Source organism: Conger conger, chromosome 6 (assembly GCF_963514075.1).
Source record: "Conger conger chromosome 6, fConCon1.1, whole genome shotgun sequence".
Taxonomy (NCBI): domain Eukaryota; kingdom Metazoa; phylum Chordata; class Actinopteri; order Anguilliformes; family Congridae; genus Conger; species Conger conger.
The window spans coordinates 48,158,665-48,230,753 of record NC_083765.1 but is presented as its reverse complement, the minus strand read 5'-3'; the positions used below and the strand labels follow the sequence as shown (position 1 = coordinate 48,230,753).

Genomic DNA, 72,089 nt, shown 5'->3' with positions numbered 1-72,089 from the left:
GTAAAGTTAGCCAAAAATTTGTCACCTATGGTTGGTTGGTCACATGGCTAACTAGCAAACGTATATTTAGTCAACCTGTGTATAGCAGCTATTGAAATGATCTTGTGGTGGAGCTCCCCAAATCCTAACCTTAAATAAATATTTAAAAAATAATAAAAATAAAATACACCCTCGATCACAATGAAAATAAGTCTCACTTTCTTAGTTTTTATCCTTGTTTTTTGTGTTTTATTTTTTTTACTTTGGACAATGTTGCTACGGAAAGCTGAAAAGAAAACTTAATATGCTCACGCAACCCTACAGAAGTTTCACCACATGCAGTGCCATTTAATTCCAATGGAGGGAAGAAGGGTGAAACTGGTGCAGGATTTTAAAATATGGTGGGTGGTCTTTATTTTTTTAAAAGATTCTACATGTCCTGGAGCACCTGTTAAGAAGTGATCATGAACACCACTACGTACCAAGATATTTAAATAACAAAACAATGCAATCAATCAATCAATGCCTCAATGAGCTTACAATATTTTCATTTTCACTTATGATTATCTGCTTATATAAGTACACATATCATATAATTAAATATTAAGTTTATACAGTTTAAAGCATTTTTAATCATGAATAAAATGGTTTAAGCAGGTGGGTTTAATGTTGTGGCTGATTGGTGTATATTACACTATATTTACTGATCAGACATCTTTATATCAATGGTCAAACTAATGCAATATTCTGCATTATATAAGCAGGGAAAAAATAAGAAAATTAATTCATTCATTCATTATCCTAACCTGCTTATCCTGAACAGGGTCGCAGGGGGGCTGGAGCCTATCCCAGCATACATTGGGCAAAAGGCAGGAATACACCCTGGACAGGTCGCCAGTCCATCACAGGGCACACACACCATTCACTCACACACTCATACCTATGGGCAATTGACACTCCAATCAGCCCAACTTGCATGTCTTTGGACTGTGGGAGGAAACCAGAGTACCCGGAGGAAACCCAAGCAGACACGGGGAGAACATGCAAACTCCGCACAGAGAGGCCCTGGCTGACAGGGATTTGAACCCAGGACCTCCTTGCTGTCAGGTGGCAGTGCTACCCACTGCACCATCCGTGCCGCCTAAAATAAGAAAATGAATACATTTTGCCATTAGACTATTTTCGTGATAAGAAATCAGCTGATAATTGTTTGGTGAACTATTGCTTTAAGGCTCCATCTTTAAAAGTCACTTTAAACAGAGAACCAAAAATATTCTCAAAAAAATCAAAGCTCAGAAATCACAAAACAGCGGATCAAAAATATTATCAAAAATCCAAACTCTGAAAATTACTTTTAAACAGAGAACCAAAAATATTCAGGCAGAGTACAAGAGCGCAGCGCAAAACCAAGCCGAGTATCTCACCAGACTCTCACATACAATCTGACAAAGCTGAACTAAAGGGATTAACTTAAATAGCAGAGGGGAACAACTCATTGGCAGGGAGAAAACAAGGAACAGGGAAAAATCAATCAGGACAACAAGCATGCTAATGAACAGAGCAGGTGTGGCAGACAGAGGCAGGTGAGGGCGGGGTTCAGGACAAAGAAAACAAAAGCACATGGCAAAGCAGACAAAAACACAGGCAATACTATAACAGTCCAGTAGGGCTGCCAGAGTCCATACAGAATCCTAACAATATGTGTAATATACAAAATATTAATGTGGGTTGAACTGCTAAATCATACCATCCTCGTATAATAATGTTATGATGATAGATACAATAATAAGAATGATAATATGATAATAAAGAATATTGTTTATTATTTATTTGCACAGGGAGGACTCATTGAGACAATGTCTCATTTTCAAGAGTTCCCTGTTAACAAAAATCAGTATCAGTACAATATGACAGGAAATCAATTAAAAATAGAACTACACATTTTACAATAGAAACTAATACAATTTAAAAGTAACATCAATCAAATCACAAATTCTGTACAAAACATGTGCAAACTACCATTAGTTCAGATATACACAATGTGTCAGGATTGGGGGACAGACAGACAGAAATCCAAAAACAAGACCAAACAGAACAGAGAAACGGGGTCACAGAATAAGGCTAGAACTGGGGTAAAGGAATATGAGGGCAGAACTGGAAGAGAAGAACAAGCAAAGTGAAACTGAAAAGAACAGGTATAAATATACAGGGGAATGAGACAACCTAGGTGGGGCATGGGAGTGGGGGCAGCTCCGGACAAGGGAGTAGTAACAAGACACAATTGGTACATTTTAAGTACATATAGCAACGAAAAACGTACCTAATTGATTTTAAGAAAATCTGAAATTTATCAACTCTTGCATTCCTCTGTTCCTTTGGTTGTTGATTCAAAGAGAATATGTGATTGAATCCTCAGCAGCCTAGCAAGTGGGACATTTTGCTTGAAGTAGAACACTACCCATAGCAGGTATTAATGCATGTGTTGGAAGCCTTGTCAGTATATAGGTGAAGATAATGTTCTCGGTGCTTCTGTGAATTTCCTTTTTTTTTCGGCTTTTGCCAATCTCTTCTTTAAAACATAATTAAAAGCCATGTTATGGCACCCTGAAATGGGGGCTTTTTAAAAAGTGCTGGATATTAATTGTACTGTATAAATCTAAAATTGTGGAGTCAAATCAAGGGAAAACATATGTATTTTTACCAAGCTCACAATATACAGTATATGCAATTCTGATTGTGATGTTTGTTATATTGTGAAAAACAATTCAGTAACCCAAAAATGAATTCTTAGGAGCATCTATTAAAAAACTCTTCTCTTCCCTTATTTTTATTAGCAGTGATTCCTTCTCCTAATTAGCTCAGCAGATAAATTCCTCTTAAGTGTAAACAAATCCCCAAATTTCATTCCCTCTGAAAAGTGTTTATCAAGTTGAAGTCATTAAAGAGAGAAAAGAGTAGGAGGAAGAGAAACCAGACCAGACAGAAGACTGTTTCGGTCATGCTTGTCTGAGTCTTAACTGAATCATCATACACAAAATGGCCAACTCAATATCTTGTGGTTACCATATCAAAATCCACTGTCAGATTTAACAGGATTGCCATGGTGAATAACCAGATAGAGTCATGGATTGAGTAATTTAATCACGGAGGTCAATATGGTGTAATGAGATGGCAGGAGAAAATGTTTGCGACCACCAACACCTGCCTCCTGTACCAGAACTAAACTGGAGTGCACAAGAACCCCTGTACAAAAACCAAAAACTACAACTACCACTACCACGAAGTGAAGAATTTACACTCTGCTACAGGATGGATGGATGATGCAGTGACAATCAAAATCTCAATCAATCCCTCTGTGAGGGAGCAGGGGTGGGAGACCAAGAGCGACCGGGACGGGATCACAAATTTACCAACAATAATAAAACTCCCTGGCGAAATCCAACTTTAACAAAACCGCCAGTTGGAAGGTAATTTCTCATACTGAACATGTCCAGCACACCCTCTCATGGTCTAGAGAGGTAAAACCCGAATTTCCAGAAGTAGGCTGTGGAAACCGTGACATCCTCTTTTGTAATCTCCATACTGTAATTTAGGTCATAGGCCTGGGCGTGTTTCCCAATAACGGTGTCTCTTAGTGTTTTACGAAGACTCGAAAGGTATACCTTACTAAAGTTGTTTACTTTTCTAAGTGTGTTCCCTGAACTATCCCTTAGGAGGTTGCTTAAGGCATAGCTTCTACGTGCGATGTTACTAGGCCCATCAACCTTTCTAAGATTGATTATTCACCCCACTTCTTGACTATGTTGTGAGAAAAAGTAGTGTTGTTTTTGAATGAAACACTGCAGGAATACTTAAAAATATTGCATTCATCACGACTGGTGGGAACTTATTAATAGAATTAAAAGCGTACAAACTAAATTATCCAACCATATATATATAATTTTTGCCTTTATATTATATACGCTTTGTGATATGAGATCGTGGTACCATACCTCGTCCCACTATGCCACATAACAATACGCCTTCTTTGGCATGTCATGTTTTATTTACATTATTTTACTATCTTTGTCATGGTGCCTTAAATTACTTTGCAATCAGTGTTGATTTGCTAGCAGAACCGTCGCATTACTGTTGTAATTCACTGTTCTCTGATTAGCTGATGTTTTCAATAAAAGGGCACCAACAAGTAAAATGCACCAAAGTTTTAGGACTATGGTGTCCAACAAAACAAAGAAAGAACTATGGATGAACATCGCTCCAGCCCACAGAGAGAGTGGGAAATTGTCAGTTCATAAACATAATTTAAAAGGCAATTAGGCAACATGTGCAATAGAGTGCAACATGCAAGAGTGGTCCAGACCAAGCTTATGAAAGTATGATGTACAGAAGGTATACTTAGCTAAGAATGTTTTGGGAAACACGCTGAAACATTAAGGTACAGCTTAAGGTACAACTTACGGATGACGTAGCGTTAAGAAGGCTTTGGGAAACGCAGCCCTGGAAGCAATCATTGTTCATTCTTAATTTTGTCTTATAGTGTTATTTTTTTAATTAATTCTGCTCACTGTTAAATACTGAACATGTATAAATGCAAGCATTTGTATTTGCACTGGCTTGAGGAGTCACTGCATTCATGATGCCCTCACAGCTTCAGTCATTTCCCTCTAGAGCAGAGCATAAAAACTAGAAAGAGCTAAATTATATTAAACACAGGATGGTTAAACCATTTCATCCAGATTCTCAGACTCAGATAAATAAAGTAGTAGGTTCACCATGGACAGAACATGATAGCCTAAATAGTGGATTATGGGGACACAGACTGTCTGAAGTATGTTGGCAACAAAGGCAGGTACTAATTTCAAAGCCAGTTGCTAACTTCTCTTCCGTCAGCTCTGTTGTCTGAGCAAATTATTCATATTTCACTGTCTCCCCAAGACTGTAAAAGTCAATGTGGGCTTGTTAAGCTGAAATGTGTGTTTTTATTATTGTTTGAAGATTAGATAGTGTGCCAGCTCATGTCACCCTGTCACTGTGCACCACCAGATGCTGAAGCGACATGCTTTGGGAAGAGCGTGCTGTACTCAAAGCGCCGTTTGAGTCTGATTTCATTTTATGCTCCACAAGCTCTATTCCCTTTGTGTTCTCATTTTGGCCTTCTCTTCCTTCAGACGAGCTCATCGGGCTCTCGAACAGTGTGCTGAATGCAAGGCAGACAGGCGTGTGCTCTCCTCTGAAGCATGTCATACAGTTGTCACTTTCCATCACCATGGTGAAAACTGTGGCTGAATCAGCCCATATCAGTCTCCCAGAGAGAGCGCTCTAGTACCTGAAGAATATCTGGTGGTCCAAAGTTGGGCCAAGGTAAAGTGTCTGAAAAACGTGTATCACTACTATGACAATAATGATGTGGATGATGCTGCTGCTTCTGATGATGATGATGATGAATGAATGGATGAATATTTGTATTCGGTAAATTGCTATTATAGCCATTATAGCTAGATTGATAGCATATACAGATGTGCATCGTAAGATTCTATCTGCATTACTAACCATCTACTAGGCAATCAGGTAGGCAAAGGGTAATTTCCCCCTACTATATTGTTCAATTATTTCTTAGTTTCTTTGTGAAGGATGGCATAAAGTCAAGTCACAAAGCAAAAGCAATTAAAATAATTTATCCATTTTGGCTAAGGAATCTCCATGACTCCGTGATGCTGTCTGCTGGTTTTAGAGTATAATCAAAAGGTCAAGATCTGGACTCCTGACCAGATTTTTGTGTACCATCCCCCAATCACGCTAATTGATATGATGGTGTGTGAGTCGCATGTCCTCTTTCCCATTTGGGGAAATGGTTCTGCTTACAAGGACTAAAATACCCCAAGTCTAAATCACATCCTCATTATTTAGAGTGCAGTGACTCTTCACCCAAAGACAGCAGCCAGAGGATTATATCTGCTTATGCCTTGGCTTACAGTCAATGCTTACCAAAGATGCTACATAAAACTAAGATGCCTGCAATATTTTATCAGAAATTCAGATTCAACACCTTGAATAACCACCAACATCTAGAACTTTGCTATACCAGAAAATAACTCAATGTGCCGCCTCTTTGCTAAGCTATTGTCTAATCTAATATGCTCCATAGCTTCTCAGTCATTCATTTTTTGTAGGAATTTTGGTGTCAATATTTTGAACCTAATGATTAGTAAGTTAGATTTAGATAAGTTATCATAAAAATATTGTTGGTCTTCTATCACTCTGCCAACCCATTTTACACATTGAACATTTTACTGTTTCTGCCACTGAAACTGGGCGGCACGGATGGTGCAGTGGGTAGCACTGCCGCCTCACAGCAAGGAGGTCCTGGGTTCGAATCCCCGTCGGCCAGGGCCTCTCTGTGCGGAGTTTGCATGTTCTCCTCGTGTCTGCGTGGGTTTCCTCCGGGTACTTCGGTTTCCTCCCACAGTCCAAAGACATGCATGTTAGGCTGATTGGAGAGACTAAATTGCCCGTAGGTATGAGTGTGTGAGTGAATGGTGTGTGTGCCCTCGGATGGACTGGCGACCTGTCCAGGACGTATTCCTGCCTTTCGCCCAATGTATGCTGGGATAGGCTCCAGCCCCCCTGCGACCCTGTTCAGGATAAGCGGGTTCAGATAATGGATGGATGGATGGATGGATGCCACTGAAACTAAATACTGCACCATATGTGGCACATAAAAGCTTTGGATTTAAATAATAATAACAGAAGACAGAATGGCTGTCCGGAGCAGGGAAAACGTTTCAAGGTGAATGTTTGAAAGAGGAAGGGAGATGAAGAGACATTAATGGCTTCCTGACTCAAGGCGCCTCACTTTTAGAAAGCCATGAATAAAACATTTCTTAGAGACCCTGCAGCAAAGAGCAAATTGTAAAGATGGTTCTTACAGTAAAACAGGAAAGCACTGAGCTCTGATTCCTCAATCAATTTTTAAGATTCATCATGCACCTCAAAATTTGTACCAGCATAAGGAATCTTCAAAGATGTTTCCATATCAGTAGAGGGCCAGCTCTTGGATTGTCTCTAGAGGACTGATGAGAAGACTTACTAGAGGAAATCACTGGAGGACTGACTCTGGAGAATGGATTCTTGAGAACTGACTCCCAACCTCGAGTCCTGGGCCCCCCCTGTGTATTTTTTGTTTCAATTACAATTGCAATCCTAGAACTGTAACAGGCTGATAATTGTTCTTGCAATCAACCACCCCCCCTCCCAGTCCACAATCGGTTGCTGCATGCACAAATTGGATTATCAAACACATACAAAGACCTTATTGGTGGCCCCTCATGACCGTTAATCTGCCCCCCCAACCCCCCCAGTTACACAAACCTGCTGCAGGTTTAAATAGCATAAGATACTTTGCTGCATCACGCCAATAGAACTGCCAAGGCTCTGAGATGGTGCAGAGCAATGCACAGTGTGTTCCCTGTGATACTCAATAAGAATCCCTGCCTTGGGGGCCAGTGTCTGAAGCAACAATTCAAAAATTAGTAATTGCATCAAGTCCCAGTTTAATCTTAACTTCCTTATGTTCTGATGGAGGCTGCATTTGCAAGCAAAGCCCCACAACAAGCCAGTAAATGCGAAGAATGGAATTAAATCAAGTTTATGTGTTATGTGTTAAATATATTAAACAGCATAATAAAATCCCTTGCCAAAATTATATACACTCACCAAGCAATTTATTAGGTATTTCTAGACTTAATTTTTAGACTTCTACTGTTGTAGCCTATCTGCTTAGAGTTATGATGCATTGTGTGTTCAGAGATGCGCTTCTGCATACCACTGTTTTTATGTGTGGTTATTGTGACACCATTGTGAATAGTGTCACCTTCCTGTCAGCTTTTACCAGTCTGTCCATTCTCCTCTGATGTCTATCATTAACAAAGCTTTTTTCTCTGCTGAACTTGCTCACTGGATTTCTTTGTGTGGCAGCATTGAACTGCTGCCACACAACTGACTGATTAGATAATTTCATGAATAAGTAGGTGTAATAAAGTAAAAATGTTCCTAATAAAGTGCTCTGTGAGTGTATATGGATACATAAAGTTGATAACATCTTTTTTACAAGGGATGCCTGGCCCCAGGGGCATCACAGTAAATAATTCCTGGCCCTGGGGGCAGCACAGTAAATAATTCCTGGCTCTGGGGGCAGCACAGTAAATAATTCCTGGCCTCGGGGGCAGCACAGTAAATAATGCCTGGCCCTGGGGGCAGCACAGTAAATAATGCCTGGCTCTGGGGGCAGCACTGTAAATAATTCCTGGCCTCGGGGGCAGCACAGTAAATAATGCCTGGCCCCAGGGACAGCACAGTAAATAATTCCTGGCCTTGGGGGCAGCACAGTAAATAATGCCTGGCCTTGGGGGCAGCACAGTAAATAATGCCTGGCCCTGGGATGTCACCTCCCTTAGACCCACATAGATGCTTATGTCTGCTGTATACCTGTATACTAAACCTGTATACTAAACAATGGAAACGTTCACCCCTCAGATGGTAGCCCTGGTGACAAAGCAATAAATACATTTTTTATTTGTGGGAATTCTAATAAGCTTGAGCCTGTGAAGCAGACCTGCCACCTGCAGTTCATGTGCTATAAGCCTGCCTACATTAACTAATGTACTTTACTATACAGCCACATTCACTCCAGCACACGCACACACACACTCACACACACGCACACAAATACACTCATGCACACAAACACACAGGCACACGCATACGGTACAAACACACACAGCACATACAAACATGCACTTCACACACACACTCACACACAGTCAGGGCTCAGAACAATAGGACCCAGTAGCAAGACCACAGGATTGAGTTCAGAGTTTTTATTATAAACTTGGTATACAGGTGAGGGTAAATAGCCAGCAAACAGAATCAGCAGTGAATAGGCAGTCAGGAGGGTCAGTACACCAGCAAAGGTTACAAAGAGTCGATAACAAACAGGCAAGCCAAACAAAAACAGAATCCAGAAACAAAAGATGAAAAGCCAAAACGATTAACTACGGATGCTAACAACTTAGACAAACAGATACAGATACTGACCCAGGATAGTGACATCAGCAGGAGTGTAAGAAAAGCACTTTAAAACTCTCCAGGGGGAACAAATGCAGCATCACATCCCTCTCACACTGACTGTGGAGGGGTGAAAAATAAAGGCTATTGCACATCAGTGAGGACCTTTAGAGCCCACCACGCTGATCTCAGGGAGGAGAGGAAGTTGGCAGAAGTGCTCACCCACTTTGATTATTGCCATGGTGACGCAAGGCCAGGGCTCTCTGCGAAACCGCAGACCACAGAGCCAGCAGGGCCTTGCCTCATGCCTCTCTTTTCGAGAAGACCTGGGGAATGCGGATGGGTAATGAATCACCCACCCCGCAGTGAACCTGAGGAGGAGCGCAGAAAAGCACAGTGGGAAGCTGTATCGGCTGACGGCCTGTGCGATGAACGAACAAACAAGCCGCTAGGGGTGAGTCTACATGTTCCTGCACTCACAGCGCTATATACAGGCTGTTTATAATGCTGCCTGAGGCTCTCTGACGCAGACTACACACACCACAGGAAGAGCCCTTTACATCTGAAACTCCTGCCACCGCACCACATGAGATCATTGACACCATTGCATTACATTCAGGTTTTCAGCCAAGTTACTCGAGCCCAGGTTCCTCAACATTATATTGGGACATTCAGTATATGCTTTACCCAGAGGGAGTCACACAACTTGGATACTTTACACACGATACATTTATACAGCTGGATATTTACTAAAGCAGTTCAGATTATGTACCTTACTGAGGGGTGCAGCAGCAATAGCCCAAGCAAATTACACCACAACCTCAAAATTATAAGCTCAGTGTCCTAAGCATTATGCTACACTGCCACTATACATTACATTCTTTGACATCAATTTTAATAATTGGCACTGTGTGTGCATGTATGTGTGTGAGTTTATATGTGTGTTTGTGTGTGTGTGTGCATGTTTGGGGGCTCACACACCACTCTGTGTTATTGTTTCTGCCTGAGTCCTGTTTCCCCTCATTTCCACTCGTTTTGGAATGGGCTGAGAATGTTATACTTCTTGTCTGATTTAATCTTTTTCCGATCTAATCATCATCCAATCAGACATGCTGCACCTGGGGTCCCATGGCAATGGCCACTAATCACCTGAGTCTTAATTATGAGTTGGCAGATGGCAGAAAAAAAAGAAAAACCAAGGACAGAATTAGATTATTTAGTATAATGGCTGTATCAAGTGTATCGATTATGCATTCTGGTGCCCTGATTGGATACCAGTGAGAATGTAACCTGTGTTGCATAACACCACATTAAAATCGAATTTCAATAAAATATTACTTAAATAAATGTTTTACATTTAAGTATGAAACCTGTGGTATCACTTTGTTTAAATAATTGAGCAGTGTCAATATCTGTTTCTATTTTCCTTCCGCTGTGATATACCTTTTCTATCTATTCTATTCTGTATGGCACAGTTCATGGTTTTCGCCTATCCCAATACAGTTGGTTGTGCTGCTACATCAGTATAATCATTTTGTTAATTCATAGAAAAAAAGCCATTGTGTCATTACAGAAATATCCTTCATGAGCAGAAAACAGAAAAATATGTTTTTACTTATGGGCAATTCTACATAGTATACTGTAATGTTTCTGTATCTTTGTATTTAGGTTTATTCTGGTTATTTATTTATTATCACACATCCTTGGTTATTGTTTTCCATTACAGTTTCTCATTTGTGATCCCCTGTTATGTCTGCGTCTCAATGTTTACCAGCTGAGTCACTCCCCTGTCTGCGTGTCCCACTATTCGGGTGTTTACGGTAGTTTCGGGTTTTCAACATTCCTTCCAAACTCGCAATTCTTACTTCCTGCTTCTCTTGGTAGTTAAATGTTGTAAAGCACTATTCTTACTAACTACTACTAATCTAGATATTGTACAGTACTAATCCGATTAATACACTTACTGTCTGTCTAACTAACTAACTAACAGTCACTTTTATTGGATAGTTAGAAGTATTCACGTAACTAATTCACTAACGCAATCTATGCAAATGTCTACTCCCTAATCTGGAGCCGTATGTTTTACATGTTTGGTTATGTGCATCCAGTCCGCGTTTTCGTCTCCCTCCTGTTATGATGTTATTACCCTATTATGTTTCCCCACCTGTTGTCTATTTGTTGAGCCCACCTTTTTCCCAGCCCTGCCTAGATTGTCACCTTCCCTCATGTATTTAAACCTCAGTCTCCGTTTCACCAATTGTCAGAACGTTGATCAGTTATAGAGCCGATTACTTGTACGCCTATATCTTGAGATTCCTAAAGACACCCCTTTGACTTTGATTTCCGAGCTTGCCTTGTCCTCTTGTTTTGTTTGCCCTTCTGCTTTCCTGGTTTTTGATTATCTGCTTTATTTTAGTGATTTCGACACTGGTAACTGGAAGGTTCCATGTCTCATTGCCAGATGGGCTGGCCACAAAATCCCAGGAGATAGGGGAACAGGGAGAACATAATTACGGAGAGGGACTACTCCTGGAACAGAGGGAGGAACAGAAAATAACCAGGCGACAAATAAAAGACCAAATAAAAGATAAAGCCCAAAATTGGCTATCAGAACATAAAATGACCCATGAAAACCAGGGCGAACAACCCAACTGAAATAAGTGCTGAAAAGGTGAGTACTGAAAACCCTAGACCAAAACCAAAAACCAAAAAATACAACCAAAACCCAACCAAAATACAATTACCGGGGACAACGTCCCTCACCCATAAGCTCACACAAGCTAGAAATAAAACAAAAACGAAGAACCTTTAAGAAGGCGTCAGCAGTGTACGTCGCACAAGCAAACTGAGCACCTCCCTTACCTTTTCTTGTAAATAGTGAAAGAAACCCAAACCAGCACGATACCTGACTCATAAGTACCGAGTCTACCGCATGCTTACCAGCTTGGTGCAAGAGCACAGAGTTGACACCAAACCGTAGACCGCTTTAAATACCTTCAGGAGGTAGGCTCCCTTGGCACTAATGAGGACCAGGTGAAAAGAATAATAATAATAATCACGACCGGTACTACCTCCCAACCCTGAAACATTGATGTAGTGATTGACATTCAATCAGAATGGCTTCTTTAAATAGCCATGAATATGAAATATATAAAAGTTTAATGATAAAATGTAACAAAATACCCAAAGATGGGAGACCTGGAAGCATGGTGCATGTCATTAGCATGGTGCATCCAGTTTATGATGTCATTAAAGGCTGGTTTATACTCCATCGGTCGACCGACGTTGCAGCCAGTGACATCGCTGGTCACAGTGTCATTCTGTTTATATTAATTTATTATATTCATAAATGAAATATCATTTCAGTTATACAATGATCATCGTCAATGTTGGGCAATCTGTTTTGTGAGTGTAAACCAGCCTTAAGTCGCATACTGATCAGGTGTTATTTCTCTTGGGTGTTTTTGGCGGGCTGGCTAAACAAAACATTTCAGACTCTCTGGGGGCCTAGCCAAGCAAGAGATTAATGTCTGCATTATTATGTTAACATCAAAAGGGAACTTTGAAACAGATGGAATATTTCTGCCTACATTTTAGTGCCTGATTTTAATACTTAGTGTCAGGTGAGTTCATTTGAAGATATGTATACTGTTGTAATATGTAACCATATGTAAACTTGGTTGTTTAAAGCACATTATTGCATTACATTGTAATCTCAATGAAACAATAAAAACCTCATGTACCTAGAACTGTTATGTCTGACAACAAGCATCATCATGTGTGTTCTATTAAGTCATGATAACTTTGGAGATAAAGATGACTTCTCTGGCCTCTGATACTCCAGTGATACTTTATGTATTTCATCTCATTGTAAAGTCTCACAACAAACAAACACAAACACAAGTGCGCGCACACACACACACACACACTGGTTTACCGGATGTGCGTGTGCATGCATTAGTGTGTGTATGTGTGTGTGAATTTTGTGTGCATGTGTGCTCTTGTGCATGTACATGTGCGTGCACAGCTAGGGGAGAGGCAAAGAGGCAGCTTTAATGATTATATATGGCACATAGGCTAATGGCCAGAGAGGATACAGGCAGCTTAATTAGCCCATGGCTGCATGCATGTATGTAGGTCACACAGGTATGCTTACACTACTACAGAGACTGAGCGCTGACCCCAAAACAAGTGGGTAGTGAGCAGCTGATTTAATTCCCCATGAAGCTGATTTTTTTCTTTATTGCAATGGCCAAATGGCTACATAAATGCTCTAGCTGGAAGAGAAAACACTGAATAAAAGGAGCATGTCTGTGCAAGCCCCCAGGCCTCATGTGTCTCCAGCCACCCAGCAGGGTGTAGACAGGGTGTTAACTTTCATAGGCCTCTTTGAAGAAAATGTGATTTGGCCTAACAAGTGCTCTTTGGGGCATATTTTGTAATGTCCAACACATCTAAAATGTACAATCTCAGCTCCACACAGGGACTTTGCACTCATTCTAATGAACACTACTTTTGGTCTTCTATCCACTTTCTAATCCATTTAAGTCCAGCTGGGTGGAATTTATCAACAATAATATGCAAATTTGCATAGGTATTGGAGTGTTGGATTCTAAAAGCATGATTAGTCACAAACAGTTTGGACATGTACTTCATTTTAATGTTAATATCTTTATTATAAATTATAAAATTGTTTCCACATTTGGAAATTAATCAGAAGAAAGTCTGCTCTCAAGTATTTAGTCAGGGGAAAAAAATATGATTACAAAATGTGATGCTTGAAAGCATTATTGTCACAGGCATTGAATGAATGATAATGGTGATACACTAGGATAGAATTCTGCTATGAGCTGCAAATCATTCAATTCGTTTTTTTCATCATAGCAGAGATGTTTGCGATTATTTTAAATATTTCTTCCTTGGATGTGGCAGCTGAACTGTTGTAAAAATGAATGACTAAAATAGAAACTATTTATACGACAGAATTTCTGTATTTACGGTAGCTACATTGCAAAAAACAATTACAGCTACTACAGCAACAACTGTACAGCGAACTAGAAGCACGGTGAACTCTTAATTTAGCATATGCAAACTGTAGTCAGAAAGGGGCGAGTAGCTACGCTGTGAAATGCGCTGTCCAGCACAAACAGTGCTCAAAGTCGGCTGCAACGAACAGCCTTCCAAAAGTGTATGGACATTAACTCCCCATTATCTCCTGTTTCGAGAGTATATATGACTGTATGCACCTGATTCAGCCTAATGTCATGTTCCGTTTAAGAAAGACACGGGGAGAGGTTTCGCCCAGGGGGTGGGACGAATGAACTTCTCAGTATCGGGGAGCGATAGACTCGTCATTAAGCATTTTCAGTCGAGAAGCAAAAGATATTACATTTTTTTGTTTAAAGAAAAGCACTCCCGACGCTTACGACGCTAGATGAATTCAACGGGGAAACGCACTTTGCTCCTTCTTTTTGTGGTTTTGATAACGCAAGGTAAGACAGCGCTACTAAGTAAAGAAACATTATGTATCTTGAGAGTTTGGGTTATTTGCTGCAGCACTAGGGTGCAATCTGGGGTTCCATTGATCAACTGATGCATTTTCAAAAAAAGGAATTACACTGATTATGAAACTGGCAATTATAATTTATATGGATTTGTTTGTGTTTTTTTTCACGGAATGACGCCGGCAGATTAAAATGCATAAACGAGTAGGCTACTCCTTATTATCGAGTAGCTTCCACTCAGACTTCCATTAGGCTCTAGTACTCTTTATGAATATTATAGCGATGATGAAATATTAATATATTTCCCCGTAAACTTAAAATAATGTATATATATATATATATATATGTATCGACGAATTTAATGTTTTCACACAAGATTATAACGGGATTAGAGTTGGACTGTGTCTGTGAGGATAAATACCCGCTTGCGCACTCGACTGTGTTCTTTCAGAAAACAGACCTATTGCGGTATTAGTCGAGATAAGGCGCTTTTCTCTGGTGAAAATGTGCTGATTGCGGTTTGCTCCCCTTTAACATAACCCGTATTAAAGTTGCTTTATGAACGGAGCATTTTTGGGAGCCACGAAACTTCCCAAACTCATCTCGTGGTTAAACTCATCTGCATGGATGCTTCCGGGTAGATAAAAATGGTGCCAGTATTCACATAAATAGTCTATGCGACTTACTATTAAATGGGCTATAAGAACAGATCATAGCATAATGATTGTGTTTTAAATACGGGAAATGCAGTTGATTTTAATGGAACGTGTGATGAATGTTATAGACGTTCTGTATATTATAGACATCATTGCAATCCAGCACTTTCATCTCTCTCGCCAGAAAATATAATATAATAATTTGATAATTTGTACATCATATAATGGGTAACTATGGGGAATCTGTTTCATGGGCTGTCTTAGGAGTGCACTGTGGTTTCCCTCATGTTACAGTCTCAGTCTGAGACCCACAAATATTGCCCACTTGCACATACACACTTGGATGGGGTTAGTCGCACAGAAATGATATCCTAATGGATCTCTGCAAGTCTCTAAAATATTTAATCTACATAAAAAGTACCCAGGGTAGACTTTCTGTCATACCTTAAGATTCAATTATGACACAATTCTATTCAGATAGTTATCTCTTTCTATTACGTAGTAATTATGTGTGATGTTGTTTTAGAGCAGCTAATGCAGAAACAAGTTTATGGTCAAAGAAAGTACACATATCTGGATGAATCCTGCTCTTTATTAATATTAAACCACATTACACTCATTTTGGATGATTCACCTAACCATAACTTTAATTTAAGGTAGAACTGTCATGACCCATTGAGCTTACCACAATTGAGCTTACTGAATTATGTAGAAAAAAAAATAGAAAAATGCAACACAAAGCCCAATCCTTGCCTTTCAAATTACCACACAACATATATAACTGTGGTCCTCACAGTTATGTCTTCTACAGTTTCTAATTCATAAACATATACTAAATATCCATCTAAGTTCATCCATCCATCCATCCATCCATTATCTGAACCCGCTTATCCTGATCAGGGTCGCAGGGGGGCTGGAGCCTATCCCAGCATACATTGGGCGAAAGGCAGGAATACACCCTGGACAGGTCGCCAGTCCATCGCAGGGCACACACACCATTCACTCACACACTCATACCTACGGGCAATTTAGACTCTCCAATCAGCCTAACGTGCATGTCTTTGGACTGTGGGAGGAAACCGGAGTACCCGGAGGAAACCCACGCAGACACGGGGAGAACATGCAAACTCCGCACAGAGAGGCCCCGGCCGACGGGGATTCGAACCCAGGACCTCCTTGCTGTGAGGCGGCAGTGCTACCCACTGCACCATCCGTGCCGCCACCATCTAAGTTCATTGTAATTAAATTGGTATATGGTCAAGTTATTGCACTGTGGTGCCCATATTACGATGCTTCCACTATTTTATAGCTCCAGACCCAATGATTGTAAATGATTTAGGGAAGCAGCATGTCCAAAAAGTGTGTAAAACTGCAACTGCACATTATAATCAGCAAGGTCTCAGTCGGGATTAATCCATTTACAGCCTTGTTTCATTTAAAGACTGTGTACTTTTCAAAGGAATAGATCAGGACAAAGCTGAACTAACCTTAGCCTGTTAAAATCAATGGCATGAAAGTCCACAGAACTGTGCATTTCTGTGGCTGAAGTGAGAGTTCAGTAGACTTAGTAAATAAGCTTTTTTACTTTGGGATCAATTGTCATTGCTTTTTAAGAAAATTAAATCACTTAACACTAGGGATGTGTATCGTTAGGATTTTATTGATACCGATAACAATACCGATACTCCTTATCGGTGCCGGTATTTATCGATACTCTTATCGATACCACGGCGTGTAATTTAGTGTATAAAATAAAGACGTTACAAGATAGTAAAAGATTCAATCATTTTTTATTACCACAAGGGGGGTAACACCAGCAACATCATTAAACAACTTACACCACCTGCCTTTTAAGCCCTTAGCAAGTCAACATGTGCAGTGCGAGGTATGTCAAAAAAATGAGCAGGCAGCTCCATACAGCCTTAAAGGTAACTGTCACTGTGACAATGCTTCAACAGAACAGAAGCTTAACTTAAAATTACAAATGCTTCTCAGAATAGATGAAATAAATAAAAAAACCTAGGGAGATGACCAAAGCCCTTGCCTACATGTTCAACCCAACAGGCACATACATGTAAACAGAACAGTGTAGGGGAGGCGCTTCTACTGACGCATTTAGCCCTAACAGTTTTTGTGAAGGAAAAGCAACATATTTACTTTCTCTGGCAGCAGCCGAGATCGCTCTGGACAGTGACGTCACGCTATACACTCGGATAAAATGGCACTGCGCATGTTTTAAAAAAGGGTAATTTAATTACTTATTATTTTTAATCCAGCTTTACTGGCAGTCTTAAACCTTTAAGGATGTATATATTGGGAATCAATCTTGTAAATTATGCCAACTTAATCTAGTATTTCACTTCCCCTTTAATGATTCATACACTCACCGTTAACTTGATGAAGAAGCACTGTCGGAGTCTGCCTGCACGGAGGCGGGCACGGTGTTGTTAGCGTCTGCCGGGTTGCTAACTTTAGATGCGTTGTTTAACATGCCGCACTCCTTCAGCTTTATGCTATGGGTAGACTGCAAGTGTTTCATGATGTTGCTGGTGTTACCCCCCTTTGACGCAACTACTTTCTTGCATATATTGCATTGAGCCGAGGATTCATTGAGTTTGATGAAGTGAGCCCATACCTTGGAGCGCTTAGCTCTTACGGCCGACATATTGACTACTAGAGAAAACAACGGGGCGCTGCGTCATAACCTGACGACGGTGACAGTGTCATAATTACGCGACGGTTAGGTAGACTCTTGAAAAATACCGAAAACAGTATCGTTTGTCCAGAATCTTTAGCGGTACTCTGGTACTGACTAATTAGGAACCGGTACCAAAAAATACCGGCTCTCGGTACACATCCTTACTTAACACACTGCAGTTCGCAAGTCAGGCTCACACAGACATGAAAATTGTGGAAATTGTGCATCGCCCTGCAGGCTTGTATCTGCGGTTGGCGATTGCAATGCCTGGATTCAATCTCAAACCAGAAGGCCCATCCACATACTAGAACAGTGGCATAACAGGATGGGTTCACTCACTGCCTATGTAGTTTCCATTCTTAATAAAGACAGTATGAAGGTGGGTATGTTAATGACCCACATCTTGAGGTTTAAATTTAAGTTTCCTGTGGTCAGAAATGTCAAATCCGTGTTTCTGCCACCCATGAACTCAGCTGATTTCACTAATTAGGATGGCTGAATAATTAGCAAACTAATTCTAATTTGTAAATCCAGGTGAACAAAATACTTCAGAGGATTTTTACTTTCTTTCACCGCTTGTGGTGACTAAGCAGGACAGTGACCATACAGTTACTGAAATCAGCTGCTCCAGCGACATGTAGACTGACTGGGAAGTGATTGGAAACTGTTTTTGGTTTGAGAACTCCTGCCGTTTAAAGCTTTCACTGCACCACAGTGCACTTTTGCCTCAGCACTGGGACTAAGCCCAGTTTTTTTTCAGTTGATTTAGGTGAGCCGAAGACTTTCACAATCCTCAGGCCTGGAAATTGGCCCAACAGATTACACCGGAAAGTGGCCGCATTCGAGTTTAACACAATCTCCTGATCTCCAGAAATATTGTATTTTTAGAATGACACAATGAACAATGATTGAACAAAACGGCTAACAATATAACAGATAAGGGGAATCGTGTTTTTTTTTAAGTTTCCACACTGTTAACAGGGCTGTGTGGTTGGTTTCACATTTCCTCTGTGAATGAGAACCCTTCCACTGCCCCCTCGGCCACAGTCTGCAAGGGATTAAGCCGATGCCTGGCCTCATAAGTACTCACAGTATAATATAATGCTCCACTTCTCCTGGAAGAGCCGAAGTATCTTTACCCTCCCATTACACTGGTGCTGTCTCATTTATATGGCTTTCTATGCAGCTACAAAGCTGGGATCGTGGGAAATATGAGACAAAATGGATCTTCTGATTTGTTTAGAAATCAGTTTTTTGTCCTTGTCCTCTGAATGCCCCATCTGGCAAATTGGTGTTGTTTTATTGTTTTCATAAAACATTTGTGTCGCTCACCTGTGCAAAGCCGGCCTGTTCTTGTGCTTTTATTCCTGCTGTCATGCATGTGGATTGAGTGTTTAGGGCAGGGATACGCAAATGTGGCCCTCTAGGTCTGTAGCACAGCTGGTTTTCACTTGATAGTCCATAGTTGAATAATGTCATTGATTGGGCAAAAATTACACTTGTATTTCACACCACATTTAATCCTTTGTAGAATAGGTTTTTTGGAATGTTTTTTCAAAATTCCAAGTCAGTGTTCTAAACTCCACTGCTTTTAATTGTAAGTGTTGTAGTGATTGTTACATCAGCATTGGAATGTTCAGTTAAGAACATTCTAATCACACATTTGTGACCTCATACCTTAAAGAGTTACATCAGTCCCTGAGGGGAGAAATTAAATTCAGCAGTATTACTGCCCCGAGGGCAAGATTTAAGTGTCCCTGGTTTAGGGTCTCCCCTGTAGTAGCTTACGCTTCTTGAAGGCACCTCACGTCCCAGTGGCGACGGAAGGTCAGCTGTCTGCTCCGTGAGGTCGCCCCTCAGCCTGTGACACAGTCCTGCATGACAGCCTCCTCAATCTGCTTCGGGGAAGGATACGCGTGCATCCCGAGACGGAGGCAAAATGGCACTCCGCCACAGACACCTCACCTGTCTCATTCAATTTGTAAAACATTTCCTCCACAAACAAGGAATTGCACTTAGCGTCTTAGACAGTCAGCAGCAGTGGTGTACTGCAAGAACCGGGAGCTCCCTTACCAGTCCCACCCCCTGTCTCTCTCTTTCCCTCTGTCCCTCCTCCTTTCTCTTTATTGAAGCTGCCTTCAACAGCATGCTAAACGCTGAGCCATGACCGTTCAATAAGGCTGATTAAAAAATATTTTTTAGATTAAAAAAACCACACATAGCATCATTCCATTTCATGGGTCTGAAACTGAGGATAATGATGCTTCAGCTCCTTCAGCTCCTTTTCAGGATCACAGATAGACCTGCCATAGAGGTTAGCAAACATGTGTAGCTTGTTAGTGAAATGGGATTAAGCATTTATTGTTATAATTAGTGTCCCACTAAAAACAGCAGCCCATTTGTGGCCCCAACCTTGTGAAATAATGTTTGGATAGTAGGAACATTTAAAATGTAGATACAATCACCCATAACCAGAATGAATGTAGCTTAAAGTGGGAAACATGAATGTACACAGGATAGCACATTGATTAAAATTACTATCCCACATTTCCCTGAGAACATGTTCAACTATCATCTTTCGCAAACAAAAACAAACAAAAATTTGCACTTGTGCTGAAGATTTATGGAAGAACTGTTATGAAACTGACCCCAATCCTGCTACCTTCTGTTCTGAGCTGCATTGCACCGGTCAATGGTCATTATACAGAAACTCATTCCAATATCAATTTAAGTAACGCTTGCTGCTAACCAGCCTGCTGCACTTATACTAGTACTATCTGCATAATGTAGCTAATACTTTAAACGGTGAAAATTCTAAAATAAAAATGGCATATTTTGTATTTGTGTACCCAATGCATGGCCATTCATAATTTTTTGAATTGCTTTCCACCATACACTGTGATAATTCCATTCATTAGACTGATTTATTACAACCATTGTTAGACTTCCTTAGAGACACCGTAAGCGTTGAGTCGTAAACATAATTTATAGAAACAACTAAAATGAAACAATAATGAATTCAATTATAATAGCTAATTTCCTTCTTCTGCAGTTGCTATCTCTCACAATTGCACAGATGCCTCTTATCACTTTGGTCAGCTGTTAGCTATCAGCCATTCAGAAAACCAACCATAATATTCAATGCTTATCTTCTTGTAATTGCATCAGTGTTGATGAGTTTACGAGCCAGAGACACAGACTATACAGATTAATTTGTTCTTCCTGTGGTATAGGTAAATATAAATCAGTGAAAACAATGATACCATGTTTGCCAGGCAATTCATTGCTTTGCAGTGGATGCTGCATGATTCAATTTTATTTTAAATCTAATTTTAAAAATCACATTTCTTTCCTCAAATTATGCAATTCCATACTGTCTGTAATTCTGAAATGGTCATAACCATAATACATGCCTGTACAACAATGAAAGTTGCTAATAAATATTTAGATTGCATTGATTAAATAGTGGATTGATTGCAAATAATATGTAGAAATGATCATTCTGAAAATTAAACCCCCATTCACTGGTCATCTTCAAGCAAAATTAATATTACTGCTGAATTAATGTGAAAAACCAAATTTGTGTGTTCAACCAAGTAAAGGCACTGAGTCACTGCTGTAATGACCATTCCACAGTCCACAATAAATCTACATGATTCAGCAGCACAGTGTACAAGAGTCAAAGCTCAGCAATGAGTCAAGTTTTCAATTGCATGGTTTGTTTTGACCTGTGTCAGGTATTTCTCTTCCTCAGACTACCTCCACTCTATTTAGTGATTCTGAGCTTATAACAGTGTTCATGAATAAATTAAGTGTTCAGAGTGTAAAGTAAGTATTTTTGCTACCTATTTTTCTTTTCTTTCATGTTTGAACAGGAATTGAGCATCTCTCTGATATTAATGGGGGCAATTATTATTTCTGGTGAATTATTATTCAATTGTTATCATGATCATGTTATTGGGGGGTTATTTGGCCTGTTTTATAATATTTGGAAGAGGGAGGTGGGTTGTTACCCCCGTCCCCAATTAACTACACCCATGTCCCACCGGGGTGGCTCAGTAAAGCGGTGCCTCTTGCAGTTTGGTGGAAATTCTCTCTGCTCACTCTGAAGTTCTTGCAGCATCATACTGCACAGAAATAGCAAAGACGTGAATAATCAGAGCGTGACAAACTGTATGCCCGCGTGGTTACGAAATCCGATTTTGGGAGGGGGAATAAAAACCCCTCATTCCTTCAAATCCAGTGGTTAATTGTCTGATATAATGGCTCCTTTTGCAAAGCACAATGTGGAATCCACCTGCCCCACATAAAACGCACACACTCTGCCAAATGCAGCATATGTTATGGGCCCTCACAAAAGGCCAAACCTGGTGACCAGTCTGTACAGTCCTAGCCTCTGAATTCATTGCGATTGCTTAATGAGAAGGATCCAGATTACTTTGCATATGAATTGCTCTGTAATGCAGAATCTAATTGTTCGGATCTACAAACGGGTGTCACAGGCTCTTCTGATATAAAACTTTGCCTTCCTTAAACCTTCCTAAAACCTTAAGCTTTTTATCTTGCTTTATTCACTCATTCAATTCTTTTCTGCTGCAATTTTGTAATTTGGCTTAATAAATTGTGTATGATATGATATGATAACAAAAAGCAATCAGTTCTTATTTCTGAAGTCCCAACATATAATTACTATTTTGTACCATTGTTAGTGTGATCCAAAATGCTTACTTTCAGTCTACTGTGCAAGGATTAAGAAAGCAGGCTTGCAGGCTCTTTAAGGTCTGCGGTTTTGAGATCAAAGTGCCTTTGAAACTCTATCTGTATAATGCTTGAGCTCTTCTCCTCTCAGTCAGGCTCTGCTACAGTATGTGTTGTATGTACAGATTATGGGCTTTGACTCTACTCGTGGTTCTGAGTCACTGAGGGAGAATGATAAATAGCACTTACAACACCACAATTTTGGGCTTTTTACAAGACAGATTGATCATTTCACAATTCTTATTCCTGTAGTGGGATAAGGAACAATATTGTTCCTTGCAGAAAAGTATAAAAGCTAGACAACATCAAAATTGACCTGTCCCTGTAATGTTTCTGTATCTGTCCTGTCTGTATTAGTGTTTATTCTTGTTATTTATTCATTATCATGCATCCCTGGTTATTGTTTCCCATTACAGTTTCTCATTTGTGATCCCCTGTTATGTTTACCACCCGAGTCACTCCCCTGTCTGCGTGTCGCACTATTCGAGTGTTTACAGCAGTTTCGGGTTTTCAACATTCCTTCCAATCTCGCAGTTCTTACTTCCTGCTTCTCTCCGTAGTTAAATGTTGTAAAGCAATATTCTTACTCACTACTACTAATCTAGATATTGTACAGTACTAATCTGATTAATATACTTACTGTCTGTCTTACTAACTAACAGTCACTTTTATTGGGTAGTTTAGAATTATTCTCGTAGCTAATTCACTAACGCGATCTCTTAGCTTTTCCGCACTGTTCTATAACTCCGCCCCCCTATGCTGTCCCTGATTACTCGCTTAGTTTCAGTGGAGGGTTCGCACCTGTCTCTGATTATCACTATGTCTTCAATCTGTGTAAATGTCTACTCCTTAATCCGGAGCCGCATGTTTTAACATGCACGTTTGTTAACGTGCATCCAGTCCGCGTTTTTGTCTCCCCCCTTAGCGTAACCGTCAAGAATTGCTACCCTCTCCCCCTCATGGCCTCGGCATCTGCTACAGGAGGCTACCATCTTCACCAAGCTGGATTTACGCAATGCTTACCATCTGTTGCGTATCCGTGAGGGGGATGAGTGGAAAAAATGGCCATTCAGAGTATTTGGAGATGCCGTTCGGGGTAACTAATGTACCTGCCATCTTCCAGAATCTGGTCAATGACGTACTGGGAGACATGATCAATAAATTTGTGTTTGTATACCTTGACGATATCCTGATCCACTCCAAGACCAAGGAAGAACACATCATACATGTTCGCAAAGTCCTTTCAACGTCTGTTAGAAAATCACCTGTTTGTCAAACCTGAGAAATAGTCTTCCACTGCTCCACAACATCTTTCCTGGGATACATCATTTCAGCTGGCAACATTCATATGGACCCCAAGAAGGTTACGCCAGTGATCGAGTGGCCACAACCCACCAGTCGCAAGGACCTGCAACCCTTCCTGGGGTTTGCCGACTTCTACCGCCAATTCATCCAGAATTACAATACCACTGCTGCCTCCCTCACTGCACTCACCTCCAACAAGAGAACTTTCCAATGGAATGCTAAGGCCAATCAGGCATTTCTCGACCTCAAGGATCGTTTTACCACAGCTCCTATCCTGATCCACCCAGACCCTACCAGACAATTCATAGTCAAAGTGGACACCTCCAACATCGGGGTAGGGGCTGTCCTATCACAACGCTCCAGCAAAGACAATAAGATCCATCCTTGTGCTTTCTTCTCTCGCCGCCTATCACCAACAGAAGAGAACTACGACATCGGCAAGCGGGAACTTCTGGTGGTCAAACTGGCCTTAGAAGAGTGGAGGCACTGGCTGGAGGGAGCTCAAGTCCTTTTTTTGGTGTGGACCGACCATAAGAACTTGGGAGTATCTGCAAACCACCAAAAGGCTCAATTCTCGCCAAGCCTGGTGGACCCTATTCTTCTATTTCAATTTCATGCTTGCCTACCATCCTGGATCCAAGAATGTCAAGCCTGATGCACTTTCCAGACAGTTCTAACCCTCCATCAAGGAGGAAAGACCAGACCCCATCCTACCATCCAACTGCTTCATCAATGCTGTACAGCTTGAGATTGAGGATATTGTCCGCAATGCTCAGAACGGCGAAACAGGTCCAAGTAATTGTCCAGACAACCACCTGTATGTACCACTGGCAGCCAGATCGCAGGTGTTGGGGACACTCCTCTCTTCTCTCACACACTACCACATTCATTCAGAGAAGGTTCTGGTGGTCAGGCATGATTTGTCGCTGCTTGCTCGGTCTGTGCTCAAGGTAAACCTTCTCACTCACCCCCGTTAGGTCTGTTACAGCCTCTCCATATCCCTCACCGCCCCTGGTCCCACATAGCATTAGATTTTGTCACTGGGTTACCTCCTTCCTACACTTTCACCACTATAGTCGGTTTTCTAAAGCTGTGCACTTTGGTCCCCTCACCAAACTTCCCTCAGCCAAGGAAACAGCTAATTTACTTACACAACATGTTATTCGTCTTCACGGTATTCCCTCCAACATAGTCACCGATAGAGGTCCTCAATTCACGGCATGCTTTTGGAAAGCTTTTTGAACACTCATCGGGTCCAATTCCAGCTTATTTTTGGGTTTCCATCCACAGACCAACGGCTAGATGGAGCTAGCCAACCAGGTTATCGAAACTGTGCTTAGGTGCTTATGTGAGCGTAACGCCTCCTCGTGGAGTCAACTGTTGCCATGGGCTGAATATGCTATTAACTCCCACACCTCCTCTGCCTCCAACTTGTCCCCTTTCGAGTGATGCCTAGGTTATCAACCCCCATTGTTTCCTGACCAGGAGGAGGAGGTGGGAGTCCAGTCAGCTGAAGTCTTCATCCGGCGATGCATCAGGACCTGGAGAGCTATCCGTATTAACCTGCAGCGCACCAGTACCCGGATGAAGGCAACAGCCGACCGGCGTCAGTCCAAGGCACCCACCTACCGCATTGGACAGAAAGTTTTCCTGACCACCAATGACATCCCATTACGCGTCGAGACACGTAAGCTGGCGCCCAGATACATTGGCCCCTTCCCCATCACCAAGATCCTCAGCCCCACAGCAGTTCGCCTAAGACTCCCATCCACCATGCGCCGGATTCACCCCACATTCCATGTGTCTAGAATGGAATGTCTGGGATCATGGATGTTCGCCATTGGGGTCGGGGCCTCCACTGGGAGGGCTATGGCCCCGAGGACAGAAGCTGGATACCATCCAGATTCGTTCTGGATAAGGACTTGATAAAAGACTTTCATAAGACTCATCCTGTGCCACCTGTTAAAACACCAAGAGGCGTTTCTTAAATGTTTCTGTATCTGTCCTGTCTGTATTAGTGTTTATTCTTGTTATTTATTCATTATCATGCATCCCTGGTTATTGTTTCCCATTTCAGTTTCTCATTCGTGATCCCCTGTTATGTCTGCGTCTGAATGTTTACCATCTGAGTCACTCCCCTGTCTGCGTGTCCCACTATTTGGGTGTTTACGGTAGTTTTCGGGATTTCAACATTCCTTCCAATCTCGCAGTTCTTACTTCCTTCTTCTCTCCGTAGTTAAATGTTGTAAAGCACTATTCTAACTACTACTAGTTTAGATATTGTACAGTACTAATCCGATTAATACACTTACTGTCTTACTAACTAACTAACAGTCACTTTTATTGGGTAGTTTAGAATTATTCTCGTAGCTAATTCACTAACGCAGTCTCTTAGCTTTTCCGCACTGTTCTATAACTCCGCCCCCCTATGCTATCCCTGATTACTCGCTTAGTTTCAGCGGAGGGTTCGCACCTGTCTCTGATTATCACTACGTCTTCAATCTGTGCAAATGTCTACTCCTTAATCCGGAGCCGTATGTTTTAACATGCACGTTTGTTAACGTGCATCCAGTCCGCGTTTTCGTCTCTCCCCTATTATGGTGTTATTACCCTATTATAGTATCTAGTCAAAAATAGTATGCCTATTTTTGAGATTCCTTAAAGACACCCCTTTTTCGAGTTTTCGAGTTTTGCCTTGCCCTCTGGTTTTGTTTGCCCTTGGTTTTGACTATTTGCTTTGTTTTGTGACTTTGTTTCCTGCCTTAGCCCTTTTGTACCTTAGCCCTTTGATTACTAGGATTTTGACCCTTTGCTTGTTTTCCCGACTATTCTTTTGCTTGCTGTTTTTTTTGCTTGCTCTTAGCTTGAACTCGGAATTAATACTATGTTTTTTGGATTATCCCGTGGTCTGCATCTGGGTCCTCAGTGCCGTATGTAACAGTCCCACCTTTTCACCTGTTTATAGAGCGTTTAACTCTGCTGCCAATATCTATTGGAATTGGATGTAACTAATGCATATGAGCTCAAATAATAATAATCCTGAATAATTGTCCTATTGAACCCAATGGAAAACATATTCAGGAGAAACAACCCTTGAAGTGATCCATCCATATCTGCTGCATATCTGAAAACAGCATGATGGTTTGGGACTCATTTGATACCTTGGACCGTTTATGACTTAAAGCCATTTAGCCAAGAAATGTGTTCTATACTGTATCAGCATAATTTACCGCCAATCTAGTTTCACCCCCCCAATTCCCATAGAGATTCATTCAAATGCAAAGCGTTTAGTATCGCTTGTAGGCAAACCTGAAAATAAGATATCCAGACTATGATGACTCTGTGGCTACGTACACTCAGTGAGCACTTTATTTATTGTTTTTTTTAAACTCATTGGTCTTCCAATGCTGTAGCCTATCCAATTAGAGGTTTGACATGTTGTGTGTTCCGAGATGCTCTTCTGCACTGTTGTACATGCATACTGTTACCTTCCTGTCTGCTTCAACCAGACTCTTCTCCTGTGACCTCTCTCATTAACAATGCATTTTTTCCCACAGCACTGCTGCTCACTGGATGTTTTATGTTTTTTTGCACCATTCTTTGCAAACTCTAGAGACTGTTGTGCGTGAAAATCACAGGAGCAGTTTCTGAGACACTCAAACCACCCTGTCTGGCACCATAAAAGTCAAAGTCACTTAGATCACATTTCTTCCCCACTCTGACATTTGGTCTGAACAATAGCTGAACCTCTTGACCATATCTGCATGCTTTTATGCATTTAGTCGCTACATAATTGGTTAAATCTCAAAGGAATGTTTTCAACATCTTGTGGAATTGAGGTGATGGTCCAAACGGAGAGCAAAGGCCCTACCCAGTATTAGTATAGTGTTCCTAATAAAGTGCTCAGTGAGTGTATATTATAACAGAACGGTCACTCTGAAGTGGAGTAATGCTCTCTGACTATACAGACCGCAGATTCTTTTTAAAAAATTCCCCCAAAATAAAGGTCAGATTAAATAAAAGATTATGGTGACCTTCATTTCCTTAACAGTTAAAATCCTGAGGTCGGGAACAGGAATGAATTATTCTAAAGATAATACAGAAAGAACAACCAAAATTGCACTGCAGAGAATAAGCTTTTCAGCCCTCGAGGATGCCTCCTCAGGATTGGCTGAAGCAACTTGGGGGAGGTGGATTTCTTGGGTACTTTTTTGGTGACCTTGCAACAGCCGCCCACAAATTCTGGCCATTGACCAGTGCCTAAATGGGACCGGGTGTCAGCAGCCAGTCAGGGGTGTCCGAGAGCTAAATTATTTATTGTGTTCATTTCACCCCCACACTGCTGACAATCCTGACAGGATCTGCCGCTGTTTTTTATACAATAAATTTTAGATTTATGGTGGGAATATCGCTTTAAATCACAGGGTTTCATGGGTTCTTGTGGAATTTACAGTATGAAAAAGCCACTTAGAATATGCATACCATGAGGGCTCAATTGGTTCTGTTGTATTTTAATAAGGTGTTTTATTTGTTTTATCTGAGTATTGCATAGATCAGCAGGATTCCTCCAGAAGACCACAATTGCTGTGATCAGCATCCTATCTTACTGTGTATTTTTTTTTGAGCACAATGCAAAAAAACACTGAAGAAGCACTCACAGTACAGTATAGGGTGGCCTGTAGTCTAGTGGTTAAGGTACAAGGCTGGGATCCGCAAGGTCGGCCACAATAAGATCCACACAGCCGTTGGGCCCTTGAGCAAGGCCCTTAACTCTGCATTGCTCCAGGGGAGGATTGTCTCCTGCATAGTCTAATCAACTATTTTGCTCTGGATAAGCGCGTCTGCCAAATGCCATTAATGCAATGTAAATATAACAGTATATATCATGTACAGATATATACGTACAAACACATTTGCCCCTTTTTAAGAGTGTGCAAGATGAATGTGAAAGGAGTCCACAGGGGAGAGGCTGGATGTGCTCTGAAATCAATGACTGAAATCAATCAATCTAATTTTATTTACACAACATGTGTTAAAAAGGATTTGTCCCAATATGCATCAGTTTACCCTAGCCTGGAGCTCTACAGACAAAGTCAGAAGCAATAGAGGCAAGGGCGACTTCCCTGGAAGACATCCCAGGAAGTTTACATTTTCACCGCGGTCGTATTGGTTTGGGAGCCCCAGGTAGCAGCCCTCTTTCCCGCTTGATCCCACCTTAGTCATGGCAGTTTATCGCCATGGAAACCAGACCGTACCACAAACACAGCGTGACCTTTGACCCCACTCTTATTGTAGTGATCTTAAAATGTATGGTTTGAGGAGCTATGACTCATAAAGACCTGCTAAAGCTTTAGGTTCTCTTTCCTTTCCACACAGCGTTTCTAATAAACACGCTGATGGGGGGATGGAGAAAAGGAGGCGGGACAGATAGTCAGAGATCCAGGATCTGGGGTCCTGGTTGCCTGCATCAAATATTGACTTTTTACTCCATCTCGCAGAAATGTTTCCATCCGTAGGAGTTCAATAGACAATCTTTTCTGAAATGTTCCAATGTTGTATTAAGGTTCATATCCCTGAGGTTGCAAATGCAAGAAAAATCTGCTCCTTCTTTAAAGTAATTTTACCCAAGCATTCTTTATCCCCATCCCCATCTCTTACTGTCATCCTGATTGGATTGACTGAAGGATTAAATGATTGGTAATATGGCGCAAGCGCAAGCTGAAGACGCACCTCTTCAAGCAGCACCTCTCCCCATCCCTCCCTACTTCCCTGTGAACCTTAATTGTTGTCTCTGTGACTTGCTTTGTGTATCGGTATTTTTAGTTGGCTAGGTAAGCAGTGTTTGGATAGTTAACTTTGGTGACTTTTGCTCTGTTTGTTTGTTTGTTCAAAAAAAAAAAAAAAAAAGCCCCTTGTCCTTATCTTTGTTGTACAGGTAGCAGTTGAAATTGTACTTACCTCTAGGGTCTTTCAGCGAACTTATCCCTGGTTATGGGTATGCACTTTGTTGTACGTCGCTCTGGATAAGAGCGTCTGCCAAATGCCAATAATGTAATGTAATGTAATGTTTAGATAAGTAGATAACAAAAGGAAGTTGAGGCATTTCCAAATCTTGTGGCCACATCTTGTGGTGAATCTGTTATTTTTTGTATTAAAGTATTTGTATTTGTATTTGGATGATAATATTTAACATTGAAAAACCAATAACAATTATGTAACAATTGGACAACAACTTATTGTTCTTAAGATGTCCATAGACTTTTCTCAATCTGCTCTGAGAAAATAGCCATTAATAATAAGCCATTAATCTTCAAGCAGCACCTCTCCCCGTCCCTCCCTACCTCCCTGTGAACCTTAATTGTTGTCTCTGTGATGTGCTTTGTGTATCGGTATTTTTAGTTGGCTAGGTAAGCAGTGTTTGGATAGTTCACTTTGGTCACTTTTGCTCTGTTTGTTTGTTTATTTGTTCTCAAAAAAAAAAAAAAAAAAAGAGGCCCTCGTCCTTATCTTTGTTGTACAGGTAGCAGTTGAAATTGTACTTCCCTCTAGGGTCTTTCAGCGAACTTATCCCTGGTTATGGGTATGCACTTTGTTGTACGTCGCTCTGGATAAGAGCGTCTGCTAAATGCCAATAATGTAATGTAATGTAATGTAATAAATATTATCTTATAATTCTGTTTGATTGCAATGCGTTTCCTCATATGCAGCTAATTAAATTGTCTTTCCCTTTGAACTGTTGTCCTTCAATAGACCAGTAACTGACAATTGCTATTCATTATATAATTTTATTTTCCTTGTTTTCCCGCACAGATTGTTTCTCCTCGAAAGGCGAGGACAGACTCTTCCGTCGGCTCTTCCGCCGGTATAACCAGTTCATCCGGCCGGTGGAGAATGTGTCCGATCCGGTGACCGTGGAGTTTGAAGTCTCCATTTCCCAGCTGGTTAAAGTGGTGAGAACATTTTCATTTTGTCAATCGCCATTTTAATGCATTTCAAAATACTGTGAACATACAGTATCAAAGAATAAAATAAAATAAAATAAAATAAAATAAGAAATCACTTGTTTGCAGAATAATTGCCATTATGTATGGCACTTTAAGATAATTGTATTCACTTTTTCCTCTGGAAAGCTGCATGGTATTTAGGTTATCATCGTTTCAGTAAGAAAGCTGTTGAGTACCATTGACTCACCTCACCTGGTTTCTTGGGTCTGAATTGGTTGCTGATTTTAAGATTTTAAGTCGGCCACCCTGTAGCTCTCCTAGAACAAGCATGAATACCACTGATTTAGAGGGCTGTTCTCTTAAAAACTGCACTTCACATCACTAGTGTACCAGACGTTTGTTATATAATACATGCATCTAATTGTATCATCAAAGCAGTTTCGTGAGAAAGTGAGTTTTTCAGAATTAACCTCAGGGAGAGTTCCCAGGGTTGGATTCTTTTATATTCTCATCCCCCTTGGCATCTGTTACATAATTCATCAAAACATTAAAAGCATCCATTTGAAATATCGTTTTTTCATACAGTCCCATCAGATTTATTTCATTTCTTTGTATTTCATCTTCTTTATATTTAAATGTGTGCATGAATGACTCCATGTAGTTTAATATCCACACCATGGACAATATAGCATGGAGTGCATTTTGAAGTCCTTATATGAATTATGGCTCAAAGTGATGACACGTTGATATATTCTCACCTTTTCAGTTAGATTAAATGTGGACACAGAAACGGGAATCATTTTTCATGTCTAAACCATTTGTAATGAATGTATGAATGTAATCTGGCTAAGAGCATATACTATGTTAATGAAGCTTTAAAATGTCATGCTTATCCTGTCAATATAAACATTCCATTTGCTATATTAAAATTGCTAGCATGGAGCAAGAAAGGATCGCTTGAGAATTCTGACCATGGAAAAATGAATCTATAAGATTACAGAAAGAATACAAATAAAATAGGTAGTCTGGCTTTCAGATGCTCTAACAAATATTGGCTGATGGCTGGTTTTTGTAAATGGGGTCTCACAGCTGTGTGACTCACAGTCACCGGGCTTGTCATTTTCTGCCTGGAACAGCCCTGACTTAAACTACCCTTCTGTGGAGAATTTTCCAAGTAACCATGAACTAACAGCAAGGTGTTATGATATTCTGTATTGGTTGTGGTTTGTCCAAGACAGACTACACTTGGACAGTATACCATAATGTGTACGTAACAGCAGCATATGTGCATGATACAAACCTTTTTATGACAAATCATGACACTACTACCACTTACAATCAATGTCATAACGCTCATCACATAATGTATGCAGTGAATTTTACTAGACAGATTTAAAGTAGCTATTTCCAAATGTTTGCTACATACTGTATATGACGACAGGGTTAATACATGATTGAACCAGGTTCTCACAACAGCATTGTGGTCTGACTGGCAAATACAATGCATAGTCACTCTTTAACCCTTTAATCTTTTAAGGTGTCCGATCACAAATACAGTATGTGATTCTTAACTGAACTTCTAATGCTGATGTAACAATCACTACTGGCAGCTGAAACGCAGAGGGTTAACATTGTTAGCATGAAGGTATTTTTCACACTGCAGTTGTCGATGTGCAGTGTGCCACAATCACATTCAAATGCTGCTTCCACTTAATGTATATATGATTTCAAATAGTCATTTATTTATGTACTTGGAGCATGCTTAGGCCTTGGGCACTTTGTCTAAAAATAAACATGCAGCCGAAGTGTTGTACAGTTTAAAACTCGCATGTTAGCTTTACATTCCTGTTTTGACTGGCATTCAAGCCTACATGGATCGGAGATAAATGCAAAATATATAACTTGAATTGTGATGCAAGTCCAAAACAAAACAACATAACACAAATGAGTCATCATACTCAATACTTGAAGCGTTGGCGAAAAATAACTTAATAAAGACATTTAAAGTTGGATGTTTCGTACATCAGGCTAATACACAGCATCCATGCAGCACCAAATAATGTCTTCAACTTTTGATACTGGTCACATTTCACAACATAACATACATAAATAGCCATTATCTAATGTAGCTGTTAACATGAATTAATGATGTACATGAGTCCCCTCCAAAAGTATTGGAAGAACCAGGCCAATTCCTTTGCAATACTGTACATAAACAAAGCCGTATAGATTGACCTCTCAACCACATTAATTAATGACAACTCATGTAACCTTAATGTAAAGTTAACAATCTCTGTTTGACAAGTAATGACCCAAAGGAAAAGTGAGGCAAGATCAGAGCTACATTTGTGCACTGAGCAGCTCCTCACTAGGTATGATTGCTCTGAGGCAGCCTTCCCCCGGCCACTCAGAGGTCACTGGCTGTGTCACTGATGACCTGAGATATTTGCTGTGGCTCTCCCCCCCAGGATGAAGTGAACCAGATCATGGAGACAAACCTCTGGCTGAGACATGTAAGTACTCTGGTTACCCTGGGAACCGGGGCCCGTGTGGTTACCTTGGGAACGGGGGTGAGGGAGGGGGTGGGAGGTGGATGGGGTTCAGGTGTTGGGTCTGAAATGCCCAATCTCTTAATGTGTGGACTGATGAGGGCAATGGAGGCGTGGGTGCTTTATTGCTGCAAAGGCATTATTGGGAAGCCCTGCTAGGCAACGGGGGCTCGCAGTGAGCGAGAGAGACTTCTCGCAGTCCTACATCAATCCCGTTAACTGCACTAAAGCAAACAGGCTGTTAGAGACTTGAACTCTTGATTGCGAGGCTAATAGAGCAAGTTCTTGGGCTGGCACCTCTGCACAAACCATATAAGCACGGAGTGATCTCCAGGAACAGTTAAACAAATGGTAAAAATCAGTAAAAGGCTTAAACATTTGACTCAAATCTAAGACGCTTAAAACATAGGAAAAGATGAGACTATTTCAGAAGCACAGCACTTTTCTGCAGTAATATCTGCCAATCAGTACTCAGTCAGAGGGAAAATAATCTATGTCTAACATCAGAGCGTGTATTTATAGCATGCATTTAAAAATCATCAAAGCTTTTGTTTTGTTGGAAAGTAAGTATTTGAAAATGTACCTTAGGAACAGGTCAGAGTGGAGGGATGAGCCTTTTTATATATTGTCTTATTTAATATTAAACAGTATTTTGAGCTCCACTCATGTGGTGTCCTATGTAATCTTTCCAGCCCTGGGCTGTGTGCAGCGTGCATTGTGTGTAAAAAGAAGCCTTTTGGTTCTGTTTTCTTTGGTTCTTAATCTGCTTTGGAGAGGACAGGCTGCAAGCCCTGAGAAGGCTGCGTCAACACGAACACAATGCCTGTATCAGTCTCAGTTTTTAACTTTTAATTGTGAATGACCTCAGATATCCCGTCATAATGGCTGTCTCCTGTTTTACCAATGCAAACGTGAAGCATTTTCCACTCCTGGTAGGACAGAGATAAACGTTCAGCCTGTAAGAAAACGTGGTGGCCTGTAGCGTAGTGGTTAAGGTACATCACTGGGACCAGCAAGGTCAGTGGTTCGATCCCCGGTGTAGCCACAATAAGATGCGCACAGCCGTGCAGCCCTCCAGTGAAGCTCTTAACCCTGCATTGCTCCAGGGGAGGATTGTCTCGTGCTTAGTCTAATCAACTGTATGTCGCTCTGGATAAGAGCGTCTGCTAAATGCCATTAATATAAATGAATGTAAAATGTGGTTTTTGTTTTGCTACATTTTTTGTAGCAAAACAGAAGCGATTAATGAAAGAGTGTGTGACATGGCTGCGGCTGGTGACCTCAATAATGGATTATGATGAAAACAATGTAAACACCAAGAAGCACACATGCATTTGTATACAAATTCAGGCAGGGAAACAAACACAAATAGATAAAAATGTAAAAAACACCATTGAGTAAATCTACATTTGGTATTTTCTTTAAAGTACTGTATGAATTATAGTACTCACATGCAAACACTCACAAAGACATGCACACAGAAACACACACACTTGCCATAGTAAAAATTTTTGCTGAACATTTTAGCCCCAGCCCATTCCCTGTGTGCTGCTTATGCAGGTTTGAGTCCTGCTCTCTGAATTCCCAGCTGGAATATTTATTGTAAGGATTACAAACAGTTGAAGAGAAGGATCCAGTAGCTTTGTGCAACTGTGAAAGATGGCAGAAGCTGAGGTCATTCTGTGTGCTCTTTGATTCTTAAACATGACCTGCTGTTAGAAGATTAATGAGAGAACTTCTTTTTATGTGTTTGCATCATAAAATGGAAGGGTTACTTTTTATGACAGGCATTGCATTGACCCCCCCCCCCATGATGAGAAGCGCCAGGGGTTGTGGTATTTCCTCGGGAATGAGAAAGGAGTCGTGCATAAATGTATATTCTACACTGCCATGTGTAGGGTTACACGCCCACTGGGGTCTCAGGGTATAAATAGCCGTTTATCACTGAACCATTAACCTTTCAAAAAGACAGTTCATGATAAATCAGAGCGTGGTGTGGTCAGCGCTGTTCAATACAGCATGACCTCTGTGTGATTAAAAAGTGTTACACCTCTATGAATTAAAATGGTGTAAGCCATTGTGTGCATGTATTATTCACACAAATAGCATGGCAAAGTTCAATATGGTTACACTGTTCCTTCATCCAGAGTGTTGTGGTTATAGCATAGACTTTGAGAATGCTTGCATTTGAGACTTGGTTGCGTTGACATAACCTTTGTAGATCAAGGTAAGAATAATCCTGCATTAGGGTCCACTATAAATAATGCACTAATTAAATTGAAATTAAAATCTGCAGTTTTAAAGATAACACAGCATGCATGTGCATATTCATGATAATTCAGACAAATGGATTACTGGTAGAATGAATCTAGCCAGTGTTAAACTGTGTCATTGAGAGTATTCTCTGATGTAGTTATCCAAAGCTGAACAGTAATAAATGTGCCCTTAAGTTAATTTTTGGTGTCATTAACTAACACTGATTAACACTGTGCCATATGGAATATTAAACTTGTTATCTTATTATCTAAATATTATTCGTGTAGCAGAGGAAAATTCCCACTAGGGCCAGAAACTGTTTTCCCAAGAAATACTGCAGGCGGTATATATATATATTTTCTTCCTTACATTAGTATTTTCACCAAGAGATCATTTGTTCTGCGATAGGATCTGTTTCATAAGCCAACAAACTGCCAAGGAACATTTTTAAAACCTTTTTTTTTTTTTTCCAGATCTGGAATGACTACAAACTGCGGTGGGCTCCTCTAGAATTTGATGGAATCGAGCACATCCGTGTCCCATCAAACAAGATATGGAAGCCTGACATTGTGCTTTATAACAAGTGAGTTTACGACATTGATTTGGACAGCTATAGCATTATGGGTAGTCAATTGAAGATATGAGCTTGAATCAAGCCAAAAGGTATGAGGAAATGCATATGTATTTTTATTGATAAAAAATGGAGAAATGGTGTGGCCCTGTGAAAAATCTTTATGACATTTGTGACATTCTTTTCTCTCTGTATTAGTGCTGTCGGGGATTTTTTGGTGGAAGACAAAACCAAAGCCCTGTTGAAGTTTGACGGGACAGTGACATGGGTTCCTCCGGCCATCTTCAAAAGCTCTTGCCCCATGGACATCACCTACTTCCCTTTCGACTACCAGAACTGCTCCATGAAGTTTGGCTCCTGGACCTACGACAAAGCCAAGATCGATCTGGTGCTGATTGGGTCGAAGGTCAACCTCAAGGACTTCTGGGAGAGCGGAGAGTGGGAGATCATCGACGCCCCAGGATACAAGCATGACATCAAGTACAACTGCTGCGAGGAGATCTACCCCGACATTACCTACTCCTTCTACATCCGCCGCCTCCCTCTCTTCTACACCATCAACCTGATCATCCCCTGTCTGCTCATCTCCTTCCTGACTGTTCTGGTCTTCTACCTGCCCTCCGACTGCGGTGAGAAGGTCACCCTCTGCATCTCGGTCCTTCTCTCGCTGACTGTGTTCCTGCTGGTCATCACTGAGACCATCCCCTCCACCTCTCTGGTCATCCCACTCATCGGCGAGTACCTGCTCTTCACTATGATCTTCGTCACGCTCTCCATCGTCATCACCGTCTTTGTGCTTAACGTACACTACCGCACGCCCATGACCCACACCATGCCAGGCTGGGTGCGCTCTGTGTTCCTCCGCGTGCTTCCCCGGATCATGCTGATGCGCCGGCCGCTGGACCAGCAGGAGTCCGCCAAGGGCGGGGCCGGGAAGAGGAGGAGGAACAGCACCTCCCAGCAGGGGGCCGTCAACTGCCTGGAGTACGGAGACAGCAAGATGTCCATGGAGCACAAGAAGTGCCTGTGTCAGCACGGCAAGGAGGCCCCCGACCCCCCGGAGCCAAAGCTGTGCCGACAGCTCAATACCCAGTCCATCAACGCCGTGGTGGCCTTCTCTGTCGTGTCCCCCGAGATCAAGCAGGCCATCGAGAGCGTCAAGTACATTGCCGAGAACATGCGGAGCCGCAACAAGGCCAAAGAGGTACTGTGGCTTTTGTGTTTATGGAGCTCTAGTGTTCATGCTCCAGGGTCCTGGAGGAGCTCTAGTGTTCATGTTCCAGGGTCCTGGAGGAGCTCTAGTGTTTATGTTCCAGGGTCCTGTGCATCGAATGCATTATCTGTTCTACTCTAGTCTTAAACCTTACGTAAATATACAAATAAATAAATAAGGCTGAGGGTTCATTTGAATTAGCTTAAAATCAATTTTAAGGGTGGCATTATAATAGTTACATTTGTTTATTTGGCTGGAGTCATAGCAGGCACTGCATTTTTACCTATAATATACAGTACTGTGCAAAAGTTTTAGGCAGGTGTGAAAAAATGCTGTAAAGTAAGAATGCTTTCAAACATAGAAATGTTAATAGTTTATTTTGATCAATTAACAAAATGCAAAGTGAGTGAACAGAAGAAAAATCTAAATCAAATCAATATTTGACCACCCCTTGCCTTCAAACCAGCATCAATTCTTCTAGGTATACTTGCACACAGTTTTTGAAGGAACTCGGCAGGTAGGTTGTTCCAAACATCTTGGAGAACTAGCCAAAGTTCTTCTGTGGATTTAGGCAGCCTCAAATGCTTCTGTCTCTTCATGTAATCCCAGACAGACTTGATGATGTTGAGATCAGGACTTTGTGGGGGCCATACCATCACTTCCAGGACTCCTTGTTCTTCTTTGGTTAAATTAAAGAAAATACATTTCTGCTGTTCCCTTACTGTCTCTGCCGTTTTAGATATCTTGTACAGTACTAACCATTATTAATCAAACTAACGTTAGACCACAGTAGTTATAAACCCAACTAATCAATGAACATGCCTGTCATTATTCTCACCCATTACATTACATTACATTAATGGCATTTGGCAGACGCTCTTATCCAGAGCGACATACATCAAAGTGCATACCCATAACCAGGGATAAGTGCACTGTTTTTTGTTTTTTTTTAACAAACAAATAAATAAACAAACAGACAACAAAGCAAAAGTGACCAAACTTAACTAGCCAAACACTGCTTACCTAGCCAACTAAAAATACCGATACACAAAAAAGTAAATCACAGAAAGACAACAATTCAGGTTCACAGGGAGGTAGGGGGGGACGGGGAGAGGTGCTGCTTGAAGAGGTGCGTCTTCAGTTTGCGCTTGAAGGTGGGAAGAGATTCTACAGTTCTGACCTCAACGGGGAGTTCGTTCCACCACCGTGGAGCCAGAACAGTCAGTAGTCGTGAGCGTGAGGTGGAAGTTCAGAGAGGGGGAGGTGCCAAGCGGCTTGTGGAGGCTGAACGAAGAGGTCTGGCAGGGGTGTAGGGTCTGATGATTTTTTGTAGGTAAGCTGGGGAAGACCCCTTAACTGCTTGGAAGGCTAGCACTAATGTTTTGAATTTGATGCGAGCCATGACAGGCAGCCAGTGGAGGGAAGTAAGCAGGGGGGTGACGTGTGAGTATTTGGGAAGGTTGAAGACCACACAAGCTGCTGCATTCTGGATAAGTTGGAGGGGTCTGATGGCAGACGCTGGGAGGCCAGCCAAGAGGGAATTGCAGTAGTCCAGGTAGGACAGAACCATCGCTTAGACCAGGAGCTGGGTCGAGTAGGGGGTGAGAAAGGGGCGGATTCTCCGTATGTTGTATAGGAAGAACCTGCATGACCGGGTCACCGCCTCAATGTTCTCGGAGAGGGACAGTCTGCTGTCCATCACCACGCCGAGGTTCCTTGCACTGGGTGATGGCGTAAGTGTGGTATGCCCGAGGGAAATGGAGAGATCCAGATGGGGAGAGGTATTAGCAGGGATGAATATCATTTCAGTCTTACCTGGGTTGAGCTTTAGATGGTGGTTGTCCATCCAGCTCTGGATGTCACTCACCTGCCACTACTCCTCCATTCCTAATTACTAACACTTATTCACCGTCTAACATTAGATCAGCGTAGACACTAACACATTAACCAATTACTAATCATCCCTCATTCAGTATCCACTCCCATTTCTTACCTGTTCCCGTCTGTTCTTACCTTATTCCCTTTGCATGCTGATCACTTCCATCTGCATCTTGTTTCTGCTTAATCAATGACCGTGATTCTAAGCAGCTGTCTGCTCTGCTACTTAAGCTATGTTCTTCCCGGCACTCATTGCGAAACTGTCCCTCTTGTGCCTTGATACTTTCGAGCGTTATTCCTGGCCCTGTTTTGATTATTCAGTTTACGACTTTTCTTCGTCCCACGACTACATCTGCCACACTCTGACCCCTGTCTGTTTGACCACCTCCGCTGGGTACAAAATACATCATTGGATACATCATTGGTCTTTTGAAAGGGAAGGCACTCGACTGGGCTACCGCCATCTGGGGGAGTGGTGGCGCTAACGGAACTTACCCTGCCTTTACCGCTGTGATGCGCAAAGTCTATGGATGAGACTCGTCTCGGAAACTCCTCGCCTTACGTCAGGGAACCAGAAGTGTTGCGGATTCTGCGATTGAGTTCTGTACTTCCAAAAGGAATGCTGAGGTATTGGCGGACCTGTTCATGATGGGGCTGACAGAGGGAATTAATGACAAATTGGCGGTTCGCGATTTGTCGGGGAATCTCGACTCTATCATCGGTCTGGCAACCCAAATCGACAACTGGATCCGTAAGCGCAAACGAGAGGTTGCGAGCAGCCCACTTTCCACCACGGGTCGCTCACAACATTACTGCACCTCCGGTCAGAACCAGCTTGGTGAAACAAGGAGTTCCCTTGGACACATGGTGGAAGCAATGGCGCTGGATGAACACCTGTTTAGCACCATCACCTATCAGACAGAGCCAGTACACGTCACCATCTTGGGCAAACACCAGGAGCTTATCCAGTTCCTGGTAGTGAAGTCACCCAAGAACCGTCTCGTTTTGGGTTATTCCTGGTTCACCGAACATGCTCCGGTCATTAACTGGGTGAGTTGCATGATCTTGGAGTGGGGCCAAGAGTGCCACGCCCAGTGCCTCAAGTCCACGCCAGCCCCGACGGGGAACTTCACATTGCCTCCTGTCTCTGTTACTCCCTGTATTAAAGGCATTCCTAGAGAGTATCTGGATCTCTGTGAGGTCTCCTCCAAGAACAAGGCCTTGACGCTACCGCCCAATCTCCATTACGACTGTATGATTGAGCTGCTTCCGGGGGCACTGCTGCCATCTAGCCGCCTCTACAATATCTCGAGGCCAGAGAGGGAGGCCATGGAAACATACATTCGGGACTCACTGGCTAGTGGTCTCATCCGACCATCGTCTTCTCCGCTGGGAGCAGGGTTCTTCTTTGTAGGGAGGAAGGACGGATCCTTATGGCCATGCATTGACTTACGGAGACTCAACGACATCACAGTGCGTAACAAATACCCACTACCCTTGCTTAAGTCTATGCTTGAGCCTTTGCACCCAAGGGTCGTCGGCTGTTCCCCTACTGTCTCTGCTGTTTTAAACATCATTCCTATTTTTTCCCTTGTACAGTACTAACCATTATTAATCAAACTAACGTTAGACCAGAGTAGTTATTAACCAACTAATCAATTAACACAACACCAGCAGATCAGTGCTCTCGGTTGAGCTGCATAGAAGTAATCCTTGAGACATTCCCCCATTTTCCTTACTTAACTGGACAGTTGTGTATTTTATCCTAGGTTTTTTCCCTTGCCATATATATCGAGATATACATTTGTCCCACTCTGCAAATTGTTGAATTGGAATTTCCATTGGAAGAGACTAGTATAAATACAGTCACCGAGGTAGGATATTCATTTTTATCGTTTCTACTCTAGAGCTTTAATTCAAAAAGGGGTGAAAGTTCCATCTTGCTAAATCCTCCTTTATCTTGGAATTGAGAGGTCCATAATGAACTATAAATAATTTTGCTATGTCTCTAGGTAAATGGACACCTAGACTAATTGAATCTGCAGTCCAATTTAGTTTATATTTTTTTTTTATTTCCTCTGGCGGCTCATAATTAAAGGTGAGCACCTGTGTTTTATGTACATTTAATTTGTAGCCTGCTAGTGATCCATATGTTTCTAAAACTCTGGGAAGGTTGCCCCAACTATATCAGAACATCATTTGTGAATAACGTCAAATTATGTTCCATTCCTGATATTGTGATTCCTTAAATGTTTTAATCTTGTCTAATCCATTGGCTAAGTGGTTCAATAAATATCGCAAAGAGGAGTGGGGAGACTGGACAGCCCTGTCTGCATCCCCTTTCTTAAATAAACGGGTTGGAAAGGTTACTGTTAATTTTGATGCATGCATGTAAAATATGGTGAATAATATGAAGGGTCCTTCTAATATTATCTTGCGTTTGCCTTTTGCAAATAAAGCCTGTTTTGTCTTCATGTATTATATTTGTTAGAATTTTTTCAATTATCCTTGCCAAGATCGCTGTGAACAGGTTATAGTCGGTATTGAGTATGCTTACTGGTCAAAAATGATCACATTCCAACCTGTCTTTCCCTTCTTTAGGTATGACTGATATAGCATCTCTCCTTGACGGTGGGATCTCCCCCTTTTCTATAACCCAATTACATGCCTTTAACAGTACTGGAGCCAATTCCAGGTTCATAGTTTTGTACCATTCTGAGGAGAATCCATCCATACCCGGGGCTTTATTCGTTTTCAATCTTGTAATTGCACTATTCAATTCCTCCATAGTTATCTTAGCCGTCAGGCTTTTGTTTTGTTCCTGTGTGACTGTAGGTAAATTTAGCGAGTTGAGAAATAATTCAATCTGTGCATTGCTGGCCATTTTTGGTTAAGTGTATAAATTCTTGTAGAACCATTCAAAGTTTTGCTGTATTTTTTCTATTCAATACACCACCAATAAGGAACCCACATACCTTATTCTCTATATGGCGTTGTCTGCTTGTTGTTTTTTTTTTCTTTAAGCCAATAATTTTGTAGCTTTACTACCAATTTCCCAATATCTCTGTTTGAGAAACATAGCTTTCTTTGGGGCCTCTTGTGTGTATATTTAATCTATTTCCTTCTTAATTTGGTTAATTTCTTGTTTAATTTTAGAATCAACTTTGTTCTTCTTTGTCCATTTAATAAGAGTGGTCTTTACAATAATATTCCCCCTCATCACTGCCTTAAGTGCATCCCAAAGTATTGATGGACTCACCTCTCCTATCATTCAACTCCAAGTATGTTTTAATTTCCTCCTTTCAGGATTCTTTTAATCTGGCATTATTCAGTATACTTAGGTTTAGCCTCCACACTGATTTCGATTTCCTTTCTAAGTTGGGGATAAGATAGATGGGGCTATGGTCTGACAAATCTATAGTGCCTATTCCACAATCATTTATTCTGTATCTATCCTTTTTAAATATTAAAAAGTAGTCTAATCTTGAGTATAATGTATGTGGATCTGAGAAATGTGTATAATCTCTATTGGATGGGTATATATCCCTCCACAGATCTATCAATCCCATTTCCTGCATTGCCGTGTTAATTTTCTTAGCTCTTGAATTTGTTTTGGTATTACCTGGCCTTGAAGAGTCAAGTTTTGGATTTAGTCAAACATTCATATCACCTCCACAAATCAGCACTCCCTGTATTTCAGTAGCCACTATATCCAGGATGTGTTTATAAACATTCCAGTCACTTCCTGGTGACATTCCAGTCACTTCCTACCCCTTATCATTATATACCTCCCCTCCTTGTCTTTTATTTCTGATAGGTGTTCATATGCCAAGTATGTATTTTTTTTTTTATTCCCGCCACCACCCTCTTAGGAGGTCAACTTTATTTTTAATAATACAAAAACAAACATATATACATTGGTAATTTTCTGAGAGAGAGGGAGAGGGAGAGGGAGGGAGAGAGAGAGAGAGCGAAGGAAGAAAACAGTATGAAGCCTTTGAGGGGAGGGTAAAACAAAACAGACAGAGTCACTAAAAATAACAATAAATGGACAAAAAAAGAAAAAAAGAACAATAATAAAAATAATTACAAAGTGTGGAAAGAGTAACTTGTGTATACATATGAACTCGCAGGCCAACGGGCAGATAGACAGGAAGATAAACAGACAGGTGGACAAGTGGGTAGTTGTTGATTGGAGCCTTGAATGGATAGTATGGAAAAAGGGAGAGAAGAGGAGAAAAAGTCATAATAATAAAAGTAACAATGGGGATAAAATAAAATAAAAAGAACATGATGAATATGAATAACACATGCTGAAATACAAAAGAAAGAGAAAAAAAAAGAAAGAGAAAAAAATATATATACAAAAAAAACAAACAAAGCAAAACAAAAAAAAGGAACAGCAAAAGGAAAAGGATATGGCATTGTATGGATAGTGTTTCTAGAGTAAGTGAGTATATGTTGATTAGGGTGGGGCTGGGCGGTTAGTCCACAGGCAAACTGAATGATTTTATGAAAGGACCCCAAATGTTTGCCATGTGTGAGCTTTGGCGCTGGTGTGAAATTAGTTCCATGGATATGTGTTCATTGAGTAGATTAGACCAATGTGTTATGTTTATTTTGTGTCTTGTTTTCCGGTTTAAGAGGATGGTTTTCTTTCTTTTAGGGCAATGAGTATAGGTTTGGTATTTTGATTTGGTGGGTTGATTGTTGAGAGGTCTTCTAGTAGACAGAGAGGGATGGACAGAGTGGAATGCGACAGCTCATAATGAGAGATATTTGGTCTGTGACTTGTTTCCAGACATGGTGAGTTGGTGGGCAGAGCCAGGTCGAGTGGAAGTAATTATCTGTGGTATTCAAAGAGCATTGAGTGCAAGTGTCTGAGTCCACAAATCCCATTTTAAACATCTTTTGGTGAGTGATATGAGTTCTGTGAATTACCTTGTATTGTATTAGTTGCAGGTTAGTATTGGTGGTCATCGTGAAGGTGTTCCTACAGATTTGAGTCCAGAAGTCTGAATTGGAGCTGAGTGAGCTGAGTGAAGTCTTTTTCCCAGGCTTGGATGGGGAGGGATATTGTTAGGTCTGTGGTTGATATTAGTTTGTATAATTTGGAAATAATTTTTTTGGTGTTGATTATTTTATTAATTTCATCCATTAGCGTCAAGTAGTTGTTCATTATTTTCATTTTATATTTTAAAACCGATTTTAATTGAAAGTACTGGAGGTATTGCTCTTTCCCTATATTATACTTATGGACCAAATCCTGGAAGGTGATGAAGGTGCCATCCTGAAAGATGTGTTGAATATGTGTGATACCTTCTTGTTTCCATGAGGTGAAGGGGAGTGGTGTTTTGTTAATCAAAAAGTCGGGATTGTGCCATATTGGAGTGTATTTGCATGGGGTCATTGTGAATTTAAAGATTTTGTTAATTTTCCCCAGGCATTCAGAGTTGTTGAAATGACAGTTGTGGCGTTTTATAGAGGCACTGAGGAATGGTAGATCGAAGATGGAAATTTCTTTACATTCTGATTGTTCTATTTCTATCCATGGGTTGTCCTGTTGGTTGGGATGAATCCAGTTTGTGATGTAGTTTAGCTGGTTTGCCAAATAGTATTGATAAAAGTTTGGGGCTACCAGTCCTCCTTGAGTTTTGAGTTTCTGTATGGTAGAAAGTTTGATCCGGGGCGTTTTATTTTTCCAATAGAATTTAGTTGTGATGGTGTTTAATGAACTAAACCATTTTGTGGTGGGCTGGGTTGGAATCATTCTGAAGAGGTCGTTAATTTTTGGTAGTATGGTCATTTTTACAGTTGCTATTCTGCCAATTAGAGATAGTGGTAAGTTTGTCAAACGGTTTAAATCATCTTCAATTGTATTTATTAACGGAATTAAATTAAGGAGGAACAACTCTGACAGCTTGGTGGAAATGTTTATACCCAGATATTTAATATTGCTAGTGGAGGTGAGGGGTGAGTTCTGAGATGTAGCATTCCAGTCGGCACTATTTATGGGTAGAATGGTTGATTTTGTCCAATTTATAGCATAGTCAGATATTTGAGAGAATGAATTAATGAGACTGATGACCTCATGCAGGGAGTTTGATGGGTCTTTTAGGTAGAGCAATATGTCGTCTCCGTAAAGGCTGATTTTGTGGTGTGTAGAGGGGGTATGGATTCCCTTTATTTTATCGTTTTGACGTATTGCAGCAGCTAGTGGTTCAATGAACAAGGCGAATAAAGCTGGTGAGAGTGGGCATCCTTGCCTGGTCCCTCTGTGCAGTGTGAAACTCTGTGATGTTAGTCCGTTAGTAGAAACTGTGGCCATTGGTGAATTATATAATATTTTTATCCAGTGAATAAACGATTCTCCAAAGCCAAATTTGTTGAGTGTTTTAAACAGGAATGTCCAATTCACTCTGGATGGATTAGTGATGAGGTAACCATTTCAATTCAGGTGGCTAGTGCTTTACTGATAATTTTGAGGGGGCGGTAGCTGGAACATAGGGTTGGGTCTTTATCAGGCTTCAGTAATACTGAGAGGAGGGCTGTGTTCATGTGCAGTGGTATTTTTGAGTTTAGTTTGATGTCAACTGTCATTCTGAAGAAGAGTGGTGAGATTGTGTTCCAGATGTATGAATAGGCAACAATATATAATTAGGCCTACCCATTATATTGGAACACACAAAATTAAAAAATTAAAATTAAAATTAACATTCTTATTTAGGCCTAAATATTACAATAGAACATATACACATTGTATGCCTATTTGTAGGCCTATATAACTAGTAGACCTATATATTTGCAAAGTAAAAAGAAAAGAAAGGTAATTTCCTTCTTACCCCAACTGATTAATTTGGTTAAACCGTGAGCTAGCGTTTTCATTCCGTTAACATAACTCACTGCTACTGCATAGGCCTAGACAAGGTTTTACCCCTCCGTATTGAATCGGCGGTAAGTTTGCAGCTTTTCTTTGTAAATTGGTTTTGCTGATGGTCCGCCTCGTTTTCCGCGTACTGTTTGCGTTGCGCAAGCACGTCGGGAGCGTAATTGTTGTTGATGTTTACTTTTTTATTTTGCCACAAAATTCACTTTTGCCACGATTGCTTCAATATCTCCTCCTTTACCTTGTAGTTGAAGAATTTAACTATTATGGACCTCGGCTGTGTGTCCACCGGAGGTTTCGCTGTAAGGGCACAATGTGCTCCTTCAATTTGTATGTCCATATTAATGGAGATATGTAGACTTTCTCTCAGCATGTTTTCTACAAAATAAATTATCGATTCTGATTTGTCTTCTGACCCTTTGGGTACGCCATATATCCGTATATTTTCACATCTAGCACGACCCTCTTGATCAGTTATTCTGGTGCTTAGCTGTGCCTGCAAACGTAGCAATTCAGTTATTACCTCTTCCATGTTTTGGGATCTCTCTTTGACCACCTCTATTCGCATTGTCAGGCTCTCGTTTGTCTTGGCAATTTCCTCTTTAATATCAGCCAGCTGCCGTTTATTGTCGACTTGAAAGTCTTTTATCTCGCGTAAAATAATTTTTAGCGTTATGGCGCTTCCCCTAGCCAAATCAATCTCTATGCTAACTTTTTGGCTAGATTTTTGTTGCATTAGCTTGTCTTTTCGTTCTGCACCATGTGTACTTTTCTTTGGTCTCAAGTTCAACCTACTGGTTTTAGTTCCCTCCACTTCCATCCTTATACAATTAATTACAATATTAAGTTGACTTAACTATTAAATTTGAGGTGTTTGGTGGGGTTATTTGAAAATTCGTTGGGATCCTACTGTCTTTCTCATGCTTGCGCCTCTACTGGAACATGAAGATAGTTCTTAATGACATTGGCTGTATGTTTGGGGTCATTGTTCTGCTGCAGAATAAATTTGGGGCCAATGAGATGCCTCCCTGATGGTATTGCATGATGGATAAGTATCTGCCTGTACTTCTCAGCATTGAGGAGACCATTAATTCTGACCAAATCCCCAACTCCATTCGCAGAAATGCAGCCCCTTGGAACCTCCTTGCAAGGAACCTCCAGCATGCCTCACTGTTGCCTGCAGACACTCATTCTTGTACTGCTCTCCAGCCCTTCGGCGAACAAACTGCCTTCTGCTACAGCCAAATATTTAACATTTCGACTCATCAGTCCAGAAAACCTGCTGCCATTTTTCTGCACCCCAGTTCCTGCACCCCAGTTTTCATGCATAGTTCAGTCGCTTGGCCTTGTTTCCACGTCGGAGCTATGGCTTTTTGGCCACAATTCTTTCATGAAGACCACTTCTGACCACACAGTAGATGGGTATACCTGGGTCCCACTGGTTTCTGCCAATTCAGAGCTGATGGCACTGCTGGACATCTTCTGATTGCAAAGGGAAGTAAGCATGATGTGTCTTTCATCTGCTGCACTAAGTTTCCTTGGCTGACCGCTAGCCAGTTTCCTTGGCTGATCTACGGTCCTCAACATTGCCCATTTCTTTGTGCTTCTTCAACAGAGCTTGGACAGCAAATCTGGAAACCCCTGTCTACCTTGAAATTTCTGCCTGGGAGAGACCTTGCTGATGTAGTATAACTACCTTGTGTCTTGTTGCTGTGCTCAGTCTTGCTATGGTGTATGACCTCTGACATTAAACTGTCTTCAGCAACCTCACCTTGGAAGCAGTTTTAACCCTCCTACACAGCTGTTTCTGTTTCAGTTAATGATTGTGTTTCAACCTAAATATTAAATTGATGATCATTAGCTCATGTTTGGTGTAATTGGTACAATTACACACCTGACTATATGCCTACAAAAGCACAGTACTCTAGTTATACTGCATCAGCAATTATTGAAACAACGACCCCAAACATACAGCCAATGTCATTAAGAACTATCTTCAGTGCAAAGAAGAACAAGGAGTCCTGGAAGTGATGGTATGGCCCCCACAGAGCCCTGATCTCAACATCATCAAGTCTGTCTGTCATGAAGAGACAGAAGCATTTGAGGCTGCCTGAATCCACAGAGGAACTGTGGCTAGTTCTCCAAGATGTTTGAAACAACCTACCCGCTGAGTTCCTTCAAAAACTGCGTGCAAGTATACCTAGAAGAATTGTTTTGAAGGCAAAGGGTGGTCACACCAAATATTGATTTGATTTCGATTTTTTTTCTGTTCATTCACTTCTTCTGTTCATGCATTTTGTTAATTATTAACATTTCTATTTTTGAAAGCATTCTTATTTTACAGCATTTTCACACCTACCTAAAACTTTTGCACAGTACTGTCTACTAACTGCATGTGAAAGGTACATTATTCGCATCCAACAGTGGGGGTGGCCTGTGGTTAAGGTACATGACTGGGACCCACCAGTTTGGTTGTTCGATCGCTGGTGTAGCCACAATATGATCCACACAGCCATTGGGCCCTTGAGCGAGGCCCTTAACCCTGCATTGCTCCAGGGGAGGATTGTCTCCTGCTTAGTCTAATCAACTGTACGTCGTTATGGATAAGAGTGTTTGCCAAATGCCATTAAGTCTTAAAGTCTAAGTGTAAGGGGAGTTAACAAATCAGTTAAATGTTGACAAGGCAAGTTATAATTGTAGATACAGATTTAATCTAAATCTGAAGTTGATCATTGTGAATTGAACTTTTAAAAGACATTGAAGCAGAGACAGATGGTGGGCAAGCTCGGTTCAGTGATAATGCACAGACTGAGTCTGATATTGATTGTTTCTGGCAGTGCAGAGTCTTCACAGTGACATGTTCTGACTGCTAATACTGTTTCCCTATTTTACACTTTTAAATAGATTCATTCAGGGTGGTTTAGGTTCTGCTTTTAGCCTTTGTTCTTATATCCAACTTTATTTCCAATTTCTATCTATTTTTTCGGTAATAATTTAATGAGATGAAACAAAATAAAAAACTGAATTTAAGAATAAACGCTGCACATATCTACACAAGCACTGCTTTTTATATAAAATTCTTATAAAGTTAAATCAAAATTAATCTTCTCATATCATATACAAAGATAATACATTTTTTATGTATTTCATCGAATATTTGCAGTTTGTCTTATTTTAGGATGTCAGGAATAAAATGATTTGTTTTGTTTAGCATTCCCTTATGTAAAAATACAGTGGTTATTAGTCCTAGTATAACTGCTAGATCTGCTGGTCTTTGGAATGTAAAAAATTCACTCTGCTTTTCTTAAAAGCACCAGCAGCAGTCTTCTACGCACAAAGATATGCAAGCGCACAATAGTTACCATTTCTGTACAGGATTTAAATACCAGAATGCTCCCCAGACAATTGCACACTGCACTAGGCTGTACCTTTTATAACCGCAGTTCAACTGAATAAATAAAAACATGACTCTGAGGAATTGTGGTTGTTTATGCATTTTCCACATGACTTTGATGTTCAGTAGATAACAGGCATCGTTTTGGAACTCAAACAAGTAGGATTCTTCAACAAGACATCTTTACAAATCACAGTGAATATGTCATACCAAATTCAGTATGGAATAAGAAACAGTGAACTTAATATTGCCTCAGTGTGGTGTATAACACAGTAAAGATGTTCAGTGTTAAATCACGGAGAGGGTAGATTAATTTGTATTCTGTTTTTAATTTAATTAATACTAGGCATTTTAATGTGTAGAGAGCAGCCCAGGTCTTGTGCCTGGAAAGCTAGTTTCTGGTGATGCTCTGAGTCTCCCAGACCAAGTCTGGCGGTTGTGAAAGGTTAGCACTTAGCATGTTCTGAAAGAGTCCCTCCTGCTAGTCTTCATCTTTAATGCCCCTCAGGTTCCAGCATCCCCAAGTGATCAGGACCCTCTTCTGATTCCACCAACCCCAAATGATCAGAACCCTGTTCTGATTCCACCATCCCCAAATTTTCAGAATCCTATTCAGCATATGTGAGTTGGCGAAACTATTGTCTTCCGTCTCTGATAATTAATGTGGTATGTTCTCAGAGGAGGCAGCACGGATGGTGCAGTGGGTAGCACTGCCGCCTCACAGCAAGGAGGTCCTGGGTTCAAGCCCTGGTCGGCCGGGGCCTCTCTGTGTGGAGTTTGCATGTTCTCCCCGTGTCTGCGTGGGTTTCCTCCGGGTACTCCGGTTTTCTCCCACAGTCCAAAGACATGCAGATTAGGCTGATTGGAGAGTCTAAATTGCCCGTAGGTATGAGTGTGTGAGTGAATGGTGTGTGTGCCCTGCGATGGACTGGCGACCAGTCCAGAGTGTATTCCTGCCTTTCGCCCGATGTATGCTGGGATAGACTCCAGCCCCCCTGCGACCCTGTTCAGGATAAGTAGGTTAGGATAATGAATTAATTAATGAATTAATGTATCAATGTTTTCAGAGGATATTTTCAGGTGAAGACTGCACAAATGTTTTTTCTTTGAGATGATGCACTACTTATCTCAGTCCCATATTATTTATCTCTTCCATCTGTTCTTTTCTCCTTCTCACTTACCTTCACATCCGTATCCCTCATCCTTTCCCTACCCCCAACCTGTATTTAATGCCCACCTTCCTCACCTCTGCTCCCGTGACCTTTCTTTCACTTCTTTTCTTCTGTTCCACATCATCTCATCCCATTTATTTTCCATCTCTTCATACTCCATTCCCTTCTCTACCTCATCTTTTGCAATTTCTCTCTCCCGCCCGCTCTCTATCTCTCCTGCCCCCCCAACCCACCACTTTCACTCTCTCTCTCTCTCTCTCTCAGGTGGAGGATGACTGGAAGTACGTGGCGATGGTGATTGACAGGATCTTCCTCTGGGTTTTTGTACTGGTCTGTGTGCTCGGAACACTTGGTCTTTTCTTTCAGCCTCTCATTGGCTTCTTATCATAGCCCCACCTCCATCATTCCTAGCAGCGCATTTCTGTCTCACACACACACACACTCACGCACACACAAGTGCTGGCATCTCCAGTTTCAGTGCACCAGTATGGGCTATATTTCCTGTGGCAGTGTTCCTGGGGATAAAAGGGAACTCATTTATGCTGCCAAATGGTGGTTTCAAGTGGGCCAATCTGTGGGAAGCTCCCCCGTAACAAGCATTTGCCTTTCCAGTTAGATGTCAATAATCCAAAAGGGGTTCCTATTTATTATTGAAAATTATTTATATGTCAATGAAATGTTTTCAGATGAAGGGTGCCAAACATTAATGATGTGTGTCACTGTAATATAAAACATAGCTAGTGCATGAAGGATTTCCGGGTTAATCGCCAAGATTCTGAATTCCGTATCTGTACTGTAGGCATATGCAGTTAGAGACAGGATTACAGCTTCATCTTTGTATTTTCAGACTGCCTTCCTGTTAAGCAGTTGTCAAAATGAAAAGGCTTATATTTCTATTTAATCAGCACATACCACACTTGATTAAAATTAGTGATGCAATTAAAAACTGTTCTGGGTTTGCGCCACGGCTGTTTTCTTCATTAATTGGTACAATATAAATATCATCTTTCTCCAGAATGATCTCTCCCTCTCTCAATTTCTTTTATGTAGATTACTGTATATAGCAGTTCTACAGAATTGGAGTGGGCTGAGGAATATGGTTGGCATGCAGTCATTCACTGCACACTTGGATGTTTCAGATATCATATGAAACTATAGATTACCATAGATTATCATTACATGATGCAAACTGTACATGATTTGAAAGATATAATAGGATCACTGTAACAAATGTCACCTTTTGACTGCTATTCAAAAATATGTGGATTGTTGCAAAAAAACACTGATATGAATTCTTCATATTAAACTGATATGAATTCTTCATATTTTTCAAAATCTTTGTATTAAATGTTGAATATCCAATTTTGCTATTTATAATCCTCTATCAGATAATACAAACCATAGCTAAATTGTCTTAACTCTGGGAACAAAATTGAATGATCAGTATTAAAGGCTACTGAGCATATAATGAGTATATGAATGAAAATGGAGAGTATTATGGCCATGCAAGTTTAATCACAATTTAGTTTGGTTTGGGTGCATTCTTGCAAGAAGTATCATTGAATGATTTTCTTGATATCTAGTATGTTACAGAGAGAATTCATGAATTTGAACAAAAAAAGAAACAGACAGCCAGATGTCAGAGCAGCTGGCCAGAGAAAATGGCCGCAGGGCGGGTCACCGCTTGGTTCACCGGCCGTCTCCTACCTAAAATAGAAAAGTTGAGAATTCATTATTCCAAATCCATGGGGGAGGGGGTCATGGGTAAGACATCAAAACAATACAGGCTTCATATTTTAAAGTTGTAATATTTAAAAGTCAAACTATTGTAAATAAATGAATACGTATGTGCATTATTCTATTGTGTCAATGACTTAAAGCTAATTTTGTTGTGAGCTAATTTTGTAGAGTGAAAGTCTATTGCATGTCTGTCACAAATACATGCATGTAAATGACATTACACTTTTATCCAAAGCGGCTTACAATTGATTAGACTATACAGGGGCCAATCCCACCTTGTGCAATGTGGGGTCAAGGCCCAACAGCCGCACAGATATTAATGTGATGTTATTCGCAACCATCAACCTTTCAGGTCCCAGTCAAGAACCTTGGCAATTAGGCTATAGGCTGCCCCCAAATAAATAAACAAACATATAAATAAAAAGTAAAATATTGTACTATTTATAATAATTTTAAATATAAATTCTTGGGCTACTGGGGTTGTGAAAGTCATACCTCTCTGAATTTAGCCAGGACAGTACAATTGGGACTGCTTGACAAAACAAAATCTGCCTCTTCATGCAATCATCTGAACAAGAAAATTATTAACTATAAGGCCCACCCAGCACTGGGAACAGGGGGATCTGATTTTACATTGAGCTGATGCAAAATAAATACTGCAGAGCTAGCTTTTATAAATAGAGAGAGAGAGAGAGAGAGAGAGAGAGAGAGAGAGAGAGAGAGAGAGAGAGAGAGAGAGAGAGAGAGAGAGAGAGAGAGAGAGAGAGAGAGAGAGAGAGAGAGAGAGAGAGAGAGAGAGAGAGAGAGAGAGAGAGAGAGAGAGAGAGAGAGAGAGAGAGAGAGAGAGAGAGAGAGAGAGAGAGAGAGAGAGAGATTGCTATGGGGTAGCTGCAATCACAGCTGGTAAAAGACAGTCTAAGCGATATTCCCATCAGGACTTTATGCCGCCCCAGTGTTCCTGTAAGATCAGCATCATTACATCATTAGAATAAAGATGCTATGATGAGCTGAGAGTTGTTGTCCCTCATCTCATCCCATATTCATATTTCAGTCTGTGTGTGCCTAATAACACAGTGATAAGGCATTTTAGGCAGCGTACATTGAATGGACTTTGTTTTCTTTACCAGTCAATTCAGATCTGGCTGTGTACAGTGTATAGTAAACTGTTTTTCTTTTTTTACTCACCATCTGTTCAAGGCATTTTCTAGCAAAGCTCTTTTAAGGTAATTGTTTTTTCGACATACACCTCATGGCAGAATCAGCTGTTCTATTCTTTAGGCTTCTAATATGAAGTTCCCCAAAGGGACTTCTTAACAGACTCCAGCATGTACACCCATTAATGAGTGGTGATTGCACAATCACTCCACCCATGCAGATGTGCAGGAAAAGTGTGACGTAGAAAACATGCTCATCTCAGGAACATTAAATTGTTCAGGGTTGTTTTTCCATTTTTGCGAACCACTTCTTGGCTGGAAGCAGTGCTTACTTTGGTATATAAGCTTGGCCTATATATTACATGCTTGATGCTGGACAGGTTGCCAGTCCATCACAGGGCACACACACCATTCACACCCATCGGCAATTTTGACTCTCCAATGAGCCTGCATGTCTTTGGACTGTGGGAGGAAATCGGAGTACCCAGAGGAAACCCGCACCAACACGGGGAGAACATGCAAACTCCACACAGAGAGGCCCCGGGCGACCGAAATTCGAACCCAGGACCTCCTTGCTGTAAGGCGGCAGTGCTACCCACTGCACAATCCATGCCTCTGACATGAAAGCATTTGTGGATAATAAATACCTGCAAACATTTCAGCTACAATCATTACTATGTGCCTGACAAAACTTGCAAAATTCCCAGGTGAGCGAAGCGGGACCGTTTGCTTTCTTCCCCTGGAAGGGAAGAGGCTTCATATGAAGCGGCCCTGGCCGATCCTCTCCCACCACACAAACTCTCCCCAATTACAGACACCGCTTTCATCAGCAAGACGCAGTCGGGTCCACCAGAGGCGCTTCTTTCTACAGGGGCAGTGGCAGATTATGACAGGGAGCCCTTAATTAGTGTTCAGCCGATGATAGCCCAAGAGGGAGAGCTGAGAGCTTGTTTCGCCCGAATCCGAATGTGTTCATTAGTTGCTCTTCTGCCGCTTCTGAGGAGATGTGCTGCTCTAGTGTGGTGAGGTTCATTTTGGACTCACTGTTTCCCCTTATTGGGTCACAGGCTTCCCTTTGGGCTTGGTTAAGAAAATAAAGGGCTGTCGACTGCTTTTTTCCATTCTAATCCTATTTTGCTCCTCCGCTCTCTTTTCTCCCACCCCACCTTTTCCCTTTTCTCCTTTGAATATTTAGTCTGTAGCTCTCACAATTTTGTCATTTGTTATTTTTGCTATAGTTGCAAGATGTTCTGAATCAACCTTATGCAAAACATGGAACATCTATGCTGAAAGGGATGAAATGTAAACTTATGTTGAAATTCCAACTGGATGTTACATTTCAGCTTTTGATTTCCATGTGACTGATCCCTCTCTATTCAGTACCAGGATATACACTGTATATACACTACATACAGATGGATGGACAGACAGACAGACAGAATGTGGTCACATCCGACTGAGTTTGTTCACCAGAGATTTTGCAGGCAATCAAGAACTGGTTTGAATAGAGGGGGCAAATGTTTTCACATGCCAAAAATTCCACAGCTAGACAAGGTCTCAAGTACAACTGACTTGACTCATTCAGATGTCCACAAAACAGTAATATCTGTTGGGATTAAGAGATGTGTGTGGCAGAGGGAAAGGTTTGGCCAAGTCATTAGAGGAGTAGTTCCATTTTAACTGAATGTATGAATAATAAACACACAAAGCTCTCCACTGGAGGCTAAGCCTTCTGCAGATTAGAGGGGAATAATGGCAACTTTAAACTAAGATAATCGTTTCCTTCAAAAGAATGTCAGATGAAACCTCAGGACTTGTTTTGTTACCTTGAAACTATTCTCTAGGGGCTTGGTGCTTCTTCATACAGCAGTGCTGTTAGCTTTATGTTCTCCCAAGTGGAGGGAGCTGGTTGTGGGTTGAGCAAGGATCTCGGAGGATGAAAGGTCGACTAGCTGAGCACTGAAGCGTCTCAGCTGCGCAAACTGGGTCTCCTGACCAGGCATGCAGAATGAAACCCGATCTTCATGCACCAGTGACTCCCACTGGAACTCTGGGCATTGCCTAGTTGCTAGGGATGATATGGTATTTCTCAAAGTGTGTGTTGATCTATTTCCCCCTTTCCAGCTCAAAAAGACATGAGATTTACGTATTAGTTGGGGGCATTATAGGCATTATAATAAAAAAAAAAAATGTTTGGTCTGTGTTTTCATACAGTCAGCTGATAATAGAAACGTCATCCCCAAAGCCTTTCAAATGGAGGTATGCATTATTTAGAGTCTTACTGAATCTTTAAATGCCTCTTGGTCCTCAGACCGGCTGTTGATTGCACTTTTTCCTTGGCCTTGGATAGCAGTTCCATCTGGAATGTTACTTTTTTTGTTAAGAGGTTAAATTTTTAAACTTCCTGAGAATGTGCTGTGTCTACGGCTTCCAATACTCACCCTTACCGAAAACATCTTTCCGACCTCGCTGACACTATACTGTACCCCACTGTTCTTCAAGCACTGCTCAGAGAACCTCAAGAGGCGCTGTTCAAAATAAAATACTTCAGTTTCCTTTTCAGAATCAGATGATATACTATCATATTAATGAGAAAATTTGGTTCCCTGCCAGTAGTAGTATAGTTTTAGCATTTTTAGCATTTTACATAAGCAGTTGTTGCATTTTTACTTTTATTGTTGCATACATTATTACAATGTGTTTTACTCTTTGTAAGCTATAATGGGCTGTCACAGCTGGTTATCACAGTATTATGTATGTACAGTAGTACTATATACTACTTGTGGCATATAGTTCATTTAAAATGTCACCCACTGACATGGACATGGAGGACATGCACTGGGCCAAATAAATTATGAATCTTATTATGGCATAGCTCCTCTGACATGAACTCATTATTGTGTACACAATGGTACTTTTTTCTGGTGGACATTTCATATTATTAGATTTTGGTGGCGGTAAGTTCTGACCTTATTGAATATTTTTTCAACTGGAAAATTAGACAGGACAAACAATTATTGTAGTATCTACTGCATACCTGGCAACAGCATGATGGTTTGAGGCTCATTTGATACCTTGGACCCTTGATGAAGCCATTTAGCTAACAAATGTGTTCCATTATGTCTCAGCATCATTTACAGCTGAATCTAGTCCCAGCTACCAATTCCCTTTGAGATCAATTGAGAGTTCTAGAATCGGTTTTAGGGCAACCTGAAATTAAGTTATCCAGACTCTGAAGATATTGATAGGTCGCAGACATCAGGAAGTCATGGCCTGCAAAGGATATGCTTTTATTTGGCATTGCGTGAATTTGTCTCAAACATTGAAATGGGGGACTACATATAAAAAGTGCTGGAATTACTATATGGTGAAACCAAAATGTATAAAAAATACCCTTAATGAAAGAGTCAGCGCTTTGACCACATATGAATTGTTTGATTACAAATGAGAAAATAAAATATTAAATCAGAAAAAGCAGAAGAAGGTGATTCCATGGTCACAATTTTAATTACACCATCAACAAAGTGAATGGCTTTACCCAGCTATCGGGAGGGGGGTAAAAAAATAGAGGCAAATTACATGGTTCAAATCAACCAAAATGTCCATATGTGTGCATATCTTTGTGCAGAAGTAAAAGTTAGTTTGCTACCATCTGCTGTCAAACCCAAAGGTAAGCAGTCATAATGTGGTTATTATTGGGTGACCACAACAGTTTTACACGATTGAAATGAATAAGACATGAATAGCTTGATTGCACTTGTCGGTCAAGTAAATACAATGCACCAATTGAGAGTTTCAAAGTGAGGTAAGATCAAAGAGGACCAACGAAGCAGTATCTGTTATGCAACTATGACTTACTACCCAGTGTTGTTGTTGTTTTTTTGTAATTAAAATGTCAGGCGATTGTAACACATGTATTTAATCTCTGAATATGATTCTTATGTGGCTGTAGATCAGTGGAGGCTCCTCCATAGAGGTGGAGGAGGCCTGGCCTCCCCAATAATTTGAGAGAAGAGAGAGATTTAAAAAAAACAATAAATATATTTATTTTATTTATTTATTTTAACAAAAAACATATTTTTTATTTTTTATATTCATATTACTTTAGTTTTGTTCATAAATCTAAATTTTCCCATGGCTAAAACCCAATATTGCAATTGTAAAGCAACAGGCCAGATTTCCCTATCAGTTTGTATTAAGGGAGGCCAGGCCTCCCCTAGGAAATTAGCTTTTCATAGAAGTCAATGTAATGCATTTTTTTTCATGCCAATATGTGATTGGCCAGATCACTGAAAATGGGTGGGCAACGGAGGCCTGGCCTCACCATGCATTGTGTCCAGGGCTGAAAGATTGACATTTTGTTCGTCCAATCACATGCTACTGGTTCATTTGGAATCAACTATCCTTTCCTTTCCTATTCAACACAGAAGCCATTTTGAGAATTCGCTAGTCACTTCAGTCAAACAAACACTCGCCATAGTGGCTACGAGTGTCCTATCAACTTGTGCTTTTCAGGAAATTTAGAGAACACCCCTGGCTATCATCCCTGGCCAAACACTTTTGCTTAAAACTACCTCGGAAGTCGGCGAGATTCTAGCGCAATTTGAGATCTTGGGCTGGAGATATGCAGATTCCAGATACTAGGGAGTGAGAATGACATTCAATAGGTCATGTTAGACACCATTTGGGATTTATTGAACAGTTTTATTTTTAATGTAGTCCATTTCGTTTTATTACAAGTCAATTTAATAATCTTCCATATCAAATTACCGAATTGTTGCTCTGTGAGGAAATTCACTCTAAATACGAATAGAGTGCTGCCCTCTAGTGGATAACGTTAACGTTAGATAAAGCCAACTGGAACCATATTTTTACATATTTTATATTAAATATATTGAATAAAACTACATATGATAAAGAAAGGGTTATCTTATCTTTTTTATATGCTAAACTTGATTAAATTGGTGATTACATGTTGAAGCTGTAGAAGAATGAAAAATGTAAGCTACACAAAATTGTTTTTAACTACATAATTAAAATTCCTGCCTTTTACACATGTTCACTTGGCATTTATATTACATCCAAATGTCATTTCTCAGCTTAATTATCAGGCAGGCTCATAGACTTACAGCAATGTCATTTCTTCAGGAAGGCACAAGGCTAAGCTCTGCACAATGAATTTCATCAGCCAGAACTTTCTGACTGTAGCTTACACTCCAAATAGTATGCCTTTGGCCAGCACAAAGACAGATAAGAGAACAGGGAACATTCCATCGCGAGTGAAGTGAGCAAGCGGAAAAAAATGGCCTCCTCAATTCTGGAAGTCACCAGCCTCCACTGCTGTAGATAGAGTCCAAGGGCCCCAGGACAGGAACACCTCCAGGCCCCTCCCAAACCACCCAATTCACAGTGCGGCTATTTTGGGCCCTTGAGGGCCACCCTAGTCTTTGGGCCCCTGGACCTGACATGCCCGTTCAGTAACCTTGTTGCTTCTGGCACACACACAGCCGCTCATCAAGCTATTACTTATGATGTTAATGCACTGATACTGATGGCTTTGTTTAGCTTGAAATACAGTGAGTAAAAATCATAGGGGTGTAGGAGCAGACACTTACCTGAAACCAAATAAAAGTGACTCAGCACTGTACTCTGCAGTGTAATAATTTTCCATTTTAGATTTTAGCACTTTTTTAGTACAAATGTATTTCAATCTTTGGTAAATGCCCATTACACACTGGACAAATGTTGATATTTACTGAATACTGTGATAATCCAACAGATACTGTCTGTTTCTGATGTACAAGCCCAATTCCAAAACAGTTGGGACGCTTTGTAAAATGTAAATAAAAACAGAATGCAATGATTTGCAAATCTCATAAACCCATATTTTATTCAGAATAGAACATAGAAAATATATCAAATATTTAAACTGAGAAATTGTACCATTTTAAGGAAAAAAATAAGGTAATTTTGAATTTGATGGCCGCAACACGTCTCAAAAAATTTGGGACAGGGCCATGTTTACCACTGTGTAGCATCCCCTCTTCTTTTAACAACAGTCCGTAAACGTCTGGGAACTGAGGAGACCAGTTGCTGAGAGGAATGTTGTCCCATTCTTGTCTGATATAGGATTCTAGCTGCTCAACAGTCCTGGGTCTTCTTTGTCTTATTTTTCGTTTCATGATGCGCCAAATGTTTTCAATTGGTGAAAGGTCTGGACTGCAGGCAGGCCAGTTCAGCACTCGGACTCTTCTTCTCCAAAGCCATGCTGTTGTAATAGATGCAGTATGTGGTTTAGCATTGTCTTGCTGGAATATGCAGGCCTTACCTGAAAGACATTGTCTAGATGGGAGCATGTGTTGCTCTAAAACCTCTATATACCTTTCAGAATTGATGGTGCCTTTCCAGATGTGCAAGCGGCCCATTCCATAGGCACTAATGCACCCCCATACCATCAGAGATGCAGGCTTTTGTACTGAGCGCTGATAACAAGCCGGATGATCCCTCTCATCTTTAGTCCGGAGTACGCGGCGTCCATGGTTTCCAAAAACAATTTCAAATTTTGATTTGTCTGACCACAGAACAGTTTTCCACTTTGCCTCAGTCCATTTTAAATGAGCTTTGGCCCAGAGAAGACGATGGCGTTTCTGGATCGTGTTCACATATGGCTTCTTCTTTGTAGCTTTAACATACATTTGTGGATGGCAAGGCAAACTGTGTTCACAGACAATGATTTCGGGAAGTGATCCTGAGCCCATGCAGTGATTTCTGTTACAGAATCATGCCTGTTTTTAATGCAGTGCCGTCTGAGGGCCCGAAGATCACAGGCATCCAGTATTGGTTTTCGGCCTTGTCCCTTGCGCACAGAGATTTCTCCAGATTCTCTTAATCTTTTGATTATATTATGTACTGTAGATGATGAGATTTTCAAAGTCTTCCTAATTTTACGTTGAGGAACATTATTCTGAAATTTTTCCACAATTAGTAGACGCAGTCTTTCACAGAATGGTGATCCTCTGCCCATCTTTACTTCTGAGAGACTCTGCCTCTCTCTTTTTATACCCAATCATGTTACTGGCCTGTTACTGGCCAATTAACCTTGCAAAATGTTCCTTTCTTTTTAGTACTACTTACTTTTCCAGCCTTTTATTGCCCCCGTTCCAACTTTTTTGGGACGTGTTGCTGCCATCAAATTCAAAATTACTTAATTTTTTCCTTAAAATGGTACATTTTCTCAATTTAAATATTTGATATGTTTTATGATCTATTCTGAATGAAATATGGGTTCATGAGATTTGCAAATCATTGCATTCTGTTTTTATTTACATTTTACAAAGCATCCCAACTTTTTTTGAATTGGGCATGTAGTTCCAAAACCCTTCACACACTATTAGACATAATGATTCTCCAAATTTGTCATGCTGCACATATTGTGTGGTGTAATACATTTGCATCTCTTTCATGTCTTCATTATTATGGATTAATTTATATAGTTACTAGGTCAGACTGAAGGACCAGACTGGTTGAAACTGACAGGAAGGTGACAGTAACGCAAATAATCACACATTATAGCAGTGGTATGCAGAAGAGCATCTCTGAACACACAACGCGTCAAACCTCTAAGTGGATAGGCTACAGCAGCAGAAAACCAGTAAGTCCAAAAATCAAGTGTAATAAATACCTAATAAAGTGCTCACTCACTGTATATTTAGATATTATTTATATGCTATATACATTTTCCTGAATAATTAAAACCTTACACATTGAATATCAAATTTAAATTGTGATATTAGCACCATATTAATTGTAAATGCTGTGATTGATGATCACATTTCAGACGTCAGCATGATTAGCCTATTTTAAAGTTGCTCTGGCATTAAAAAGATGATGAGTCATTAGCACTTTTCAAAGCGTTTGACATCATGACCAGCTTTTTATCAGCCACATTAATAAAAATACTTCAAAGACAAGAATGAAAAAAAAAATAGACCCACTGTGATATGTTGACATTGCTGGATGTCCTCTCAGACCTTTCATGATTGTGTATTCTCTCTTCTATGCCCACATTTACTATTTTATTCATATGCAGGATATTACTGTACATTAGGCTTATACGCATCTATTAATTTGCATTGTATTGTACATTCTACAATATCCTAAATACCTACAAGAAGGAATCGGCCATTCAGAAAGCCAGACGGGAGGAGGGGGACTCAATGGAAACAGGCAGTGGATTAAATAAGATAGGTCTGGGGTCTCAAACAGTCTCTGCTGTTTTTTGTTATTTCCATTAATTCAGCAGCCATTTTAAACCTTGGCTCTTTGACGGGGCAGTTCACTAAACATTTTTTAAATTTAAGTATCTTTCCGTCCAGATAGTTTCACTGAGGCGCCACAAATTTTCTAGATTTGATTCATGTTTTCCGATGCAGTTCACAATGATATAGGCTAATGGATCTTTATGTACCTCTTTCCGAATATAATGCTACAGTCACTCACGTACATCAGCAGAGCTCAAAAATGCACTTCTGTGGGAACTCACCAACTGTGCAAGCAAGAGTTTTCGCTGAAGCACACCAGTATTCTGGTGTACATATGCATCCATCATTTTACACTTGATGAAACCTGCGGAAGAAACTTGATGGGATGCAGTAGCAAGCATTTTTGCGTTTGCAGTGATTTGTTACAGTGTGTGAACGCACTAGCACACATCAACTGCAATCTAACCACACACTTGGATGCAGAACAGTAAAAGTCCCATCAAAATAAGCAACTTTGGAGTCAGAAGGACCGCTTTGCACCGTGGAGGTGGCTTCAGCCTTTATTAAATTTTTGAAAGCAGATAACCAAGTGAATAAGCACTATGGCATTCTGTGCAACTTTTTGACATTGCCTTTATAGTGTCTCAGCTGAAATAAGAGAGTGCAATGCAGGTGACACATGGCTGGTGTGAGAAGCAGTGTCAGTGGGAATAGATAAATGCATCTGAATGGGAATACGTGGTTCACTTCGGCCTTCTATCCTGGTTGCCTCGTTAGCATCTGACTGTGAGAGAAACGGACAGCCCGGCTGACCTCCCCCTTCCCTGGCAGAGAGAAGGGCAGCGAGGCGCGGCCGGAGACGGAGCCGCATGCCTCTCGTTACCGTGACATAGATGAGCGGAGACCACCGCGGCGGTGCTGTCAGGGACTCCATTTCGCGGGATCGCAGTTCTGTGTCGGAGCAGCTGCAGTCGGAGAACGCCTGGGGCATGTGCGTATGAACTGAATGCCGCAAGAGGGACAGGCGGTAGGGCAGGTGGGGGGAGTATCTTTCTCCCTGATAAAGAAAGCACAGATGCGCAGCCTCAGATTGAACCATCAAGAAAAGGTTTTTGTCTCCTTTGTTGTGCTGATGCCTGTTTTGAAACATGCTCTCCACAAGAAAGTATTGACCAGAAAATAAGTAGGCTATGGGCTACTGCTTTGCTGTGCAGGAATTTATGAGCAGTTTGAATTATTATCCTCATTTCAACCCACACAGAGAAATGTTCAGTGTGAAATCAACTGTTGCCTTAATTTATTTATTTTCCTCCCTCTATGTTACCTTGATTTTTGCAACTTACCTTTTATTGTTCAGTTGTCATATTGTGGACACCATTAATGACACACATATATGAGTGAGGGTATTTCCATAGTACAATAACACAATTGGCTAATTCATAATCTGTTTGAATGGCCCTGTGAGCCACTGTGTGTGGCAAAATACGTATGTAATGTTAATTGCAATAGTATTGGGACAGGGACACACTTTATGTTGTTTTGGCTATATAGCATGTCCAGCACATTGGATTTTAAATACAGTGAATATACGTTCCAAGTGCAGTCTGTCAGCTTTAATTTGAGAGTATTTACATCTATATCGGTTGATCTGTGTAGGAATTACAGCCCTTAGGCGAGCTAATGTAATTGGAAAGATTAACACAACTGAAATGAAGTTGTCATATTTAGTACTTGGTTTCAAATGCTTGCCATTTGATAACTGCCTGAAGTCTGTGACCCATCGACATCAATAAATACTGTTACCATGGGACTATTTGATTTTACCTTACTTTGAACCTCAATTTGGTGCATTTTCTTTCCTTGAAAGACACGGTCGCCCTTAGGTCATAAAAACATCACTGTCAGTTTTATCTTTTCTTCAGTGGATGAGTCACCACCTTTGTCACCATCAAATTTGAATAAAATTCTAATAAATGGGTTATACCTCAGTTGATCAGTTTTTATAGAGCCTTTCTCTTACAGGTCAGTATAATGTGAAGGCATGCAATGTGATTCATATTTCAGTGTTTGAATTCCCTTGATGTGAATCTACATTGTAAATACATTTTCTTCAAGAGTGCGTTCTTATGAAAATAAAAGTAGACATTAAATGCAAATGAAGAAGTTGTTTTTGTAATACTACTCCGTTTTTGCAACACTATTTTTATAGTCATTGCAACTGAATGTCTTTCGAATTATAACAAACATAAGTAATACTATTTCTATTACTAAAAAGAGGATATGTATCTACCTTTAGTTTATATAACTAAAGGTATATAACTTATATAACTATATATAAGCAGCAATTTAAAAAATGTGAAAACATATTCTGACGCACAGCAGTTTCTACCGTTTGCAGAGAATGGCACGAAAAAAAGAAACATCCAGTGAGCAGCAGTTCTGTGGGCAGAAACGTTTTATTAATGAGAGAGGTCAGAGGAGAATGGCTAGACTGGTCAAAACTGATAGGAAGGTGACTGTAACACAAATAACCACACATTACAACAGTGGTAAGCAGTAGCATCTCTGAAGACACGATGCGCCAAACCTCTAATTCGATCGGCTACAGCAGCAGAAGACTTAATAAGTCAAAAAGTGTAATGAATACCTAATAAAGTGCTTACTAAGTGTTCATGATGGTTATTACTACAATAACAACCAGTTCTCCCTGTCTGTGTGGAGGTTCAATGTCCCACAGCTGCCTTTGCAATGAGGACATGGCACATGCAGGTCTCATGCCTGTGAGAATTCCCTTTCTGGATGGTTAGTAATCGACCGGCTCCTGAACGAAACACTGCTCAAGCTGCAGCTGCTGCCCAGCTCAGACATAACTGGAGCAGAAAATCAGGGTAATTTCTTTGTGATAATCAGTCTTCTGTTGACTTTCATGAAGAAGAACTAAAGGAAAAAACACAAAAAAGGGTAAGCCACCCCAGTGAGTTATGCACATGCCTGGTTTGACTCATTCCAGTCCTTGCATGCATGTGTTTGCATGTAGTTGTGTTGCATGCGTTTCCTGATAATGGCTATTCTTGAATTCTGCATTTCTACCTGTTTTCACTGGTGCAAATATCTAGGTCAAATGCATGCTGCGTTTTCAGTTATTCTGACTCGGTTTATAAGATAAGATAAGATAAGATATACTTTATTGAACCCTGTGGGGTTGTCCTCTGCATTTGACCCATCCTAGTTACCTAGGAGCAGTGGGCAGCCACAGTGCAGCGCCCGGGGAGCAATGTGGGGTTAAGGGCCTTGCTCAAGGGCCCAACGGCTGTGCGGATCATTTATTGTGGCTCGACCAGGATTAGAACCACTGACGTTGTGGCTCCCAGTCATGTACCTTAACCACTATGCTACAAGCCGCCCGGATTCTGTCTGTTAGTTGAATTGCTGTATATTTATTATTTGGCGGCACAGATGGTGCAGTGGGTAGCACTGCCGCCTCACAGCAAGGAGGTCCTGGGTTCAAATCCCGGTCGGCCGGGGCCTCTCTGTGTGGAGTTCTCCCCATGTTTGCGTGGGTTTCCACCAGGTACTCCAGTTTCCTCCCACAGTCCAAAGACATGCAGGTTAGGCTGATTGGAGAGTCTAAATTGCCCTTAGGTATGAGTGTGTGAGTGAATGGTGTGTGTGCCCTGTGATGGGCTGGCAACCTGTCCAGGGTGTATTCCTGCCTTTTGCCCAATGTATGCTGGGATAGGCTCCAGCCCCCCTGCGACCCTGTTCAGGATAAGCGGGTTAAGATAATGGATAGATATTTATTATTTTTCATATTCTTGTCTGGTTTTCTGTTTGCACTTGTCTTCCCCTGTGATGTATGTGTCTTTATGTAGTTCTGAGCCCGAGTCACTTCCCTGTCTGTGTGATTCACTATTCGAGTGATTTCAGAATTTTCCGGTTTCCTACGATTCCTTCTCAGTCTCGTTTTTCTTACTTCCTGCTTTTTCTCCATTCTTGTTTGTAGATAGCACTAATCTACTAATAACAACTAACATAGATTTTGTACAGTACTAATTATTTTAACACACAAATTGTCTGTCTAACTAACTACCAGTCACTAGTTTTGGGTGATTTGTAATTTTATCACGTAAACTAACAGACTAATCTTATTGTAGACTAATCTCTACTTCTATACTGCTCCATAACTCTGCCTCCCTGTTCTATCCTTAAATTGCCTGCCTTAATTCAGCAAAGTGTTCGCACCTGCTCTTCATATCACTACTTTCCTTAACTCTGAGCAATTGTCTACTCCCTAGTCCGGAGCCGTTTGTATTACCTGTGTGTCTATGTGAATCCAGTCCCACATTTTCATTCCTCCCTCGTCATTGTACGATTGCCCTTTCATGTATCTCACCTGATATTTATTTGTTAGACCGCCCTCACTCCCATGCCTAGGTTGTCTCATTCCCCTGTGTGTTTATACCTGTCCTTTTCAGTTTCACTTTGCTTGTATTCCTTTCCCCTGGTTCTAGCCTTTTTCTGCTACCCCGTATCCTGTCTGTTTTTCTGTGCCCTGATTTTTAGATTCTCTGTTTTTTTTACATCTGCCTATTTTGACTTTCTGTGTTTTTGTATATTGTATTAGTATTTTTGCTGGTTTGGTCTGTCTCCATGGTTTTTGAACTCTGCCTGTTTCATGATTATGCTCTGCCTGCCCCATATGTACCTGTCTGCCTGGATTATGACCATTGCCTGTTTTTGGATTACGTATTGGATCTTCCCTCTCATTAAATCTGCCATTTTCTCGTCATCCCTAAGTCTGCGCTTGGTTCCTCTGTCCCCCATACCTTTGGTTGCCAACATTGGTTGCCTTTGTAATGAGAAATATTGTGCTACGCTAACATACTGTTTACTCTTAATTATCAGTAATAATACATTATTTTATAAACATTTTATCAATGCTGGCCAACCCTTTGTTCTAGAACATAAAACCAGCCCATTGGTCACCCATGACATTTCCCCCTTATATTCATTAGCTGCTTATCTAAAATGGCAAAATAACCTCAGATTTACTATTTTCCTTTTAACCCCATCCAGCCAAGGGGGATCCAAGGGTTGTCTGGTGGGGGTGGCTCCTAGCTTTGCATGCACAAAACATTTTTGGGGCTATTCATGTTTTTTAATTGTTTCACATGCAAAATAATAACAGAAAACACAATGCATTACTAGTCTACTAAGACAAATAAGATACTAAGATAAATTAACAGACTATAGGCTATTGAGGCTAATGTACAGGATAACATTAACAATGACAAATAAATAGGCTTGATTTTGTCATCAAGACCCATCTTTGAGCTCACTTACAAAAGTTAAGGCTATTTAGTAGACAAAAGCTCTAAGCAATCCACCAAACAAAAATGTCATTATTATAGAGATAATACCCTGGGTTTTATCTTCCTCTAAATTCACACAAAGGGCACAATTTTGTGGCTCTTACTTTAGGGCGCTATGAACTAAAACAGGCAGTGTGGCACAAATGTGCCATGGAATAATGGCTAAGCATATGGTAAATGGAATGGAATGCTCTGAGTCTACACATTAGTAGACTCCATTCCATTTTCCATACCACACTGCCTGTTTTAGCACACTAAAGAGCCTCAAAATTGCACCAATTATTAATAATCTGAATTACATAGTGTAGAGCGACTATCGAAAAAAGTATTCCACTGTGTAGTATTCCTCTTGTCCTCCCTAGTTCCCTCCATGTGTTTCCTTCCCATCCCTGTCCTCTCTCCTCTCCCCAGGTCCCAGTCAGAGGTTCGCCTCCCACCAACATGAATATCTCTAACCTCATCTTCCCTCCCAGATCCCCTGGTATTGATCTCTGTGTGGCTGGTGGCCTCTGGAACTGCCAGTCCGCCGTCCAGAAAGCAGACTTCATATCTGCCTATACCTCCCACCTCAACCTTGACTTTCTTGCTTTAACTGAAACGTGGCTCTCACCAGAGAACACGGCCACCCCGGCTGCCCTTTCCTCTGCCTTCTCTTTCTCCCACACACCCAGATCCTCTGGCAGAGGAGGTGGCACAGGTCTCCTAATCTCATCCTCATGGAGATCTAGTGTCTTCTCCTCATCCCTCTCCTTCTCCTCTTTTGAATTTCATGCGGTTTCTGTTACTCTGCCGTGCAAACTGTTTATTATTGTTGTTTATCGCCCCCCGGGTCCTCTGGGGAACTTCTTGGATGAGATGGACATCCTCCTCAGCTCCTCACCAGTCAATGACACCCCTCTGATCCTCCTGGGTGACTTCAACCTCAACTCAGAGTCCACCCAGTCTACCTTTCTCTCCCTCCTCTCTTCTTTTGACCTTACCCTCACTCTTTCCCCTCCCACCCACAAAGCAGGCAACCTTCTTGACCTCATCTTCACAAAGAGCTGCACAACACCCATCCATCTCTCCCACCATCCACTGTCACCTGTCGACGGAACCTACGCCACCTGTCTTCCTCCACCCTCTCATCTACAATCCTCTCCTCCCTACCATCCGCGGAGTCTTTCTCTCGACTGTCTCCCGATGATGCGGCTACAACTCTCATGTCCTCCCTCTCATCTTCCTTTGACTCTCTGTGTCCCCTCACCACCAAACTAGCTCGGGCCTCCCCCCCCAGTCCTTGGCTTTCTGATGCTCTACGAGCTGTCCGAACCGAACTGCGGGCGGCGGAGAGAAAATGGAAAAGGTCCTGTCTCCCCAGTGATATGGCTTCCTTCCATGCCCTCTTATCATCTTTCCATTCCTCTGTCTCTCTAGCTAAATCTTCCTTCTTTCACTCGAAAATTAACGCGGCCGCCTCTAATCCCCGCAAACTGTTTTCAACTTTCTCCTCTCTTCTGGCCCCCCCTCCCCCCCCACCCCCCTCATCACTCACACCTGATGACTTTGTCTCCTTCTTTGAAAAGAAGGTCGATGCTATTCGCAATTCCTTCTCCCAACCCTCCACCCCTGCTGACCCTCCTACCCTCCCCAACTCCCTAACCTCCTTTTCTCCCCTCTCTGACGCCGACACACTGAAACTCCTTACTTCCCACCGCCCAACCACCTGTCCTCTTGACCCCATCCCCTCTCCCCTCCTACAATCTATATCTGATGACATTCTCCCTTTTCTCTCCTCTCTAATCAATACCTCCCTCTCTTCTGCCACCATGCCCTCTTCCCTGAAGAGGGCCAGAGTCACTCCCCTGCTCAAAAAACCTACTCTTGACCCCTCTGCCCTGAACAACTACCGGCCTGTCTCTCTTCTTCCCTTTCTCGCTAAAACTCTGGAACGGGCGGTCTGCTCCCAACTGTCCACTTATCTTCTCCAGAACAATCTCCTTGACCACAACCAGTCTGGCTTCAAGAGTGGCCACTCCACTGAAACCGCCCTGCTCGCGGTCACTGAGGCACTCCACTCTGCTAAAGCAAAATCCCTCTCCTCTGTCCTCATCTTCCTCGACCTGTCGGCCGCCTTCGATACAGTCAACCATGAGATTCTGCTCTCATCGCTGTCTGGGATGGGTGTCACAGGTTCTGCACTCGCTTGGTTTTCCTCCTACCTCTCTGGTCGCTCCTACCAGGTGACTTGGAGGGGCTCAGTCTCCGACCCTCACCCCCTAGGAACTGGAGTCCCGCAGGGCTCGGTTCTTGGGCCTCTCCTCTTCTCGCTATACACCATGTCTCTTGGTTCTGTTATCTCTTCCCACAGCTTTTCTTATCATTCCTACGCTGATGACACCCAACTCTTCATTTCCTTCCCCCCCGACACCCAAATCACCACACGGATCTCTGCCTGCTTGGCTGATATCTCTGTGTGGATGACTTCCCATCACCTGAAGCTCAACCTTGCCAAAACTGAGCTTCTCTACATCCCTGCTAAGTCCTCTCCGTCAATCGACCTCTCATTGACTGTTGAGGACTTTGTAGTTTCCTCCTCCCGTACGGCAAAGAATCTTGGGGTGACTCTTGATAACTGCCTCACCCTGGCTCCGCAAGTATCCTCCACTGCCAGAACCTGCAGGTTCTTTCTGTATAATATACGCCGTATCCGTCATCTCCTGACTGAGAAAGCAACCCAGCTCCTAGTCCAGGCGCTCGTCATTTCCCGCCTGGATTACTGCAACTCCCTCCTAGCCGGTCTCCCAGCGTGTGCCATCAAGCCCCTCCAGCTGGTCCAGAATACTGCAGCCCGCCTGATCACCAGTCAGCCCAGGTCGGCTCATGCCACCCCGCTCCTCATTGGCCTCCACTGGCTTCCTATTGCCGCACGCATCCGTTTCAAGGCCCTAGTGTTGGCATTTCAGGCTGCTAAGGGGACTGCCCCACCTTACATACAATCCTTGATCACTCCCTACTCCCCAGCTAGACCACTCCGGTCTGCCAGCTCTGGTTGCCTTACGGTTCCCTCTCTACGTGCACCTAGCGGTCGAGCTGCACGTTCACGCCTGTTTTCCGTTCTGGTTCCTCAGTGGTGGAATGACTTGCCTACCACTGTCAGAACAGCAGAATCCCTCCCCCTATTTCGACGCAGACTCAAAACCCACCTTTTCAAACTCTACCTTAGTCCTCCCTCCTGATTTCCCCTGCCCCTCCTTTCTGATATCCCTATCCTTGTCTAACCCCCCCCCCAAAAAAATAAAAAAATAAAATTGCACTTATGATGACAACTATGTTTAGAACAGCATTTCATGTGTATTTTGCTAGTTTCTGGATGTGATGCTTTGACTTATGGTAGAACCTATGCACTTGTAAATCGCTTTGGATTAAAAGCGTCTGCCAAATGACTAAAATGTAAAATGTAAATGTAAGTAAAACTATAGTCGCCGAGAGGCTAAGCAGGGGAAAACTATACCTGCCAGACGCGCTGTCAATAAATCTTCGCTCCAAAGATGTTGCGTTTTACATATTTATTGCTGATAAAAACACACAGTGAAACAACTTCCCAAAGTTTAGAAAACAATTCATTTGTTAGTGTTGAGCGATCAAAAGCGTTCAAAAGCGTTCAAAGCGGTCAGCAAAAGTGAGACTTCCCCCCCTCACCCTCTCAGTTAATTCATAAGAAACACCCGGTGAAGAGCAGCTGACTTTACTATAGTGCTGCTGACGTACCACCAACACCACGTGACTCACATCCTTGTAAGTGACCATATACACGGCATGCAAAGAAACTTAATACGGAAATACTACAATAACAATAGCTGACACTTACACATAGTATATCATACATTACATCATATATTTTTATCATATCTAGCACCTACACAGTGGGTAAAATATTATCATGTAAATATACATTATTTCAAACCATCTGTTACAACGTTACGTTAACTAATTTACTAGATAAGATACTGATTTGGCTATATAGATTACACAAGGGGGCCATATTATATTAAAGAAACACAGCATTCAAGTAATTTATTTCTTGTTGAGACACTTTCATTAGCTAGTAACTAGTCTTCAATTTAGTCAGCTAGCTAGCTAATTTGATGTTATTTAATGATGACTTTTTTTTTTAATCCAAGGAGATCAGCAGTTTCTAAGATACTCAAACCACCCTGTCTGGCACCAACAACCATTCCACCATCAAAGTTACTTACATTCCTTCCCCATTCTGATATTTGGTCTGAATACAGCTGAACCTCTTGATCATACTTTTTTTACATTACATTACAAGGCCTTTAACAGACGCTCTTATCCAGAGCAACGTACAACGAAGACTATATTTTTATGCATTTAATTGCTGCCACATGATTGGCTTAGGCTTGGATTAGATATTTCCATTAACAAGCTGGTGTACAGGTCTACCTAATAAAGTGCTCACTGAGTGTATGTGTGTGTGTGTGTGTGTGAGAGAGAGTGAGAATGTGTGTGAGTGTATGTGTGCATATGTGTGTGTGTAATAAGGCAATAACTAAATAAAAAAACAAAAATCACAAATCAATCTGACAAACACTATATATTATATAAAAATCAGTCATTGAGTTAATAAGAGGGCTATACTTATTCTGAGCCAAATAGCCAGGGTTCACTCAAGTGCATGGCCCGTGAGTGTCACGCATTCCCAATACAAATGGATTCATCAATATGGTAAATAT

At 41.2% G+C, this 72,089-nt stretch overlaps 1 protein-coding gene across 1 annotated transcript; it reads left to right on the top strand.

The window, feature by feature from the left end:
- Positions 1-14,412: 14,412 nt before the first annotated feature.
- LOC133130305 (neuronal acetylcholine receptor subunit alpha-3-like) lies at positions 14,413-52,606 on the top strand. Its single transcript, XM_061244781.1, has 6 exons — positions 14,413-14,534; positions 30,774-30,913; positions 33,376-33,420; positions 36,186-36,295; positions 36,482-37,487; positions 51,091-52,606. Exons 1-6 carry the CDS (start codon positions 14,477-14,479, stop codon positions 51,214-51,216), a joined length of 1,485 nt encoding a protein of 494 aa, XP_061100765.1. The 5' UTR covers positions 14,413-14,476; the 3' UTR covers positions 51,217-52,606.
- Positions 52,607-72,089: the final 19,483 nt, after the last annotated feature.

What these genes read in the sequence shown, in the direction of transcription:
- LOC133130305 (XM_061244781.1), top strand. Translation starts at nt 14,477, where the DNA reads ATGAATTCAACGGGGAAACGCACTTTGCTCCTTCTTTTTGTGGTTTTG. An exon ending in CAAACCTCTGGCTGAGACAT is followed by an intron (nt 33,421 to 36,185) that starts GTAAGTACTCTG and finishes TTTTTTTTCCAG; the next exon opens with ATCTGGAATGACTACAAACT. An exon ending in GACATTGTGCTTTATAACAA is followed by an intron (nt 36,296 to 36,481) that starts GTGAGTTTACGA and finishes TCTCTGTATTAG; the next exon opens with TGCTGTCGGGGATTTTTTGG.